This window comes from Glossina fuscipes, unplaced genomic scaffold (assembly GCF_014805625.2).
Source record: "Glossina fuscipes isolate IAEA_lab_2018 unplaced genomic scaffold, Yale_Gfus_2 2, whole genome shotgun sequence".
In the NCBI taxonomy this organism is placed as follows: Eukaryota; Metazoa; Arthropoda; class Insecta; order Diptera; family Glossinidae; genus Glossina; species Glossina fuscipes.
The window spans coordinates 16,167,525-16,224,086 of NW_023998416.1; the positions used below are offsets into that span (position 1 = coordinate 16,167,525).

At 32.9% G+C, this 56,562-nt stretch overlaps 10 protein-coding genes across 19 annotated transcripts; 3 read left to right on the forward strand and 7 right to left on the reverse strand.

The window, feature by feature from the left end:
* Positions 1-2,920: 2,920 nt before the first annotated feature.
* Positions 2,921-24,638, reverse strand: LOC119632996 (nicotinate phosphoribosyltransferase). Of its 8 annotated transcripts, XM_038026176.1 has the most exons (13): positions 23,991-24,638; positions 23,575-23,933; positions 20,279-20,413; positions 17,107-17,277; positions 16,831-17,041; positions 15,483-15,610; positions 9,745-9,885; positions 9,493-9,667; positions 8,866-9,231; positions 5,371-5,636; positions 5,178-5,304; positions 3,647-3,929; positions 2,921-3,597 (listed from the first exon to the last, which is right to left on the reverse strand). In XM_038026176.1, exons 3-13 carry the CDS (start codon positions 20,370-20,372, stop codon positions 3,505-3,507), a joined length of 2,055 nt encoding a protein of 684 aa, XP_037882104.1. In that variant the 5' UTR covers positions 20,373-20,413; positions 23,575-23,933; positions 23,991-24,638; the 3' UTR covers positions 2,921-3,504. The 8 variants fall into 8 exon arrangements, with proteins under 8 accessions (XP_037882104.1, XP_037882102.1, XP_037882105.1 ...); XM_038026174.1 differs by lacking the exon at positions 23,575-23,933 and having other exon boundaries at positions 23,991-24,637; XM_038026177.1 differs by lacking the exon at positions 23,575-23,933 and having other exon boundaries at positions 9,493-9,664; positions 23,991-24,635.
* Positions 24,639-26,264: 1,626 nt separating this feature from the next.
* On the forward strand, positions 26,265-31,673 carry LOC119633780 (putative tRNA pseudouridine synthase Pus10). Of its 2 annotated transcripts, XM_038027518.1 has the most exons (5): positions 26,265-26,719; positions 29,987-30,110; positions 30,169-30,911; positions 30,972-31,377; positions 31,441-31,673. In XM_038027518.1, the coding sequence occupies exons 1-5, from the start codon at positions 26,703-26,705 to the stop codon at positions 31,654-31,656; spliced, it is 1,506 nt and encodes a 501-aa protein (XP_037883446.1). In that variant the 5' UTR covers positions 26,265-26,702; the 3' UTR covers positions 31,657-31,673. The 2 variants fall into 2 exon arrangements, with proteins under 2 accessions (XP_037883446.1, XP_037883445.1); XM_038027517.1 differs by lacking the exon at positions 26,265-26,719 and having other exon boundaries at positions 29,678-30,110.
* LOC119633782 (NADH dehydrogenase [ubiquinone] iron-sulfur protein 5) lies at positions 28,388-29,234 on the reverse strand. Its single transcript, XM_038027521.1, has 3 exons — positions 29,073-29,234; positions 28,708-28,932; positions 28,388-28,651 (listed from the first exon to the last, which is right to left on the reverse strand). The coding sequence occupies exons 2-3, from the start codon at positions 28,918-28,920 to the stop codon at positions 28,559-28,561; spliced, it is 306 nt and encodes a 101-aa protein (XP_037883449.1). The 5' UTR covers positions 28,921-28,932; positions 29,073-29,234; the 3' UTR covers positions 28,388-28,558.
* LOC119633781 (probable proteasome subunit beta type-2) lies at positions 31,669-32,590 on the reverse strand. Its single transcript, XM_038027519.1, has 3 exons — positions 32,401-32,590; positions 32,086-32,311; positions 31,669-32,030 (listed from the first exon to the last, which is right to left on the reverse strand). Exons 1-3 carry the CDS (start codon positions 32,489-32,491, stop codon positions 31,733-31,735), a joined length of 615 nt encoding a protein of 204 aa, XP_037883447.1. The 5' UTR covers positions 32,492-32,590; the 3' UTR covers positions 31,669-31,732.
* Positions 32,591-33,409: 819 nt separating this feature from the next.
* LOC119633330 (minor histocompatibility antigen H13) lies at positions 33,410-35,155 on the forward strand. Its single transcript, XM_038026830.1, has 3 exons — positions 33,410-33,756; positions 33,816-34,666; positions 34,728-35,155. The coding sequence occupies exons 1-3, from the start codon at positions 33,544-33,546 to the stop codon at positions 34,819-34,821; spliced, it is 1,158 nt and encodes a 385-aa protein (XP_037882758.1). The 5' UTR covers positions 33,410-33,543; the 3' UTR covers positions 34,822-35,155.
* A 2,587-nt stretch (positions 35,156-37,742) lies between these two features.
* Positions 37,743-40,614, reverse strand: LOC119632958 (putative ATP-dependent RNA helicase SoYb). The gene is made up of 3 exons (XM_038026123.1): positions 40,531-40,614; positions 39,318-40,446; positions 37,743-37,899 (listed from the first exon to the last, which is right to left on the reverse strand). Exons 2-3 carry the CDS (start codon positions 40,442-40,444, stop codon positions 37,743-37,745), a joined length of 1,284 nt encoding a protein of 427 aa, XP_037882051.1. The 5' UTR covers positions 40,445-40,446; positions 40,531-40,614.
* On the reverse strand, positions 38,006-39,311 carry LOC119633435. Its single transcript, XM_038026990.1, has 5 exons — positions 39,170-39,311; positions 38,988-39,110; positions 38,811-38,912; positions 38,648-38,737; positions 38,006-38,592 (listed from the first exon to the last, which is right to left on the reverse strand). The coding sequence occupies exons 1-5, from the start codon at positions 39,287-39,289 to the stop codon at positions 38,209-38,211; spliced, it is 819 nt and encodes a 272-aa protein (XP_037882918.1). The 5' UTR covers positions 39,290-39,311; the 3' UTR covers positions 38,006-38,208.
* A 3,895-nt stretch (positions 40,615-44,509) lies between the features above and the next one.
* LOC119633654 (thioredoxin-related transmembrane protein 2 homolog) lies at positions 44,510-45,854 on the reverse strand. The gene has a single exon (XM_038027313.1). It carries the CDS (start codon positions 45,723-45,725, stop codon positions 44,880-44,882), a length of 846 nt encoding a protein of 281 aa, XP_037883241.1. The 5' UTR covers positions 45,726-45,854; the 3' UTR covers positions 44,510-44,879.
* A 3,915-nt stretch (positions 45,855-49,769) lies between these two features.
* LOC119632959 (minor histocompatibility antigen H13-like) lies at positions 49,770-51,109 on the reverse strand. Its single transcript, XM_038026124.1, has 3 exons — positions 50,897-51,109; positions 49,977-50,827; positions 49,770-49,914 (listed from the first exon to the last, which is right to left on the reverse strand). The coding sequence occupies exons 1-3, from the start codon at positions 51,107-51,109 to the stop codon at positions 49,770-49,772; spliced, it is 1,209 nt and encodes a 402-aa protein (XP_037882052.1).
* Positions 51,110-52,166: 1,057 nt separating this feature from the next.
* LOC119633342 (40S ribosomal protein S11) lies at positions 52,167-54,728 on the forward strand. 2 transcript variants are annotated; one of them, XM_038026851.1, is made up of 4 exons: positions 52,167-52,199; positions 52,517-52,639; positions 53,080-53,285; positions 53,836-54,728. In XM_038026851.1, the coding sequence occupies exons 1-4, from the start codon at positions 52,188-52,190 to the stop codon at positions 53,957-53,959; spliced, it is 465 nt and encodes a 154-aa protein (XP_037882779.1). In that variant the 5' UTR covers positions 52,167-52,187; the 3' UTR covers positions 53,960-54,728. The 2 variants fall into 2 exon arrangements, with proteins under 2 accessions (XP_037882779.1, XP_037882778.1); XM_038026850.1 differs by lacking the exon at positions 52,517-52,639 and adding an exon at positions 52,817-52,942 and having other exon boundaries at positions 52,177-52,199; positions 53,836-54,188.
* The last annotated feature ends 1,834 nt before the right edge of the window (positions 54,729-56,562 follow it).

Sequence of the window (56,562 nt, forward strand, 5' to 3'; positions counted from 1 at the left end):
TTTAACCCGCTCAGAGTTGTTTACAGAAACCTAAATATTGTCTACCTCTTTTTCTCATTATCAGACTCTTTAAAGCCTATTAAAAATCCGCCTGAGTAGCCGAAGGCGAAGAATCTCGACTAGAAAGTCAATGGTCGTGGGTTCGAATCTCAAGTGCGGTAGAGTTTTTAATAAAAGCCGACAGCCTTAGATGCTAGTGCTTTTAAGAGTTTAGTCTTAGAATTTAGTCTTAGAATTTACTTCTCTGGCGAAATTAATAATAATAATAATAATAAAGTCTATTAAAGCAACTTTGCTTAATATGCGCGATTTACCTATGTCGTACTTAAACTAACATTTCATTCTTAATATCCCATTTTTTATTTAAAATAACACTGTGTTGTTAACGTGTTGGTTGCCAAGCTTGTGCAAGTTTGCAATGGTTTAGGGGTTCAGTTGCAATCTGGATCTGTTGCGGGTGTGCTTGTGTGGTAGCTGTGTACATGCTTTTTTTTCTTTTTTCTCTCTTTTTATTTATTTATACATGAACTATTATTTTTAACTTTTTAATTTATTTTTAAACTTACATTGTTATTATTATTCTTCTTTTTTCTTACTTTTTATTGTATACTAGTTTTAAAACAATTAGTATAAGATTTTATATTAAGATGCACTGAATTCGACTGTAATTTTCTTTAGTTGAATTTCGTGTATAAATGTGTAAAATAAAATAAAAATAAAATAAATTAAAAAAATATGGACGGACATCAAACAAACACACGAATAGACGGGCTTAAATCAATTCAGTTCAGAGTTAGTGCTAGATGGATCACGTCTTTTGTGGACATGATAAGCACAAAACATGCGTCAAGTTTTCGATTCGTACGCTTTATATATTAAACTTGCTTGCTGTTATTGTTGTTAATATTTCTGCTATTTTATTTATTTTCCCTTTTTTACAATCAATCACCCAAGGGAGGTCGTCCGTTTGTATGTAATGCGGGATAAGTCAGATGTAAGGAGACGAACTTAGAGAGTGACCGAAGCCTAGGGCGGGCAGTGCATTATAACTATAGTCGTAGAGAGATGATTTTCGTTGGTCTGTGGCCGCGTTCATTTTGTTTTTCAATTTTTACAATCACAGCAAATTTACCCAAAAACTGACAAGCGGATGGATGGATGGACGGATATGGGTATCGACCGATGTAAATGAGAAATCGGAATTTTATTCTGGAGTCGGTTTATGGCAAACACTCGATATCTGGTAAACACTATACACGATGTAATAAAGTATGCATTTTTATACCTTACATCATCTGTGATATAAGGGTACTTTATGTAAAAGCATATGTATGCAACACACAGTAGGACTTGAAATAGATCCACCTTTTATTATACCAATTGATTCAGAGTCACTTTCTGAATCGATCTAAGTATGTCTACTCGTCTGTCCATATTGTATTTTTATATCCTACTCGCAAATATTTAAAAAACTTTGGTGGACTATCCGCTACTTCCCTTATAAGGCCTTATTTTACAAAATCGTTACATAAATAACGTACATATTTAAGGGTGGACCGTATCACAATATTTTATCCCAATACTTACTGTTGAATGAAAAACTTTCCATCGTAAAATTACTGCCGCATAACCTATTCAAATTTCGATTGGGTTTACTGGATATCGAGAACCCAACAACATTCATGCATATCTATGCAACATCAACAATGTTTGCGCGTTATGCGATATATTTTTGTATTCCGCGAAAAGAAGGGCAATTGCGTCTTAAACATTTCCGAAACAACAACTTTCCGGAAAGAGAGATTTAAGAGATTTGCTTTTTTCAATTACCAGTGGGTAGAACACGTGTTCCTAAAGTGCAGTGAAAAAAAAATCGTTTCGCCACACATGTTTCGCCATTAAAATCACAAGTTTCTTTCGGAGTATTAGGTAACTTTCTGAGAGAGCGCAAAAGGCTGTTTTCATATTTTTGAAGTGTTTGATCAAAATCTTTGCTAGAAGTCAACGTACACTCATGAGATATCGGCAAAAAAATGTTGCGAAATAAATACAAAATTTCAGTTTATTACATAAGCTTTAGCTTTATTCTTATAATTTAGTTTGAATGTATGCCATTAACGTTCTTGTGCAATCACTTTATATCCGTTTATATATAACTCTTAATATTTAATTATTAAATTATCTTAACAGCTAAGAAGCGCGCTAGAAAGTAATTGCTATTATGTCTGAATTGTAGGCATCGTTAACTAATGCTAACGAGAACGAATCGGCCAAGTTAACGTTACAGTGAAAATTGTAAACGAGAAAAAGCATTAAATATCAAATATCAATTAAATTCAAAATCAATCTCAATTAGCAACAAAAACTTCAAAGTAAAAGCTTTTTCTGTTTTTTTTTTTGATCATTTTTCATCGAGTTATTTAAAAAAAAGGAAAAAAAAACAATTGTAGTATTCATCTTGTTCATTTTGTTTTTTTTTTTTTTTATGTTTTCGCTGTAGTATGTAAAATTTTTGATTTTAAGGCACATTATATATATAAAATGGGGAGGAATGAATTGTTATATTATATAAGCCTTCTTTCTTATGTCGTGGACTTGTATTGCATTCCGTATGCGTGTTTTACATCTTTTCTTCAGATGCAATAATGCTTCGAATTGTGCTTTTAGTTGCTGTAGTTATCTTAAATAATTCCAATTGATTTAAATCTAGAATTTCTTGATTACATTTCTTGTGTTTTTTTTGTGATTTTGTTTTTTATTTTTATTTTTTTTTTTTGCTAAAATTTTACAAATAAAGGAATTGTTAGCAAAACGTTTGCAACAAGTTAACCGATTTTGCATTTCACCTGAATATTTAAATTCGTCACGATATTATTGTGATTGTATTATTGTAGTAATAACTAACCCTGGTACGTACAACTAATTAAGTAAACATTACTCTTTGCCAAAAACAACAAGTAAGAAAATTATATTCGGCCGTGACCGAATCTTTTACACACACCACTTTTTCTCTATAATATTGAGTTGGGGTGGCTGATGTTTTCCGACTTTTATATAGGCACTGTAAAATATATGTGAAAATATCCTCGACTTAATCCGGTATAGTAGTGGGCAATTAGGAGATTTCTCGGTTTTGAAAATCAAAATGTTCTTAGTTTCACACGTTGCACGATAAACATGCATTTTACTCGATTTCGCCCATTTTCAATTTCAAGTTGCCTGTAAGAGCAGTCATTATACGACGCACAGATGGACATATTTAAATCGCTTAGAATTTGACATTGATCAAGGGTATGATCTCTGTAAAGCTTCGATAAAATAAACATACCCTCATCATTCGTTGGTGGTGTATATGCATGGTTAAAAACTAAAAAAAAAAAAAATATTAAAGAACCTCCATAAAAACCTCGCAACGCTCACTCTTTAAGATCTCAAGTAAGAAAAGTACAAAAAAAACAAACCAAGCTTATCTTCAATGTATGATAAATACATCTTTTATATCGATCATGAGAGCTCACCAATCGGGGCGTTTTGCAGCCACAAATCATGTATAAAATTATACAAATTATCACTAACGGATACCTGCGATATTGCGAACTAAATTCAATAATGTTTAATTTATTATAACAACGGCATTCAGACTAACCTTGTAAGGAGTGGGATTCAGAGTGCGTTTATGATCATTCCTAAGGGTTTTCAGGGACTTTTGTACTTTTTCTCGGACCAGCTCCAATGTAGGTAACTTTTGAGTAATTTTACCGTTTTGCCAGTAAATCTTATATAAAGGCTCTACACGACTGGGAATGACGTAGGCACGCTTAGACTCCTGGAAAGGATGACGACACAAAACCTTTTGTCCAACTTCTGGCGGTGTTTCCGATACTTTTTGCAGTAAATCAATCAAGGCATGACCATCAGAACTGTAAAGTCTGCAAAAGAAAGCAGATTTTGAATTGTGATAGAACAAAATTGTACAAAATTTTGGCCCGAAAAGGAGTACATAAAAGCGAGAGTGTTCGCTTTTCTTTTCATTCACACACGCTACTCTTCCAACTATTGAAGAAAGCAGGCACAAAATGCTCTCAAAATGAAATCCAGTGCTGCCGAAGAAAACGAGCCGGTGACTAAAAGATTAGAGATCATTTTTCTTTCAAAGTGACTCCGTCTTATTTTTGAAAGATTACTATAGCACATTACTTCGAAGTAAGTGAATCATATTCGACTGTGAGCATATGTATGGCATATTTATACAAACCACCTTTCTTCAAAAAAAGGACGACTAAGAGTTGAACTTCGGTCTATTATATTGAGTGGGCTTGACGTATTTTTTCTATTTTTCTTAAGGTACTGTAAGGTTATTCATAGAACGGAAGTGGAAATTGACACCACCATATCTATTTATGAGTAACGACCAAAAAACGACATTTTTTTATGCTTTCGAAAATAGAGGTGATCTTAGGCTACGGTGTACTGTGTATGTTTCCTTCGACCTATTTGACCCACTTTTAACACTAACCAACAGATACGAGCTTCCAGTATTTCTGTCAAATTTCAAATCGATAGCTTCTTTTTTGGAGAAGGACCAAGAGAATGTTTACCGCAGTGATTATTGCACAAATGGATTGACTGGTAGAAGGATTTGCTTAAATCGATTCAGAATGAAGAATGGAGGTTTTGCACACCACTAGTTATATCGTTCATATTATTCATTGGCTATTGATAAACCATCTAACTGAAAGAGATTATCAAAGCATCATCAAAATTTCAAATGCAAAACCACGAATCATATAAAGTTATCGGTACGGACTAGAGATATGGGTAAATGATTTCTTTAAGTCGAATTACCTGACCTTTAAGTTTGATAGGGGGAAGGCTCCCCGTATAGAAGAATGTAACTAAAGGCTTGAAAGGCTTTTGATTCTAAACTTAGCTAATTTCTGAATCCTTTAACCGCTAAGACTAAAAGATACTAAATTTGATCTTCTGAGTATAATTTTAAGATCTTTATCATGATTTCAGAAAAACAAAGTGTACAATATCGATTCAGCTATTCGCGATGATCGCGAAAACTTTTTGCTGCTCTCGGTTTTCCATATATTCCCGAATTGTAAACATAAAACAAATGCAATGTATCCTCTCTGTTGCAGAGGATGTGCAAGTATTAGACCAGTATCTACCTGTAAGCATTTTTATGACCGGGCATAGTGACCTTTTCCACGTCTTGACTTAGTTTAATACGTGGCTGGCCGTTAATTTCCACCAATTTATAAACGCATCCTAACGCTGGCTGCCGTTGACAAGTTACTAAAAAGAGAATACACGTAAATATGTAAATACAATTATACAATTTATAGATATTATAATACTTACCTAAGTGAGTGCCAATGCCGAAGCAATCAATTTTATGTCCCTGCTCGTTTAGGCTTAGTATTGTCTCTTCATTGATGTCATTGGAGGCCACTATGGTAAGTTTATTAAACCATTGCACCTTGAAACGTTCGGCTACTCTTTCAAACGTCTCACGAGCGAGACAGGACAGATATGCCAAATCACCCGAATCGATACGTATACCAACCGCCTGATAGCCCAAATCGTTTAGTGCCAAAGCGACAGCACAAAAGTTCAGCAGACCACTTCTATATGTGTACAAATAAGAAATATTTTCAAAAGGAATTCATTCCCTCGTGCGTAAAGAAGATAATTTTTTGTAATTTCAACAACAACAAAATTGCATCGCTAACTGTTGTGTTGGGGTGTAAGTTAAAATCATTACTCTTAAAAAATGGAGAAAAATCTTTAAAAAAAAGAAAAAAAAAAGAAAAAATCGAAATAATTTTAGAAAAACTAAAAATTATACCGATCGTTCCACTAGTTTAAAAAGTTAAGATTAAATTGAAATATGAAATGTGTTGAAGCCTTTGCCTTCGCTTTTGCTTGCTAAACTCAAGTAATGCATATGTTAAGCTTCACATTGAAATTATGTTTAATTATACGCAGGCATATCACTTATTTTCGCTTTTTACTTGTAAAGCCATGCAGTGTTATCTCTCGGATCCTTTGATTGATAGTCGTATGAAGTTATTTATGAAATTTCCAAATAATATGAGAAATATTTAACATTTAGCAGGCGATAATTGAACGTAACAATGGATCTATTAACAATGATTGAAATTGAAATTTTTGTGAGTATAACACACGCACATACACAATTTAGCATTTTACCATTTGAACAAACAAAACTTGCTTTCTAGTACGAATGTGTTTTTTCTTTTTTTTTTTTGTTTTTCTTTTTTATTATTTTTTTTTTTTTGTTTAGATGTACATACCTCTGTCGAAACTGTGCCGGGAAGTCATTTTTTTTTTCGTTTGTTAAAAAAGTGTTCGTAAATTAATTTTTGTATTTTATTTTTTGGATTAAAAAAGAAAATTAATCTTTTAATTCATATTAAAGCAAACAAAGATAAATAACGGGAGAAAAATTATTCACTTGAAAACGCACAATAAAAATATAATGAAAAAAAGAAAGAATGGAAGAAAGACATATTTTTTTTTTTTTTTTTTTTTTTTTTTTTTGTTAGAGATAAGCTAAACAAAATAGCATAATTAGCCATAAGGCGAATCTTGATTGTCGACAATCTTACGAGGGTATTATTATTACAAATCGACATTTTCTTCCTTATTTTAAAAGCCCTTCCTTCCGATTGTTAGTTTCTTTCTGTTCAAATCACGTCCTTTTTCAGTAAGGTTTGTGTAAACTAAAACGCGTAAGTCAAGCATCTTTGTTCCAACTACAGTCAGATTGCAGACAGACGGATGGGCAGACTAGATTATATAGACTTAAAAGTCTTACACGTTGCCTTTAGTATGCCAAATAACAATTAGTATATCAGCGTCTTTTGAATGCAGATGAAAAATAGGAAAAATATGCAAATTAGAATTTAAAGAAATTTCCCCAAGAACACATACAGTAAAGCCGATGAACATGTAGTGAAGACTATGGTTATGATATCATGGAAAATGTTCTGGAACAGTATTCGAAGGTGGGAGGTATTGTTATTCATGAACTTGGGAGTTATAGTACATTAGTATTATCTATGCTATGGTTATGCGTACTATGACAGATGTACCGTTTTTGCTATAATAGGAGAAAGTCTTTTTCGATTTTAGCAGCTTCTCTTTCAACTTCAAATACAATACTTCAAATATTGCCAGGTTTTTGCAGAATTTACACAATAATATATATTGGTACATAACCAACATGGACCGTATTGCGCGTAAGTTTAGAAAGTACAAAATACGAAAGATATTGCAAGAGAAGTGTCGAAATGTGAACAAAAGTGAACCAGTTTCCAAGATTCTTATATTAGCGTTCAGATTTTTATACATTACATCGCATGTGGCGCAAGAATGTATTAAGTGTATGCGGATATGTTTGACAACAAGAAGGACTTGAGATAAAATCACCTTTTAAGTTCGTCTCTCCGCCTGCTTGTCTGGCTATCTTGCCTTCATGTCTTCAACCTATAGGCAGCAATTTTTAATATATGTTAATGAAATTTAGCACACTGTTTTGGCCCAGGTACGAACGTTGTTGAAAATGGTTCGGGTGGGACCACTTGCCATATAGCGCCTTATTTTAAAAAGTCGTTATATGACGAGACCCAGTCCTGACCTAGCAATTGATGAAAAGTAATAATAAGTCGACCAATTTACACTTTGTTCGTTAGTCATCAGATCGTTATCATGCGAGATTAGTTTTCCCTCAGCGTTTCTCCAAACAAACATAGCATACGAAACGATTCGTATCGAATCAGCATATAAGGCCTTATTTTGAAATCTCGATATATGGGCAACTGCAGAGTGATGTAGGATATTTAATGGCGGGCCATGGCCTACTATCGTGTTCTCGCTTGTGTTTGTTTAAAGTCCAGTTGACATAAGAATATCGATTTCAGAAAATCATTTACGCCAATCACTGATTTCTGCGAAATTTAATTATTCGAACGGATTCTAGTGCACCTATTTAGGTCATTTCAGTCCACTTCACTTCACTTCACTTCACTTCATTTCTCTTTCGTTCTTGAATACATTTGGTATTGTATATTTCGACTCACTCTTCTATCATCAAACAGCATACATTTTAATATCATTTCTAAAGTAAACTTCTCTTTTATCGAAATCTACATCCCCTTGCGACACATACGTATGTGTGCATCAATGCGAAAGGTGAACAATTGAAAATCTTCTGAAAATGTTTGGATAGGCGAGTGTACTTCTCGTATGGATAAAGAACGAAACGATTGAAGAAAGTTTAATAATTGCGCTCGAGAATGCTACACATACACGCATGTTGAGCTGAGAGTTTAAGAAAGAAAATCCTTGGATCGACGCATATAAGTTCTGTTGGTGTCGTATTCGCTGTTTATTTTATGCATTGAAATCGTGTGGTCGCTTCAAAGTTATTTATAACAAGTTTCCGACTTACAAACCGATATCGAACCTTAAAAATTTGAAAAGAAAAGACTTATTATCGGAAATGTTTAAGTGTTTAAAAAATAATTTTTTCACTTTGTTAGTAATTTATAGAAATTCATTGGAAATGGCACCTACCTATCATATAATGCGAACAAAAGTAAGAGTAAATGATTTTAAAGCGAGTCATTCATTATATTCAAAGTAAAATAAATAATAAAATAATTCACTTAAATAAGAGAAAATCAATTAATTTCTTTTTCGTTTTTTGCAACAATCACAGAACATTCAACTCGATAAGCCCATGCAAAAAATAATTTAAAATTAAATAATGTATTTGAAAGCTTATGAAAATAATTATTAATTTAAAAAAATTTTGAAGCAATTTTTTACCTGAATGACTTCTCGGTTTTTTTGCACAGATTGGACAGAGATCGTTGTGATAATTGTGACATGCATGCATGGTATTTACTATCATGAGGTTGAGCATTATTGTTGTTCATATTTTGATCATTTTTATTAGTATCATTTTCCGTTGAAGTGGATACAGCATTATTAATATTATCTATATTTCCATTTGGATGAACAGTCCAACCATTAGTCATATTAATACCAGCACTAGTAGTAGTGATTGGCAGTTTTGTTTCATTTATATCAGTCGATCGTTTATCGCTTAAATTTTTAGCATTGCTTTTGCTAATAACTGCTTTAGTGACAGTTTTTGCTGTAATATTATTACTGTTTGTACTTTTAGCAGGGCTGTAGAAATACATAACCGTTTATCATTATATCAATATTTGGTAAACATATACATATACATCTATATTGGCGAGACGATAAACTTTTATTTATTTATTCATTTTTTTTTTTTTATCTAAATAATCAACACTAACTAGGTTAGAGTGCAATTTTATATATTTATGAACATTTCCATTTAATGCAATAATAATTTTGGAAGAGAATATTTGGCTTTTGTTTGTGATTTTTGTTCCGAGAGAATTTGCCTATAAGCTAAAATACCTCTTGACATCATACGTATCGACTAAAGCCATAAATCCATCAGGAAACGCTATAGCATAAGACACCATAGCAGCCAATTCGCCCTCTGACGACTCTTCCATTGATACGTTTAAAACTGTAGATAATTTTTGTCGATACTTAATGGCTAATTCCAGTAAATCGCCGGTAACGCCTGCTAGTGTGAAAATAAAACACAGAAAAAGAAAAAATCTTGTAGATTTTACTTTAGGATTAAAATTCTTTCAAACATACCGGTTAGTTTATGTTTTAAGAGACGTGCCTTTAATTCTTCTATACCAGAGAAAGAGGTAATGTAAGCATGTGCATGTGTGCCTTTTACGGGTATATTGAACAGTTTGCCGGCCAGAACGTTAGAGGTACCATCGAAACCACCTGAAATTTAAAAAGAATAAGAAGAACTAAGTGGGCGAATTTCTAACGCCCAGATCGCCTTGTCTCGAAAAGACGCACAGCAAGATAAAAATTAAAAAGCAAAGAGGAAAGCAACTAAAAACACTATAGTTGCCCATCATTAGATACCCTACACTATCTTACACTCATTCGTATAACGATCTTTCCAAATTACACGTTAAATGGCAAGTGGTCGAACCATTTCCAATAGAGTTAGTTCTTAGGCCAAGATATATTTGTGTACCAAATTTCATGAAAATATCTCAAAAAATAAGTTTAAATAGGTTAAACATGAAAAAATCGGAATGTCTGACGGACAGACTGATAGGCCGGCAGACAAGGGTAGATCGATTCGCAACTCCTGTCAATATAGTAAAAAGTGGATGTATCTCAAGCTCTTCTGCAAGTTACGCGTATTCGCGCAAGCTTAATATACCGTTGTACCACAAATTGTGTAAGACATAAAAAGAATGAAATTTTGATGCTCCTATAATATTAAATGAACGCAGCAAAGCTTTCCCGTTTTTGTACATATGTCGGAAAATATACCCGAATATTTAGCTTATGTGCTATGAGCAAAACGCCCAATTTTTTTTTTTTTTTGGTTTTAAAAACAAAGATATTCTTGGTTTACATTGTGCTCCCCTAACCATCCATATCTGTCATTGTAAATTTTTATGCAGAATTCCACTGCGGGAAAAATGATTACTACAAACTTCCTGCAGACAGACAGACGAACGTGCTTAAATCGATTCAGCTTTTGTTATTGATTAATAATATATACACTTTAGAGGGTCTCATAGGGTCTCTTAAGCTATCTCTCTCTTCAAATTATTGCCGTGACTGGACACTAAAACTCCTAACGCAAAAAATCCAAGAAATTAACTGCCAGCTATACAAATATTTCAAGAAGGAAGTAAAATATGTTTTATTCAACGTTTACATCCCCAGCTATAGAATTTTGCAATACTTCCGAATAGCGGAATCCATTTCGAGAAAACCCATGCTTCGTTCACAGTAAACCATTCGTCACACATTTTTTCGGAAGTGTTGTTCCGAAAGCCGTTGTGAAAACGATGCAAGTTGTTAACCAGAACAGATTAATTTACCATGACAAGTTCTGATTATTTTTCGGTCATTACTACGTTTAAATTGATCGTTTGCTTGTTGTCGTATACCTTGCAGTAATAATAGCTTAGCCAAACTTCTTCGACTTATAAAAAATCACAAAGCAGTAAGATGCTCATTCATTTCTCGTCGTGGCTATAGAATGCAAAAAGAACTTCCTCCTTTTCATATCTTTGAAGTAGCATTTCACACCTAAATTTTCATTTCCCAAATTTATCTTCAACGCGTGCACATTGTTCAACGCAAATTTTCACAAGAAAACGTGGAATATTCGCCGACTTTTTTAGAATAAATAAGAAAAACACTGCGGCCCGAATGCGAATTAGAGAAGTTAGGAAGAGCTCACTTGCACGTGTGCAAGTTCTAGGTTCTAAATTTACGATTTTCAAACAATTTATTACACTATATAATTGGAAGGAGATACCTCTCGACACTCTTGCCCTAGTTTTGAAACTCTATTTCAGAAAATATAACTATTTTTTATTTATATTTTTTATTAAGTATGAGAGAACTAAGGCAAATAGAAAACTTAATATCCTTTTTTCCTTTAGCCAGGATTTTGTGTTCACCACATGAAACCAATACTTAAAAATTGATCGTGAAGCCAATCTTACACTGATTTTTTAGATGCCTCTGACGGATATTTATGTCAATTCGTAGGTCAATGCTATTATAGATTATCAAAGATTTGGTGGTTTACTGATGGGTACATGTGGATCAATGCATATCGTGTCAGAAGAAGTTCCTACCCGCCTTATTTTGCGCTTATGTGCCATACAATGTACACCTTCACTGCTTAATACTATCATCAAAAGTGGCATTTCCTGCCATAATAAAAACGAGGGAAAAATCCTATTCGGCATCAATTGAAGTTCCTTAATACCATCACTAGTTTGTGTTGAAACGAAGAAAAAAACTTAAATGATTTATTAAAGATGGATTTTATATTCGAGATGGCCCGCAAGATATTATTATTAGTCGAACTATTTGTATTAGTTCGATGCAACAACATGTAAGCATCAATTGTTTGCAAAAATTCTTAGTAAAATGCCTAAGTTCGCATTTTTCGTAGACAATGCATCGGTGTACAATCTCTTCTTATAAGTAAAAGAAGCTGTCCTAAGATTTTTTGCAGGATAAGACGGCAGTGACCACGGCCTAGTGGCTGTGTGCCTAAACGATAAATGTTATGCTTTTACCTGAACTGAGCGGTCAGTAAACTATGTCGGAAGTAAATTTTTACCGCACTTAAAGTTAGAATACCCACGAACGCTGACTCGGTAATCTCAATTCCTTACCTACTCGGCTACTCATGCGAAATCCTACCAGTTGTTATTCGAACTGTGTAATGAAACAATTGCAACAATCGCGGAGCAATATTTTGAAGTCCTTTCAAGCAATGACATGTAATTATTTAACTGAAAATCCTTACAGAGAGAAGAATAAATATATTTTGATTCATAAATTTATGCAGTTTTATTATTGATAGAAAAAGTCCTGGGTAAGCTTTTATGACCAACCCCTTGTCACCTTTTATAGCAGATAGAGAAAATCGTAATTATATTTTTCATCTTTACGAACCGATTGCAACCGATATATCCTATTGCATTCATATTTCTTCTTGGCTTAAGCCAATTATTAAACTGCACCTATACAAAATATTGGCAATGAAGGAAGCAAGAAAACGTTCATTTTTGGCGACTGGCAGGCAGAGAATTGGCAAACTAAAAATTAGTTTTGCATTTTTTTTTATTTTTTACTAACGACCCTAAAAATGTTATATTTCTTAATCATTATATATATATTGGAGAAATTTGATTGACTGGCCCGGTTTCAAGCTACTGCTCATCCGCATAAGAAGTCGATTGAGTTAAATAACTTAGTAATTAGAGGCACATTAAAAGTTTTTTTGAATATGTTTCATGTGCGTATGACTGTGTATGTGTATGGTTGGGGAATTCCATATTTTTGTTTTCGTGGAGTTGATAACTACTGTTGCAAGAAGAGGTTAATTTACGACGTGTTAGCTGCTTCACAACCAAAAACACTTTTGCGCAATCATTAAACGAACGAACGAACGAACGAAGCAGAAGTAAAATACAAAACCTGGCACCGACAAGCACAAAAAACTTTATTTAAACTTATTTTGTACACATATGTAAAGCTTACGTATTTTTATGTCGAGAAATATGCTTACACATGTACATACACATATAACAAGTGCCGATAAGAGTTGAAGCAAATGTTTCGTCAGAGAATTTTAAAGCAATGGTACGTTCCAACACCCTCATATCAGTCTGTTATTTTACCCACTGCTGAATATTTCAGATATACTAGTTATGTTATTCATTTTGCGACACTTAAAAAGAACATAACAACAAAATTAATATAATCTTTATTGTCAGCCTGAGATGTTAAACTACGATGAAAATCGAGTAGCGAAAGTTTGATAAAATTTTTCTGCTATTCGTTGACATTCATTTTCTTCAAGAATTTAGATATAGTACGTGAGTTTCGATACTATCCATAATATTCCATAAATTTTAATGACACTTGGAACGCGAGACATAAAATATATAGCTAACAACAAGTAAAAACGCTATAGTGGGATGCTGCCCGCCATTAAATACCCTATACTACTTCGCTTAGTACAGTTATTCATAGGACGACTTTTCTTAGTAACGTCTTAGATTGGAAGTGGTGGGAGAAGTAGTCCGATCCAAATAATTCTCAATTCTTTTGTTTGCTCTTGAGCCAAAAGGTGTCGGTACATGAAGTCTCATCAAAATATCTCGATAAGTGCGACATAATAAAACAGGACGGACAAATAAGCCCAGATCGATCCAGAAAGTGAGCCTGAATACAAAATTACAAAGTATAACACACCTTTGCACCACAAATAATATAGCATATAAGAAGGTCTTGGATAAAAAAACGTTTTTATTATTTCAAAAATTCGCCTAAAAATCGGTTACAAAGACGTCTAAATAATAGTACGCAATGGTGCGGCTCGGAAAATATAGCTTCGAGAAAAATGCAATTAAAACGTTAAGTAATGGCAGCTGTTACCAATTGCAAGTAGGAACTTTATTGGACTTTAAAGCTAGATAAGCAATTAGACTTTATATATATATAATTTATTATTATTATTATTATTATTATTATTATTATTAATTTCGCCAGAGAAATAAATTCTAAGACTAAACTCTTAAAAGCACTAGCATCTAAGGCTATCGGCTTTTATTATTAAAAACTCTACCGCACTTGAGATTCGAACCCACGACCATTGACTTGCTAGTCGAGATTCCTCGGCTTCGGCTACTCAGGCGGATATATATATATATATATAATTTAAGATGATAAAATGCAAAAAAAAACAAGTAAGAAAGTTATATTCGGGTGGGGCCGAATCTCGTATACCCACCACCACTAAGACTGTGCTTTTATATTTTATTATAAAAAGGTAAATGAAATAAAATGAAATGTATGTTTCAAGCTTTTACTTCACTAAAAGGTGTACTTAGCAAAAAAAATTAATCCACTACGTCGTGACGTCTACCATAATTAATACAGAACTAACATACTTAGCTTGTCTCATTCTACTGTGATGAAAAAATGAATCCCCTAAGACACTAAGTGTCCATCACAATTAAGTTGAAACTAACCAACTTAACTTTTCGCATTCTACTCTCCAAGTTCTTTTATTTGATACCCATGTCTCTGGTATTATTAAGAGAAAACTAATCCATCAGGTCGCCCTGTCTACCATATTTTTTTAGAATTAACCCCAGACAATATGTCTTCATTTGAAACAAAACAGTTTTAAACAATCCGCCTTTCTTGTCTTAGGATAAAGAAGCATTTTATGTTCAATTCGGCTTGGCCGATTTTTTCCATTTTTGGACGTAAAGAGCAGGGTGTTTTGTAAAGTAAATGTGGAAATTATTAGGCTTACACACACGGACAAAAACTCACAAATTTTTTTAAAAAAAACATTTTTGCGACCAGGGGAGTGCCAACAACAAACGCCGCCCAGACATACAGACGGACAGACATGGCTTAATCAATTCAGAATTTTACGCTAATCAACAATATATATACTGTATAGGGTGTTTGAAGCTCCCTTTTGGGTGTTGCATATATTAGGAAAAAAAAAAAAAATTATGATCCATCCTTCAGTGATGGGTATAAAAAGGTACAAGGTTGTATAACCACTTAAATGACGCAACAACAAAAATGGAAAGGTATTAAATCAGTCAGTATTCAAGCATATAAATGTCGTGAGTTGCACTTAATGAAGAGTATGATCAAATAAATAAATAATAATGACCTTATTTAATATCCTGTCTATCTGTCAATCATCAGAAACACGTGTTTTATTTCATAATCACGAAAGAGGAACAAAAAAAAAAGAATACTAATAGATAAACGCCAATGACTTTAACACTCACCTGTATAGGAATATTTTGACGCAGAAAGGCCACCGTCTGGTCCTTGAGCCCGTCTTAGGCCAAATTCTAATAGATTTACATGTTTACCAGCAACCATGCGATAACGTGCTGCATTTGTAGCCATTAAACTGAAAATCGATAAGAACCTTTTTAAATACTACACGAATGCTTAAAATTTATATATGTGCCAAGTTTTCCAATACTGATACCATCTAAAAGAATAACAAAGAAAAAGGCTATCATTCCGTTTTCAGAAATAAAGAAATAATGAAAGAGATACTACTCAAAACATACACGACCCTTGATTGACAACAATTTATTTTGTTAACTCGCTGAGATGATTCCCACGAGTAAAAGAGACGAAAGGACAAACTTGTCCTTAAAAGCAAAGTTTTCATAATCGTTATCTAATTAATAAGTAGCAACTTTGCTTCTTTGACTTGAAGGGCAGCGATACATTTTTAAAGGCAGAAGGCTCCGCTTTAAAATAATTTTTTAATCGATCGAATCGAACGAGCAGGATATCAAGAAAAGCAATAATAGGTGATTTTTTACATCATATCCGTCCACCAGTCCATGCGACAAAACATGTCTATGATACGTTCGTTGCGCGCAAGTAGAAAGTTCTAAGCCATGCGACTTAGTCACCAGAATTGCCTCCGGCCGATTACTACTTCTTCGCATTGATAGGATACGCACTTGCTTAGCAGCGCTGAACTTCTTGCGAAAATGCCCGAAAATGTGCGGAAATGCCTGGATGAATGATTTGTCTCAAAAGAGCAACATTTGTGTCTTTCAAGTGGAATCCGCAAATTGTCGAACAGATGGGAAAGTGTATTGCCAGCAACGAGAGATAACTGGAATAAAATATTTGCTATCATTTTCATACAGCGAAGGTGCATTTTCTGTAGAACAATTCTGATTTCATATTGACACAGTCAACGAACGTCTTTGGTCTTTGATCTTGGTATAAAAACTTTCAACTGGATAAAATCGATCCTCACTGCTCGAAAATCAATTGAACCATATTTGTCCATAAAGACGTCTAGTGCAGATAGGACGGAGCGTATATAAACGATTTTTGTGAGATTTCATGAGATATTTCGATTTCCAAACTCTTTTATTTGATAATAATATAAAAAAAAAAAAAAAAAATGCGAAACTTATCATATTTGAAATAGATATGAAAGCAAGTTTTAGATTGTGAAGCACTGCGCTGAGTACGCCTAACTACTTATCGTTTAAATATCGCCTTGATATATTTTTAACAATTTCTGGCATAAGTTCGCAAAAATTTGGTGAAAATTTTCAAGATTTATCGTAAGTAAAAGTAAGCATATCAACTCACCTAGCATAATTAACTAAAGTTAATAGAGTTGTCTCCAACAATTGTGCTATAATCAAAGGACCTTCTACTTTAATGATAGGCACTCTGGGAAAAGCCACTGTACCCTCATCAATGGCGTGTAAGGTAACATCTTTAGCAGTCAAATCACCCAAATAATCAAAAAATTCATTTTCTGTGCCTTCTGGCAATGTTCGTCGCAAATATTCAATATCTGGAATAAGAGAAAAGAAGTTTCTTTTCTTCCATACTATTAGTTCAATTTGATATTAAACTCACCGCTTTCGGAATAATGAAAACTCTCTAAAAATCTTAAGCATTCATCTAAACCAGCGAATATTGTAAATTCTCCATGGAATGGATTTGAACGAAAAAACAAATCAAACACCGAATGATCATCAGTTTTTCCGGATTTCCAATAAGCATAGGCCATTGTTATTTGATATAAATCTAATGGGAAAGAGAGACCAAAGAAAAAATATTTAAAAGTTGATCTTTAAAAGTATTAAGCATAGATAAAGCTATTTTTATACCCATCACCGAAATATAAGGGATATGTATATTCATCTTGTCGAAACGTTTGCAACGCCCAGAAAGAAGCATCAGACACTCCAGAAAGTGTATATATTCTTTTATCAGCACCAAACAATAAATCGATTTAAGCATGTCTATCTGTCCGTCTGTGTAAGGTCCGTTTGTTTGTTAACGTTCTCTTGGCCGCAAAAATGAAGCTATCGACCTCAAATTTGGCAGTAACAGTGGAAGTTCTTGTACGCAGGTTGGTATTGAAAATGGGCCAAATCGGTCGAAGGACACGTTCACAGCACCACGTAAACGCAGAACACCTCTGTTTTTTGCTCATTACTCATAAACTGTAACAAATAAATCTACAACAATTTAAAAGCATATTCTGTAAGGAATGCTGTGTCACAAAAATAGAAATGATTGACCACGCCTTTCCAATATCATAGTGTATAAAAATTCAATTATTTTTTCAATATCTTTATAACGCGAAGAAACAAATTCTTGGTTAGTTTCAAATGTTAAATGCGTCTAAAAACATCCGCCCGCTCGTCTGTTCATCTGTCTGTTTGCGCAACTTTGTAGTATTTGTGGTAAACATTCTCCCGTTAGCGAAAATGAAGATATCGCCAATCAAGTTGCTAAAGAATTTGGAATTAATCTAAACTTTTCAAACGATAGGTCTACAACGCACACATGCGTCTGCGACAAGAAAACTTTTTATTTGAAAACAGAACAAGTCAACTGCGCCCACTCCATATTACAGGGCATGAGAATTTTGTTCATATATTTCTTTTGCCTTTTTTTGGAGCAAACGGTGATGAGTATAAAAGATTCGGTCCCGATCCAATTTAATTTTCATACTTATTTTATTTAATTCTGTTACCTACACTTTAATATCACAATACAAATGATTTAAAGGAACGATCAAATTCAAAAGCATTAAAAAGACAAAGTGGCGTCACAGGAAGTGAGGACAGGGGCCTGTTAAGCGACTATCAATATGTTTGTCTACAGAGAAAATTAAAACGATAGCAGCAGAAAACGCGAGCAGCATTTCTTGAAAAAGCGCAAATCGCTTCTTGGGGATTATCTGTTATTATACCGTTAGTATACCAATTGTGGTACAGGGTATACTAAGTTTGTGCGTACGTATGTAATATCGAAAGGAACTTGAGATACGCCCACCTTTTACTATATCAATCGATTCAGAATCATTTTCGAAATCAGTCTAAACTTGTCTGTCCATCTGTTCTTCTCACGGTAAATCGAAAGAAAAATTAGCCTTACCAAATTTGGATCAGTCAGGTCTATTTTTGAATGAAAAGTAAGCCTTTATATGGCAAAAATGTGCAATTTTTGATATTTTATGATGAAGTTTGGTTCGTAAGAGTAATTTGATACTAATCTTAACTGTATCAAATGTGAATCAAGTAGGTCCATTTTTTAGACATCATCGCATACAAGGCTTGTTATGAAATATTATATCTTATATTGAGAAAGTGAATACATTGTCTAATTTTTAATATGTTATGAAGAAAATGCTCCCAGATTTGTGTCGATGTGTGCAACACCTAGAAGGCTTCAAACAGAGCCTTGTTTACTGCACCAATCCGTTTAGAATCGTCGTCTGATTTGATTTAAGCATGTCTGTCCATGTGTACGTCTTGTATTCTTTTGTTTAACCATTAAGCCTTTTTGATGAAATGTGGTACACTGACGTGCTTTAGTGCAAGGACAAACGTTATTGAAAATGATTCGCGTCGAACTACTTTCTCAACCACTCCCTACGTAAAGCTTTATTTCGAAAATTCTTTATATGAATGATTGTAGGGTAGTGTAAGGTATTTTTTTTTTATTGCAATATGACGAATCGCTTAGGAGATGCCCACTATTTGAGCACACGGTCACAGTCAGAAGAAGAGACGGAAATAGAGAAGTGGTGGTCGCAGCAGAATGGGTGTATGTCCAATCGATAAGTGTTAGGCCTTTATTGACTCGCTGTAGTAGGTACCAAGACCAAAGACTACTCTACCGCACTTGATATTTGAACCCGCGAAAACCGGTTTGCTGGTCGCGTTTCTTAACTACTCGGCTACTCAGGCGGGTGTGATTGCGAACCCAGGCCCACTATAGTTTTTACTTGTTTAAGTTGAATGTGATCCCAATTGAAACTAATTTCAATTCTCTATTTTACATTTATTTTATTGATCACACTTAGTTGATTCTATACGAAAATTTTTTTTTTCTAAGATGCGGTTAACTAGGGGTTGCACAATCACACATTTAATATCGCTGTCTATATAATTGAATCGTGGTCTAAAGATTTACTATTAGATATCGTCATCCCTCGTGTTTGTTTGTTGTCAAAAATATTCCGTTCATAATGCATTTTCTATACGTTCAGTTACGTAAGCTACGTTGTTTTTATTTCTGTCTTGCTTAACACGGCAAGAATTTATTTTCATATAAGTATAAAAAAACTTTCAAAACATATTACAATAATTTCTAATGAATTTTTATAACTCAAATAAAATTGAACGGGTTATCCTGATTTTGGCATCACGTCAGGTATATTTGTAGCCGCAATCGGTCTTGCGGTCAGGCGAGCATATCAGAACGCCTGCCTTTATGTTGCAAGTTTCGATTATCGCATAGTTTCACAAAATGCTGAGTTAAATTTGTTATTATTATCTTGCCTGCTCGCTTTGTTCTTTGGCATGTATAAATTTTGAGAATCGTAAATATAATTTTTATATTTTATAAAAAATTTGATTTGAAAATCAGAAACGCTTTTTGTGTGCGAAAAAAGAAAAATATAGAAAAATAAATATTTTCTATCCTGTGCTTTGAAGAAATCAACGAACCCGAGCAGCAAGTAAAGCTGCTAAGTTATAATAAAAATGAATTCACAAACATTTACACTTACCGGTTAACAAAGGCTGAACAACGCCATTTTGATTCATACGACCGCGATCCATAAATTGCCCGCCTGCGTTACATCTTGTTTCACGATCGCCCATGTTTAACTGTAGTTATTTTAATGGTTGTTTTAATTTTTTAACTATGATTTTATCATTGTGTGAAAAAAGAAACAATAAAAAATATAAAGATTAAAAAACAACAACAACAACAACAATTATATTTAAAGAATTGTTATTTAACGCATGTAAATCAATAATGATGGAGTTCAGCTTTTCGCTGGCTGAGTGTAAGTAAACTGACTGAAAATCAACAGAACTCAAATTCAAGAATACCCTTTGTTCATATTCAACAAAAAAAAAAGAAATAACAAAAGACCAATTAGCTGCACTTATCACTATATAAGAATATTATTATAAGATTTTTAAAAAGATTCCTCAAGAAAAAAAGAACTTTTGTAACCAACAGTGTAACAAAACTGTAATAAAAATATTATCTGATAATGGTTTTTTCAAAACTATCTCTATTTCCATCTATCTCTATTTCATTTAATTTCCAAGTAAACAGGATGAGTCTTGAATTCGGCTGCAGACGGATAACATATGCTCTACTTTCTAATAATACAACACCTAATCACGGGATATTTTTATGTATTCATTTTTTGAAACTATCATTTATGCAAGAAATGTTCAAACGTGTGCGATAAATTGTTAGTAAAAGATGCATCTAGAAGCTCTGTATAGTGTATATACTGTCAATCAGGAAGATAATTTACTAATGCCGATGTCCGTCCATCTCCCTGTGCTCTGTTACTGTCATCAATTCTCCATGCCAAACCATAAAATAGAACGCCAAGCACAGCACGTAAGTTATTCAATCACTTCCATGGTAAAACAAAAATTTAAATATGAAAAGGTTGAATCGAAAAACACCCTCAGAATGGGTTAAACAGTGAAACATTGTCAGAATCCTAGTTTAATATATTTTGTTTCAAAGAAACATTACAAATTGTTCCGAATATCATTTAGGAATACCATAAAGCTATTTGCCAGAACTATGTCGTATTACATATAGAAAGTCCTTACAAGTATATTAGAAAGGAAAAACCAAAATTCTCATGTAACCACGTATACATGCGTGCATATTCTTTATCGGCGTAAAATTCTAAAATGCGTTGACAATTGGAACATCTATAGATTTAACAATCTCCAAGACCTTCCAGAATGAGGAAAGTAAATTAGACACTGAAAAATGTCACCTGTTGTCTTAATTTAGCATCCTGAAACAAATCTGCAAATCCCAACAACAGCGGTTTTGTTAGCTTTTAGCATACCTAGCATATGCATTCGAACTATTTAAGAATAGATATGCAACTGAGGGGAAAAAAGATTTCAATTGTAGGGCAGGATCGCTTCAAAGTGAATAAAATTTTCATATTTTTTCTTTCAAGTGATGTAATAAACAGCAATTATTAGGCTTGTTGGTTCACGAACTTCAGGAACATACGACTATGTCTGCATATTTTTAAATTCCAATTTGTATTGATAATTATTAAAAAAGTTCGTGATGACGCACATAAAGCAATAAAGAAAGAAAATAATGATAAGAAAGAAAGATTATCTATGCGTAGTTTTGAGAATGTTATACAGGGCGTCCCTAAAAATTTATGTAAAATTTGAATTTTGTGCTCTAAAGTGTTGCCAACGAAAAAATAGTCAGCTGATGGATTAAGGTTATCAAAAATGGTACGTTACGCCAAGGAACAACGAGTTCTCAGTTGATCGCTTGAAGAAACACCACATTTGTAGTATTTGGTTATCAGAAATTTCGCTAATGATTGTTGAAAAATGCATGTGAAGCGTACCATGGATTGTTGCGGAATTTAAGCTGGAGGCATCAGCAACTGCGGCTTGTTAAGCAATATCATTTAATAGTGGTAACTATAGAGACATGGTAATTGAAATTTTAATGGCTAAATTTTTAGATATGAATGTGGTTTCGACAAGACGATGCCACATGCCATACAGCCGCAATTACTACATTAATTTTTATTCATCTTGCATGAAAGTTGCACCCTGTACTTGTCCGTAAACGACTTAATATTTCCATTAAAATATTTTTGAAAAATTCGTAACAGTGTGAGAGTTAGCTACATGCACCTTTGGGCGACAGCTTAACCGTTAACGTTAACGTTAGGTTAGGTGTGCTCGCAAATGCGTAGAATGTGTTATCAAACTTGATTTGTGAACTTTAACAAATACTCTGTGTTTCAAGTTTATTTCACTTTCTTATAATCATTCTTAAAGCTGATCTGCAATTACTGACCAAGTATATATATGTGAAGTTTCACCTTTCTATTCAATTTTACGACAGCAAACACAGATGCAACAGGTAAATATTTTTCACCCACTTGGTCGACCGATCATTGCTACTTTGAAACTTGGGGCTGACCATGAGCGTTTCGATTAGACGGAAATAGAAACTATACGTTTAAAATGATCTAAATTTTACGAATTTTTGATCCATTTTAAATATACAATGTATGCAGAGAGCTGCAAATAAAAAAAAATAATCACATTTAGATGAATAAAAATCGGAAATACATTCGGAATGAACGGTATGCCTCATCACCTATGTAGGTATATTATTTACATATATTAGTTTGTTTTGAAATATTCTAAGTTGAAAATATTGTTATTTTGAAAAGCAGTTAGCACGTTATAGTCGGGCAAGGCATAGCACACATCGCTTAAATATAAGAATTTAGTGGAAATACGAATTGTGGTCAGATAAATTAAGTTTTGAATTTCCGCATTTATTCTTCCAGCTAATTTCTGATTTCTAAAACTTGGAAAATTATAAATAATTATTATATATATATATATATCTTCCAAAATAATATTACGCGGAAAGCCTTAAAACTTGTCCAATTTTCTACTTTGGACTCGTTTTCGATTCAAAAAATATCAATAAAACATAATTTGGCGAAACATTTTAAAATTCCCGGTGGGTGTACTAAAAACGTAAATGCGTCAATAGGTCTCAGATGGGTACAGAGTCCCCTAAATCAACTCAAAAAATGATTTTGAATCAATTAATATCATAATGTTGCATACACTCGTACCACACTACACTAGAATAAGGAGTCTAAGATAAAACAAATGTAAGACGAAAATTTTAAAAGAAAAAATAAATTCAAATACTTCTATCATTGAGATGCGGTGGTAATTCAACAAAATACCTAAAGAAATTTTGCATATAATTACACACAATAGCTTTGTACCGAATCAATAACTCACTCACTTTTTGTATTTTTTTTATTATTTAGATAAAAACGAGCGTTGCTTCAAATGATTATGATTCCATTCGTGTTTGCGCGAGAACTGGGTATTTTTCAGACGAATCTTCCAGTTTTACTTATTTGCTTAGTTCAGGTTGAATGAATTGCTGTTTATTTCTGTTACTTAGCAGCCAATATATCTAGACAGTCTACCTTTGATAAATTTAAAAGGCGAAAATTACTTCTCAACATTCAAATTCTTCTACCGCCACACTTCTTAATATTAGGAGAAGAGTTTCTTGAAAAGCTCATCTATTGATACATGCGTTCATTGACCTCGGTGACGTCACAAATTGCGCCAGTCGCGACAATGTAACTATAACTTTAGTTAAGCAGACGTACAATATAATGCTAGTATATTAATTTTTTTGAAGGTTACCTGAAGGTCGGCGTAGTTCCTCTACTTTATTTTTCTATTCTGTTAAAAAGTAATGTTTTGATTTAGTTTTCTATTACTACGCCTTACCGCGCACAGCCTATAATATGCATATGTATTTTCTCATTCTCTTGCATATATTACTATAGATTTATTTATCATACTTTTTTTTATTAAAGTTCTGACGTTTTTTTTTTTTTGGTTTTCTTCACTGTTTTCTGCACTTGTTGAAAATATTCGTTTACTCTTATTATTACCACTACATCTTTTCAGCTTTCTTCATTCACTATTTGTTTGGTATTAAACGATTACTGTGCTTGAACTCTTATTTAGTTCTCAAATCCATTTATTTACACTTTTTGCGAATTATTAAATATATACAAATCCACTTGTGAGATAGGAATGTTAAACTGCACAATTTACGTTCGATGTCAAATTTGTTCGAGTGAAAGCAGTTTGTGCTAAGAAGTAAATTTCGATCATAAATTTTTCCGCTCACATGTTTCAAAAAGATCTATATAATAATTTGCAAATACGGACATATAGAAATTCGCATTTGAAAGAGAACGTTTAACTATTTCCTAAGCCGTATATTTAGTTCGCCTTTTTATTTCTTCTTCTTTTTCTTCTTAAGTATTCAACGAAACAACAACAGATGATTTCCCGAGTTGGAATAAAAAGTACTTTACATGAGCCTTATAAAGTTTGCAAGTAGTTTAGAATATTGGTTAACCTTTAGATAGTTTATTCCATATATCAGCAGTCGAATCCGTTATTATTTTTTCATTTTTTGTAATATGTTTATTATAAACGTTACATATTTCTTTAATGTATTATCATTAATTTTTATTTTTTTTAAATATTTTTCTAAATAAATGAATGTGTTGTAGGTGTTTTGTTTTGTATAATCCTTTCTTTTTGAGAGTAAAATTTACTCTGCTATGTGTTGTTATGAATGCTCATTTTGAATTTTCTGAGAGTAAAATTTACTTTGCTTACTTTGCACACATCTGTCAAATGCGTTTTTCAGCGTTGCCAGCTGCGGAGATTAATAATCAAATTTATTTGCAATTAAAATTAAACTGTACCCGCTTTTCCACTAGTGGGATATCGAAATTATGAACACAGCTTTTATTGCAGTGCATCAGCAATTCAGAAAGCACTACAAAAATAATTATTTTCCTCTTTTATTTCCTAATATAAATCAATTCATTGAAGGATTAGTACACAAATCTAAGGATGATTTTCTCGCACTTGTTTCTGAACAAGAAATTAGCTTATTAAAGCAAATTTTTGCACATATATGCACACTTGTTGATATATTTTAAGAATTTTTTTATTAATTTCTTAAAAGCAAAGTGGTATCGCGGTAGTACCTGTAAAAATCATAAAATCTCCTGTTTTCGTCGCACAATACTCAGCCACAACAAACAACGCGGGCGGCTTCACGTTAACCCTTTACAAGAATGAGCAACAAGCTTTTGGCAATTTGAGAATTAGTTTAGTGCTCCAGCTAATCTTCTCGAATTACACAGACGCTTGGGTGCAATATTAAAAACTGCCTTGCAACGAGATCCTATTGTTCTTATAAAAGCAGGAAACAAAAACCACTCAATCATTGCGACTGACTTTAGCCCGACCGTTGGCTAAGGTTCTTTTCAGATTGGTTCAGAAACAATTAAAGTCCCCCTACTCAGAAAAAAAAAAACAATGATCTGTGGGGGAAGCTTTTCAAAGTGCTATTGCATGCTTCATTCCGCCATCAAAGCACACAAACCACTTTAGCGTTGTGTTTTTACAGACTTTTCAACGATTTCTCATACGAATGTCTTGGAAGTACTTGCGATATATATCAAATAAATTTACACACAAAGATTTGGGTCAATAAATGTATATATTAATTTATAAGAAAATAAGGTCTTTGAGGTGGTTGATTGCATTTTAGAATCTTTGATTAATTTGAAGCACTATGGTTTGTCTTAAGGAGTTAATAGAAACCAATTGATAATGCAAACGTTGTAAATGTTCTAACAGAATAATGAAAAATTCTTATTCAGCAGAATTTGTGTGACTTGTTTCGACCATGTACTAATAGAGAATTTATTGAAATCAACTCTGCTCTCTCTCAATTCACAACACATGGTACTTCTTTTTATAAATCATGTAAAGGCAAAAGTCAGCTAACGGATTTTCGCGAAAATTCAAAGCCAAACCTAACCAAAAGTTAGGATGTATCATCATAAAAAGCAGCTTATTTCCATGGGAACCCTTATACGATATGGATTGAATGGAAAATTTGCCCATATGCACTGGATTTCATCCAGTTAATTTTTATACTAAGTTACAATATTGAAAATAAGCCGTTTTTTTTTGTAAAATCGTACGTTTCAGGCTAACAGTTGTCAGTAAGTAGTCAGTAGTAGTGCAGTTGTAGTGCATAACATTATACGTGTTCTCTTTTCATTGAAACAAAATAAATTTTCGTTTTTGCTTGCTATCCATAATACTATCCATAATAAGGATAATTTATCTCTTAATCTTGAATGTATTACTTTCTAAATGCTTTAAAAGTAAAAAAGAACTTGTAGTTTACAGTTTAAAAAAAAAATTAAACAAATCCATACTTTTTCCTGTGAAAATTAACGAAATCCATACTTTTTTCTATGAAAATAAAGAACAGCTGAGAAAAATTCTCCCCGCGACATTATTTTGTTTATGTTTCTATGGCATGGGTATGAAATTCCTCTGTATGAAATTTTTTGCTCAAAACTTAGTATGTGAATGCATGCATATTTATTTATTTTATTATTGAAATTTTAAAAAAATATAACTTTTCAACTTTTCTTATAAAACATATTGTTGTGTTTTCGTATTCTGTTTGTTGTGGCATCGGTTGTGAGACTGGTATGTATTCCCAACTGCGACGCATTTCCTAGCATCTTTGTCTGATTTTTCTGAACACATAATTGTGTGGCATTCACATGTATTCCATAGATCACAAACAGTCTTAAACACTTCTAAACACTTCAAAATTTTCGTTCGACACTGTTGGTGCGAGGAATTTGCTTTCAATTTTGTTAGTGCGAGAAATCTGCGTTAGATTCTGTTCTTTTTCATTACACTCTCTTGTGTTTGCATTGATTATAATTTTTGTTCAGGATCGGAATTCTCGGTATATGTACATATGCAGATTATGAGAAATACATCGTTAGCAACGGAATTATATCTTATAAATCAACTTTGAGGATATCTCCCTTTATTAAAAAATTTGCTTTCAGTTTTCATGGGTAAATTAAAAAATGAAAAACCAAGGGGATAACTGAAATGAAATAGAATTCTGTCCAAGTACAATACTAAAGAAAATTCCCGCAGAAAATTATTGGTTCAATATAGAACACTTCAAATTTGACAACTCATCAGGTAACAATTCCAAGAAATCAAAACTGATGTAATTAGCCGTCTCAAGATAGCTCATCTTAGGTAAACTGTAATAGTACATTGTCCCATAAGTTTTTTCCCTTTTTTTGATGGGAAATCAATAGACGCCATACTCCATCTCGATTAATTGACTATGTACCGTTGTCCTGGGAATGCACATGGAAAGCAATAAATATTTACATTTTTTAGGTAAATAGAAAAGCTGTCTTTCCTTATAAGCATAATAAGCATAAGAAGACATTACCCCTTAATCTGACGAGAGTTGTTCTTGTTGAATAACGGCGATGTTGAAGGAGATCAATATTTTAAATAAATTTGGCAAACAGATAGCACATCAACCTAGATAACAAATGATGCAGGCTTTTATCAAAGAAACCATTCTTTCTTCCTTTTTTATAAAGCTTAGTAATTTGTCCGATTGAGAGCATTGGAAAATTTTCACAATTTGGTTGCTGAGAGCAATTTAGTCATAGCAAACTATTAAAATGCGCTTACTTTAACTTTAACTATATGAAAAATTTGCCCGCTTGTCGAATCGTCACTTTCGATCCGGGCGCAGTAAATCAACGATTAATGCTGAACATGTTTCTGTTTATAATAAAGTGTTTAACTAAAAACGAAAACGACAATTTATCTCACTATCATAGCAAATTTAGTTGGTCATAGCAATTACTAGCATTGTAAATATATATTCCCACTTACCGAAAATTCTTTACTTGAAATACTTGATCCAAAGTCAAAAATGACAAAAATTTGTTACCTTTTAAGAAAGTCCTCAGTGTTGGTAATAATTTTTCTGAAGCGGAGTCTGCAAATCTAAACAATATATTCAACACTTTTGACCTTCAATACATTATTAAGGGCTTTTTTTGTTGAAAGTCCATCGCCAGGTTGTTGAGGTCCGATTATTTTTAAATTAAAATCTTTTAACATAGCCAGAAATCTAATTTAAAGGTGATGAGTAGTTCCGTCCTCATAGACTGAAATGACTTTTATTTACATTTTATATTACAAGCCTTCGGTTTAACAACAACATATTCGCATGTTTACGTTATATCTTCTATATTAATCCCATCTAAAAAATTTTCCACATCCATGAAATTTATGTAAATTCATTTTCGGAAAATTTATAATTAATAGGCGTCAATTCTGGGCGATTCCGCGTATAATTCTTCCTTTTTCCGTTCGCCGGCTCTGTATTGCCTAAATCGTTCTTTGCGCATAGCCTAAAAACGGCACTATCTATGTTGACCTACTTTTAAACAAAAGGAAGGAAACTTACCTCAACACGTAGCATTTGCTTACGCATGTTAACACATTCTCCAAAATCATCAATTAAATCTTTACACATTTTCTTGCCACGTTCACCACCGTACGCTTCCAGACATTCCATCATATTCATTTCAAGTTCTCCGCATTTATCGTAGGTCTGATGATTAACCAAGCAACCGGTTAAATCAGTAAGCGGCAAACGAAAAAACGGGGTTAGCGCCATCAGGAAACAATGCTTCAAAATATAAAATAATAATTAAGATCTGCACAAAAGCAGTATCACAAATTAACTAAATGACGTAACACGGATTCTCTGCCAAACTCTTGAGTTTACGAACAGTTTTAGCAAATATTTCTATTTATAAAAGCACTTACGATTAACTACTCGTTTTATTTGTGTTATAGATTCAATATATGCAAATAACTAAATAGCATTCAATACAAAAGGAATATCTTAAAAATTTTCATTAAATCTTGCAAATTAATCGATTATACTCAGAGTTATATAAAATAGTACGATTTCAAATAAGTATTAAAAATAGACTAAAAATACTACTAAAGCATAACGCAGAGTTATTTCTGACAATTATCTAAATATTTGAATAAAACCATTTATTCCAAATTACGATAAGAATTCCAACTATCGATCGGACGTTCCACCATATTATACTTAATCCTTTTACCTAAAACGCCACATAAACCTTTTTTTAATATATTTCAGTATTTGCACTAGGCTCACAAACATTTTACTTTTGGTTAGAATATATGGAGGGGGTTAAAGTAATTAGACCCCCTTAACCATTAATTTCTTATGCCGAGGTACGATTTCTCTTTTTTGACACAGAACTTTGGAAATCCTCACTTTTTTTTTATAGCGAGTTTTTCGAGATAAGGCTTTATGTAGGGAGCGGTAGCAAAAGAGGCCCTTACTAATCCATTTTCAATGGGGCTGTTGTGTACCGACCGTTAGTGTACCAAATTTCTCGTCAACATTTTTCAAAAATTTTAATCTGTAGGCTAGATAGAAAAATACATCAATACGCATCAGATAGACAAAATAAAAGTTGGGTCTACTTTCTTCTGAGTGTTACATACAACAGTACGAACTTAATATTCTACAAGTGATGTAAGATATTATAAATGGAAGATGGCATATTATCACGGTTAAACTTCTTAAAGTGTAGGGTGAATAGGGTAAAACGCATACTTTGCGTAGTCAAAACATATTTCCAGACAGCTGGCTTACTTAATATTCGCATGCTCTATTCTTTAATATTGAAAATGGTTAGTAAAAAAATAAATCAAGACTTAGTTGACTTTTTGGAAGACTGCGGAGTTTGCCAAATTTGCCAACTACGATATCTAAAGGCTCGTGGTAACGAATATCAGTCTATTAAAGAAACTTTTCAAAAGGTGAGCCGTGCTCTTATTATTTTATTTACTAATGTGATCAAAGTAATTTTGTCTTTAGCTAAATATTAAATACGAAAAGTTAGATGATAATTGTTCTGAAGAGAGTGCAATGAAAAAACCGCGAAAAGATGTGTGCTCCACCTGTTTAGGATTGTTCTCTAAGGAATTCCAACAATGTATTATTGAAGCAATTTTAAAAACTGACATTGAAAAATATGATTACCGCGACGTCGTAGTCGCCATTAGTTTGCCTATGATGTTGCAAATTAGGCAATTATCCATGTGGTATGGATTATTGGAACGTTTTAGCTCGTTTATTGATATGGAAAAAGCTCCTGATGTGCCATTAAAAGAAGCAGCTAAGTTAATTTTAAATCCGATCATATGCAGAGAATTGCATAGAAATTATGAAGCGAATGGTGTTCAAATTAATGTCACGTTAGCGCATAACAAAGAACTGGATGAGTTGGTAAAATTGCAAAAATTGCATGAAAGGGCATTTCCCCGTCCACCGAGTAGCAAACGTCAGGATATCTCTAGGGGCCTTATAGAAAAGCAGTACATACCTAAGCGTTTAAAAGGAGAGTTATTTAAGCAATTTTTTCCAGTACCCCCCACAGTTGTGGCCGAACCACTAAATCTTAAGTCCATTGAATTGTTGGGACCTACGATTTTTGTGGCAGGTCGATATTGTAAATTAACAAGAGAACTTTCCCATACGCCTTGGATTTTGAATGGCCACCGTGTGATGAAAGACAGTATCGAAGAGATTATCATTAGAAATGTTACACCATTGCTTTGGTAAATATTCTGTTTCTGCAAAAGTTTAAATGTAAAATTTTAGAAGCTGTTTCTTTTCAGTAATGATCAAAGTAAAGTTATTTTCATGTCAAGTGGTCGAGAAGATGTAGACGTACGTTGCTTAGGCAAAGGCCGTCCTTTCGTTTTGGAAATCAGCAATGCTTTTACAACTAAACTATCGAGTGCGGCGGCCTATCGCATAGAATGCGATATAGACAAATCGAAAAAGATTTCTGTACGTCATTTACAAATTGTCAAGAGAGAAGAGTTAGTGCACATTAAATCCGGTGAGGAAAAAAAACGCAAGTTCTACAGAGCTTTGTGCATGTTGCAGGAACCCGCAAGTTCGGATATTCTAGAAAAGCTTAACTTGCCGCAAGGATTTGAAATAAAACAGAAAACACCTATTAGGGTATTACACCGGAGGCCGCTGCACACCAGACCCCGCATGGTATACAGCCTTAAGGTACTTTTATAGATTTACGTACAATGAAGAAATACGATTTAATTGTGTCTTTATTTTTTCAAGGCTTGGGTACATAAGGAGAATTGTAAAATTTTGGTTTTAGATATTGTCAGCCAAGCTGGGACATACATCAAAGAATTGGTGCATGGTGAATTTGGGCGCACAGTTCCATCAATAGCTGTTCTTATTGACCGACCGATCGATATAGTAGCACTTGATGTTATGGCTATCGATTTGGATTGGCCCAAACCAATCAAAAATAGTCATTTCGATGAATAAAAGCTACATAAATATTTTTTAAAACACCCGCCGCGATTTATTTAAAAATAAATTTGGCAGTCGTATTAATACCGCCTCATTGAAGTTGTTCTAAATTTTTGCCAGTAATCGGCTCTAGGTTATGGACTCCTTGATCATCAACAACGGCGACATTAAATTTTGGTAAATTAATAATCAAACGTTTATGTATTTCGGCAACACATTTCTTTAGTACTTCATAAGCTTCCGCTTGTGTAATCTTGTCATCATAGTAACGATCAAATACGCTGGCACAAAACATCCCACCATAACCTTGACCCCCATATTTCACGGATTTAGCGTTAGCCAAGTAATCTATATAATGTAATTCTGGCAGAGACTCCTTTGGGTCGAAACTTAAATTAAAACAATTTAAAAGGGAATGGAATTTAATTTGAATAAACAACTTACCCGGCTACCAACATATTAACTTGATAGGGAGCACTACTTCTCAAGTAGTCAGCCAGGTTTTTGCGTGTAAAATGCGCAGCACACTTTGGACTCAAGTCGTAGCCATTGCGCATTTTATAAAGCGCTATATTCTTGGAAATGAACTCCGTAAATTGAACAGCGTCACCCGAGTCGCCAACAGTAGCTATCATTAAATTATTGGATATTTTGTGTATTTTATTTTCATCTGAATAAAATAAAATTCTTTTAATTGAAAATTTCTCAATTTTCGTTGTGTCATGATACTGATCGTGGATAAATTTTACTTTTGTTTACCTTGCTTCATTACCACAATAGATCTAGCTTGTGTTGTGTCGGCTGCCAGCATCACAAACGTAGGACCTCTTATACCCAAAATTGTATCCATCTTTTCCTACTTTTATTTTATCTATATCAGTACAAAACTTATTCAGAAAAACTAAATGCAAATATTTTTGATTTATCGGCAATGACAATTCTTTTTATATGTTGAACGAAGTTGGCTGCGGTTAAAAAGTAAACACATTATCTTAAAACAATAAGAAGCCGCAAATGTAACGCATCTTAAGGATCCGACACAATGACGATGATTCGGAAGTTATTATTATTATTATTTTAAATTTAGACTAATGAAATGAATTTTAGACTAAAAAAAAAAACATTGATTCGGAAGTTATTTACCTTATTTACGTATATTTTATATTAATCTAAATCTGAATGAAAAGTGTTAGCCCTACTCTGTACTATCTTATAAGGACATGTAATAAGAGCGATTTATTTTGAATTTAAAATATGTTTGTCAAACAAAAGCGAATAATCAATTGACTTGCTTTGTTTAACTGCGTCAGCGAAGTCCACATGGTTCTCTAAAACTCATTTTTTTAATTTTGTTTATTTGATTAATTAATTAGTAGATATTTTATTGTGGCATTCTATTTATTTATTGCTTATATTTAAGTTGGTTTCTTTATGGTTATTTCTGAAGCCATATGTATTTGTTCATATTTACATTGATTTATTTAATTTTCTTTTCAAATAATAAGGTAATGAGGCTCGTCATTGCGTTACGAAAAATAAATAACACATTATTTTGTCGGTACCCTAAGTAAGCCTATAATATAAAAACAATATTGACATTTTTACAGTTTATACAAAAACTTATTGCCATCTGCATTTCCGGATTTCCCAATTTACAAGAAAGTGTATTTTAGTTGAATTGTGCTTAATTTACATGTTATGAAGAGAAATACAACACTAAAAATTATCGAAATTGAAATGTCAAGTCGACAATGGTTCTCCAGTTCTCTCTTCTCTCTTCTGATAGTTTTGAGTGCGTGTCAATTTTCGTCGCGATTCCCACTTTATATTGGAGAAAATTGTCGAAAAGTAGTTCTAATTAATATATTTAAAAATTGCTGGTTTGGTTAATACCAGATTACGATGGCCGAGCAAATAATGGAAACAGTATCGGAGACCGTAAAAGGAATTGTGGATGCAGTCAAAAATGCAACCAACACCGAAACGATAACAAATGAAAAAAAAGTCTCAACACCTGAAGGTACGGCGATAGCCTATGGGAGTTTAGTAATTATGGCTATGTTGCCAATAGTCTTTGGTTCCATACGTTCAGTAAAATTACACAAAGCGAGAAAGGTTCGTGATTGTTATTGTCTGACTTAAAATTATAAAATCAGAATTAATCTAAATTGTAGGTAAGCGGTGAAAAGGCTGATACTATGAGCAAGCAAGATGCCATGTATTTTCCTATTATTGCTTCCGTGGCGCTTTTTGGTCTCTATTTGTTTTTCAAGATATTTTCAAAAGATCATATTAACCTCCTGCTTACTGGCTACTTCTTCTTTTTGGGCATTATTGCGTTGGCCCACTTACTTAGCCCCGTTGTGAACTCTTTGATGCCCGCTGCTGTTCCAAAAATACCATTCCACATACATTTTACTAAAGGTGAAGGAAAAACCAAGGAAGATCTCATAAATTATAAATTCTCCACACACGACATTGTGTGTCTCATCATATCAACCGCAATCGGTGTGTGGTACTTGATAAAGAAGCATTGGATTGCAAATAACATGTTTGGGCTTGCATTCGCCGTCAACGGTGTGGAAATGTTGCATTTGAACAATATTGTTACCGGATGCATTTTGCTGAGTGGGTTATTTTTCTATGATATCTTTTGGGTTTTCGGCACTAACGTCATGGTGACGGTAGCTAAAAGCTTTGAAGCGCCAATTAAATTAGTCTTTCCTCAGGACTGGATAACTAATGGCATTAACGGTTCCAATTTCGCCATGTTAGGCTTGGGGGACATAGTCATACCAGGCATATTTATAGCTCTCTTACTGCGTTTCGATCATAGTACGAAGCGCAAAAGTCGTATCTATTTCTATTCTACTTTAATAGCATACTTCATGGGTCTTATGGCTACAATTTTCGTCATGCACATCTTTAAACATGCTCAGCCTGCGCTGTTGTATTTGGTGCCAGCTTGCATGGGTACGCCATTGCTAGTCGCCTTAGTTCGTGGAGAATTGAAAACCTTATTCGCGTAAGTTACATAATATTATTTTAAATGTCATAATAAATTTATAATTTTTCTATGGATGCAGTTATGAAGATCATCCTGAGGAGAAGACCGAAAAGAAGGAAAACAAGGACAGTGAAAAGTCGAATAAAAAGAAAGAATCTAAAAAGGCGAAATGATTAGCAGGCCAGCTAAGTACTGTCGTCTCGCCCGCTAGTAATTTAAGTTCTATAAAGCCCCACAAACGCCTTCAACAGCGCCCTAATTCATACGCCTAAATTGTTCTAAATTATCCTTAAAAGTATCCAATGCATACAGAAGCCGATGTAAATGTTTTTTAATATATAATGCTTTCAACACCAGACATATTTAGAGAAGAATCATGCTTTATATTCATTAATTTAATATGTAAATATGGCAAAGTTACATTTATCAGACATATACGAGCAGTAGAATTTTTTTTTAAAGAGTTAATCTATTTTTTTACGCTTACCGAAGAGAAATTTTAATTTTTCGCTTATCCGCCTGAGTGGCCGAGCAGGCAAGAGTCTCGACTAGCAACTCAATGGTCGTGGGTTCAAATCTCAAGTGCGGTAGAGTTTTTAATAAAAGCCGAAAGCCTTAGATGCTAGTGCTTTAAGACTTAGTCTTAGAATTTCTTCTCTGGCTAAATTTATAATAATAATAATAATTTTTCGCTTATACACCAGAATACTGTTCTAATATTTTTAAGTTAAAAATTAAAAATTTAGTAAAAGAATAAAAAATTAATAAATAAAATAGGATCTACTGACAATTTTTAAACTTGTTGAAAATCGAGTTGCTCTCCAGTTCTACAAATAGTATCTTAGCTAAATTTGGAATTTATCACAATTGCGCAGCACTTTGTCATTATTTTCAGGAAGTGAGGTTAAATTCATTTTTACTAATTCCAAGACTCCACCACTCGGCCTAAAGTTGTTTTGTCAATTTATCAAATTGGGACCATCGAAAGTAGAAATGCGTCTCCGCTTTATATTCAGATTGTAAAGGGAATCCATTCATTTAGAAACAAAGTTCTAATTTACTACCTGCAGTATATTTTAAAGCACATGGAAGTTATGTTAATTACGCTTACTTAGAGGCCGAATCTTTGGTATATTGATTCGTCACCGAATTTAATAATGTTCGCCAATTTATTTATAAGTGTGAAGGCAGTCGCAGGCTAAGTTGATGCTGTTGTTGTCCAATGTCTAGACATAACGCTCTCAAAGAAGTAATGCTCTTAAAAATAGTGACGTCCAACTACTAATAAAATGCTGTGAAATTTTCGTGTATTTACTGGAGGTGATGAATATTCACGACTGGATATCGATTGACTGGAGTGAAATAAGGCTCTCTTCCTTATTTGCTATTTTTCGATAAGAGTTTATGGATCGTAAGTGTGGTCAATCTTTTTTAAAAGAGACAGGCCCCTATTTTTAATTTCAGGTATTATTTAGAACAATTGATAATAATAAACCTTCGCTTAGAGACTAAAGAAGCAAATAACTAAAAAAAAAAGATCTAATTGGTGAGAGTATTTTCCTTGCTTTCGGTAGAATATGAAGACTTTTTAGAGAGACTCATCTGTCATGTTTAGACTTTGTATAAATCCTGCATGGCCGATTGGTTGGTTGACAATTCCCTACTCAATATCTTGCCTTCTCTAGCCATTACTTTTCTCCATTTTGTCGTTTCGCTTTAAAATTACAATAATATTTATAATAATATAGACACGTAATAATAATTATACGATAGTACAACAATACTCGCACATGTTATTATTAACATAGAATTCAAGACATGTTTATGTGGTGAACATATACGTAATGTATAAATGCATATATAAATATAATACACAATATAAATGTAAGTATATATAATACAATTTAATATAAATATATATGTAATATAATACAGTATAATACAAAAATATTGTATATAATATAATAATAATAATTAAGAGTCCGAAAATATAAGATTTATAATTATATGCGCATGTAATAATAACAATACGATGAGATTTATTTATTTAAAAGGCCGGTATTTAAAAGGACGTTAGAAGAAATCTCGTTACTAAAATTCCGCACAAGTTACGTTTACTAAGACAATAATATTATAATAACAACATTGAACTGAAGACATGTTCATGCATTACATTTACGAAACATGTGTTATGTAATATTTTTATCTTCCTGTTCCCTAAAATTTGTACAATTTAATAAAGTAAATGATACAAAACCTAACAAGTTGATTCGATGATTGCGGCCTCTAAACATTGTCGCAATACCATCAGCCTAAAATCCTATACCAAAAAACTAAAGTGGAACAAGAAACTTACACCAAAAAACTAAAACAAGAACAAGAAACTTACGGCAAAAAACTAAAAGAAGAATAATAAACTTGCACCAAAAAACTTAAATCGAAGAAGAAACTTACATCAAAAAAATAAAATCGGAGAAGTCGATTTCTTTGCAGCAAAAAAATCTACAATTAAACTAATTAATAAATAATTTATTAATAAAATTTGAATAAAGCTTTTAGTATAATTGTAAACTTTATTAACTGATAAAACGTTTTCCAAGAAAGTTGAGAAATTTGAAGTTAACTTATTTTCTAAATTTATTAAATAGCTTTTAAAAAAATTCGGAAATAAATTATAAATTTTTTAAGCCAAACTTCGTTCAAAAGTTAAATAATGGTGAACCATAAACGTTTATATTAAAGAGCAAAGAAATGAAAGTGCATACATCTGCAATTGCTATTTCTGTTGGATATTTGTGGAATATTAGCAAATATTTGTGCCAAACCTTATATCGCAAATTTCAATTTTATCCTTACAGATGAACGCACGCCCTTATATAATATTATTAGAGCTAGACAATTACTAAAAATATATGGACGCAAGTTCGGCTTATTTTCTTAATTTTTATAATGTTGGTAGACAATGGTAGGTCTGACGGACATACAATCTCCATTGAATTTATTTCTAGGATACATAACTTATAACGCGTTACGCCATTCTTCGGATTAAGGAGAAGTTCATACCATATTATTTTATAAGAATAAATAATGAATTCTATGCAAGTATAAATAAAAACATACGGTTTTCACGCAATTCCATCAATTGTTGACTGCGTCTGGAGAGTATGGAAGCATAAGATGCAACAATGGAAATGCTTGTTGACATATCATTCGAACAATTTTCTTCAAGGTGCGCATATTTACTGCGCAATCTAAGCAAATTTTCAGTTCGCATGGAAGCATTTGTTAAGTCTGGCGACGAATTTTCCACAGGATTAATTTCGATTCTTGCTTTGAAATATTCATCACCAGGCTTTGTATCAAAGAAAGCAAAATGAATTTTTTATTAAAATGAAAATGTTTAGTAATTTTAAGTCGATTTCCTCGTTAAGAAGATTTAAGAGGTTAAAATACAAACATTTCAATAAATTATATTAAAATAATTTTTTTTTTTTCAATATCAAGGAATAAGCGAAGAGAGTGTACGAAAAGGTTACAATTGCACCAAGTTATTAAAGAACCTACGATATATTGTCATCCTTATTGAATTTAAAACTATCGTTGGATGGATTATTTCGGGATGACTTCATGATTATTAGGGGCGGCGATCGTTTCATTGGAGTATTTCTTCGTTTTATAACAAAGTCATCTAGCAATACTGTCGTATCTACAGTACCCTCTGCATGTTTTTCGTTTATTGTCGGTGAATCATCTCGCAACAAATCCATTCTTTTCTTTGGACCCTCTGAATACTTATTACTGGGAATGGCTTCTAACAAATAGCATTTACATTGTTCGTTTGTAAGATCTTTTTTCTGCCTTTCCATAAGTTTGCGAAATTTATCGACTTGCGCCGGTGTCATGCAATGCCCATTAATTAAACCATCATATGGAGACGCCAAATTCTGCGATGAGAATTTCATAGTCAAAAGCGTACAAAAAAACCTTCATACGATATACCTTTTTAATATCGCTTGGATTAACTTCTTTCGGGCATTTTAATTTGTCGGATTTAATTAAATCTTCCTCACTTCCAATTTTTATGGACTCCTATAGTGCAAGGAAGGCAACGAAATTACGAGTGAATAAAAAAATTCAATTTCTTAGAAGCTGAACTGATTACCTGTTCTACATTTTCTTTGTCATCGTTCGTTACGGAGCGCCTAGTGCAAGACATTCCGAGGAAATTTTTCTCTTTCTCGTCTTCTGAACCTCCAATAGAACACTTACAGTAGATATTGAATGCATTAATTCAATATAACAAATGGATTCAAAATAACTTAAATAAATTCACATTTACTTTTCGTGTAGATTGTGTTGATTCGTAACGGTTAATAGTCTTTGCTTGGTCCGAAGGTTTACATTTTTTATACTTCAAGGAGGAAGGCGAGTGGACCGCTGTAAGTAGTTCCGGCGAATTCGGCTAAGGATAATCACGTAAAAGAATTAATAGAGACAAAATTGATCAAAATAACTATTTACTTTATCCATTTTTGCCTCCAAGGTTTTCCTATGATCTGTAAAATTTGAGGCGTAAGTTTGCGCCAAAGACAACGTTGTCAAACTTGGTTCGTTCTCCTTATATTTTTCACGCAATTCCATCAATTGTTGACTTCTAATTTTCTTCAATCTAAGCAAATTTTCAGTTCGCATGGAAGCATTTGTTAAGTCTGGCGACGAATTTTCCACAGGATTAATTTCGATTCTTACTTTGAAATATTCATCACCAGGCCATCGCAACTCATCTCCCGCAACTTTAATTTTGGCTAGAGCTCCAGCTTTGCCGATATAGTTGATAATACCAACATTTACTTTTTTAACGTCATTTTCTGATAAATAGAAGTTCTTTGCAGATACCGAATCATCAAAAGTCACACCGTCTGCAGTCATTTCTCGCGAAATGCTTGATTCTGTTACCGTAGCTACATCTATTAAATCATTCTGCCGTTTATTGCGAGCACGCCAATCTTCAACCTTGCGCTTCGCATTCTCATCAATCGCAGACGTCGAATTTTGCACCACGCAAAGGTCAGTTATTTTACCTCTGATGGTGTTAGTTTTCTTTGTTAATCTCCCATTATTAGATAGATATTGCAAAATTGAAATTGTTTTCAATTTAGGAATGATCTCTTGAAATTTTGTCGGCTCCTCCAAGGCCAATTTAGCCGACAATAAGCGTTCGCGAGCATCAAAAAATCTGCCTTTGTGATTCCCGACAATCAAATTGCCCCAACAGCGATTGCCTGGCGACTTAAATTCCTCGACGAAAGTAATCGATGCGGCATCCATCAAAAATTGGTCCAAAATGTCACAGGCATTTTGCCGCCAATTATCTTTTTTCACAAGGACTAACTTACCTTCCATATCGTCATATTCAGTTTCAGCAGGCAAAATATTAGCTAAACCTCCACATCGAATGTGGTCAATCTGTCTTGTCATTTTCGTGGGAAGACGGAATACATATTCCTCTTTGGTCCGAAAAGGAAAACCATAATCTAATGCCCAAACAATAAATTCTTTTTGCCATCCGGCCTCGCCCAATATTTCAGCGCGTATGATTTTATTCCAAGCGACAAACTTTACTGCTATTTTTTCGTGTAATTTCGGATGATAATTGAAATCTCTTGCTTGGTTATTATGTATCAGTTGTAATTGCTCCTCGATTTCGTGCAATTCATGAAAGTCGTCCGCTTTATGATACCAAAACAAATGCGGATTTATGAAATGGGTGACAACAATAGAGTTTTCTTTCTGCATTTCTAAGAAATTTGGAAAACACATTTTTACATATAATACATAAATCTGTATAAATCTATATAATAATTTATATATCATAAGAATACCTGAAAACCTTAAAATTAAATACCGGTTAAACTTTCCGAACTCTCCTTACTCAGCGCGTGATGTATCAAACTAAGTTATAGTCATAAAGTGACTTTGCTGAAGCGTTGCCAACATTCATATTTTAAAATATTAATGGAATGCAATTTCCTTTTTATGAAAATGGGGAATATTTTTCATTATTTTGTTATAGGTAGTACATAAGTTTTAATGTGTTATAAGTAAATGATGGACAAAATAACGGCGTTACAGGATGGAATCGAAATTATGGGCAATTTGTGAATGCATCTGCAAATTTTTTTAATTCCCAAGTCAATGGTTAAGCCCCTATAAATGCGAAAGGATTATTAACGCTACATACTGATGCGTAACGCCATTCTTCGGATTAAGGAGAAGTTCATACCATATTATTTTATAAGAATAAATAATGAATTCTATGCAATTATAAATAAAAACATACGGTTTGAGAAGTAAAACTACAGAAATCCAAGTATATGTAAACAACAAGTATATCAAAAGCAACAATAAGAAAACGAAAGTAAAACCGAATTAAATCCTGTAAATCATTAATGAAATAGAGTGAAGAAATATATCTTGAAAAGAAGAAGCATGGAGGTGAAGTTCAGTGATACAACAAAACGAAACAAAGGAATTGCTAAATATTTTGAATTGACATATATATTTAAAATAGGAAACAAATCGCCATTATTGCTTATGTTTTCATTTTTTATAAAATAACGTAGAAAATAGAATAAAATTTTTACTCATTTAACCTAAAAAAATGTGGTGTAGTACAAAATAAACATAAATTAGTTAAAAAATTTCCAAATTTAAAATAAATTGCACAATATACAAGTTGAGACAATGAGGAGTCATTTTTGTTTTTGGGTTAGAACTATACAGTCTCCACAAATAGCCGCACAACAATATTATTTCACAGGAAAATGTAAACAAAAACGTAGGGTTTTAGAATCAAAATTAAGAAATCAACGAGTCGAGACTCTTGCCTGCTATAGTTTTAAGTTAGTTTAAGTTATTTTTATGTTGTATCTTTCCGTTGTAGTAATTGCTTTAACATACATGCATATGTACCATTATTCATTAGTTGTTTAACCATCAAATATTTCGGTCGTTTTAACAAACAAAATAACACCGTATATGACATCTGCAAATAAAATCAATCAAACATTCCCGCAATCTTCAAATTCGCCGTTTATTCTGGTTTTCGGTTCTGCAAGTGTAATTCTCAGTTCGTTTCGTTATTAATAACGAAAAATATTGGTACGGAAAAGATTGCGTCATACAACAAGTAAGAAAATTGTATTCAGTCGTGAGCGAATCTTTCATGCCCATAAACGCTATCCTAAAAAAAAACCAGAAACACGGAGAGCAAAGGTGTCCACACAGCTGTTGTTACATAGACGTGTGAACGTTGTAGGCGTGTTCTTCGAAAAGTTTGGTTCATTTTAAAATCCTTTTGCAAGTTTGTAGGCGGTATCTTCATTTTTACGAACGGAACGATGTCTACTACATAGTTGCGCAGACACACAGATGGACAGACGGACACATTCAGGCGCAAATTTGAAACTAGCCGAGAGTTATATACTTTCAAGCTTGCTTCTGTGCTTTATAAAGGTATTGAAAAAAAATTAAATTTTGATTTATTACTATATTGAGTAGACATCGTTAATTTTTTTTTCATTTTTAAATTTATCCTCTATAGTTGATGAGTAATAAACAAAGAAAACAATTTTTTATTCCGTTTGAAAAGCAGGGGTATTCTGAGTTTACCTGGTGCTTGGCCTGCTATTTAATTACATTCAAACGATTTGGTCCATTTTCAATTCAAATCTGCGTGCAAAAACTTCTGATGTTTCCGCCAAATATGATGTCTATAGCGTCATTTTTGAGACCAGGAGAATGTTTACAACAGACAATACACAGACGGACGGACGAACATGGTTAAATCGATTCAGATTTTGATGCTGATCGAGAACATATATACTTTTTAGGATCTCTAATACTTCCTCCTGGGATTTGCAAACTTTTTGACAAAATAAGCATACCCCTCACCCTTCGGTGATGGACATGAAAACATGAATATTATTGCCGTTCAGAAATAGTGAACGACAAGAACTCTTATTTAGCATAGACTTTTTAGTATTTATTTTAATATTCGCTTTGTCCAGTCAAGGTGAAATTGTATTGAGGTGAATTTTTAATTGGTAGGAAACATGTACGGGAACGCTAGATGAGAATAGTAACATCCTAGATATTATCATACATACATATATATTTTTCGGCTGTGTGGTACAAAAATATTTGAAAATAAACTGAAATGTTACTTACGAAGATGCGCTTGTTTAGGGAAAAGTTACAAATATAGAAAATTTTTATGTCGCCAATTGTATGTTTTATATGCAGATTTACTGTGGTAATAAAATTGTGATCTTGTGTTTTGACGAAGCACAACGTACATTACGAATAAACACTTACGTTTTTTATGTTAAAAACATCGGAAAGGTGATGAAAATGTATCAGCACGAATTCAGCCCAATGAATGCCGCCTTTTATCATTATGTTGCAAAATTTAAGAATTTTGCAAACTCCACTTTTTACTCTTGTTTTTTTAATTTTACTGTACACAATTATATTTTTTTCAAATTTTCATGTACAATTTAAGAATGCTCTGCTTCAAACTTCACGCACTTGCTTTGCATAACTCGTAAGAAAGTTCTTTGTTATGCAAAAACCGAAGTAAAGAAGAAGAAGAATAACAACATTTTTCATTTGAAATGCTGTCGCGAATTTTCTGTTAAACTAACAGACAATTCAACAAGAAGAAACTTCCAAAATCTATCAAAGTAAAGAAATTCACAAAAGAAGGAAGAAGAAAAAAAGTAATCAAAGAGAAAACCTTCAAGAAAAACTTGTACCACGTGTTAAATCTATTTATATATCTTCTATATAATGCATACAAGATCTTTGACATACATTTCCAGCTGTTGACTTATAAGAGTCAATGAAATTTAGATAACTCTACTAAATATTGTCTATGTTCGTACATCGTTCTCCATGTGTATAGTTTTCTCTGGTGTCTTGAACTTTAAAACTAATATTTAAACCGGTAAAAGAAATTGCGAAAAAAATCACGACGTAGAATTAGCACTGACATATAAGGACATATTTGCGGATCCATTCCCTCAATACTATTGCAACAACCTAGCTATTTTAACTTTATAATGTATTATAAAGAATTAAGGAAAAACATTTTTGAGAATGTGTAAGAATGTAACTGACCGATACCGCAAGATTTTTAAGGCATTTTTAAGTGCAGCAGCATTGAGTTAGATTAGCCCATTCTCTTTAAGAGCATTGCGGACCTGATATTATCCCATAAAAGGAAATTGCTCTCTTACTCTTTTGAATTATTTTTTATTTAATTTCGAGTTTCTGCTTGAAGTATTTAGATAATTATTATTATTTCTATAAAAATGAACAGAAACTACACATCTTTCTATGAAAACAAACAAAACTCAGAAAAATTCTTTTTGGAAAGAATCCCATCAAAATCAGATTTTTATTAGCCTATTGAATTTATCAAGAGAGGTCTTTGGTGTTTATTTGAAAATCTTACTTTTAAACTGGAGTTAAAATTTCAGTGCATATATTGCACTTGATAGTACATCAAGATCGAGAAAAATCTCTTTAAATTTTTAATATATATAATTTTGAAGAAATATTTGCTTTACTTTAATTACTGCAATGGCTCTGACGTCTTTATTAGAATGGAATCATTATATTTGGTACTTACTTAGAAATAAAGGTAGTAAAAATTGGAAAGCGTGTGGACCGAAATTAGTTTACAAATTCAAGCTTTTAATGTTTAAGTAGCCAATTTGCACTTATTTAAAAAAAAAAAAAGAAAAGAAGAATCAATTATTACGATCCGTTCATAACTTTTATTTATCTTTTACAATCTATGGCAGATAATTTATTAAAATAGACAAGAAAATGCAACTTTACAACTATTAAAAATTAATAATCTACTGACTTAAAAACCCGATTAAGGGTTTCATTTTTAGCACAACAGAGAAAACAAAGGAAACGTAGAATAACAAGCAACATAAGAAGAATAATAACATTCTTAACAATGTATATACACAAAAACTGATAGCATGTAAAATAGACAAAAATTCCCGCTACCACTTTTGTCAAAATTCGCGCTTAAAAAGCCACTCAAATGTTTAATAACATACGCGTAATGAGTAATGAAATAATTTTTTCCACGCCGAATATTATATAAACGATGATAATATTTCCGATTGAATGCTATACAACGTTGAAACATTTATTGCGTCTTCTTTATGGCAGCTATAGTATTAGTGGTACTATTCATAATTTGTTGTGGTTTGGATTGTTTCAGTTTATCTTCGACACACTGTTTATACAGATTATTCAGATCAAAGCTAGCTCGAACATTATCAGCCGAGAAAAAGAATTTTAATAACTTTCCTTTGGCGTCTACTTTTGGATGACGTTCTACTTCTTTGCCATTCTTGAAAAGTATTACGGTGGGAAGTTGCCGTGACAAACTACTATCCGAAATGCGATACTTTTGTGCTATCTCCGGAAAACGGCCGATATCAAATTTGCCAAATTTCAAAGTATCAAAATTATATTCTGCTGAGAGTTCAGCAAAAATAGGCGCAAAATTTACGCAATTCGGATTCCATACAGTGTAGAAACACACCAACCAATTGATGCGTTTATTTTGCGCCAATTCATCTTCAAAGGCTTGAATTGTCCGAAAGTAAGTAATATGCTCGGGACCTTTGTAGGTTGGCTCTGGTAATAGCATTCCAACTAATATGCACAACAACAGAAAAGCAAGACCGTAACGAAAATCGCTGTAAGCCCATAGTATAGCATTAGCAACCTTGGTATATATAAATGACGACGACAAATAATTTATCATGTTCACACTGCCTGTTTTTCTTGACCGTATCATTATTACTATTAATAGGAAAAACAAAATTTCGTTTTCCCTGCTATCCAGTTCACACATATCATCGCCTGCAAACACCATGGAACAGATAGGCTTGGTTTTTTTGGCAAGCAAATACGACAATGCCATTAAAATATTCATCCAATAGTATGGTTGAGCTAAAGTACGAAACTGTTTTCCCATCGACATATTGCTCGGAAGAACACTTGCAGTTGTTATTTTTCTTATTTCAACAATAACAAATAGATGCGCCAAGTTTAATTAATAATTTCCGTGTTTGAGCGAAGGTAAACGTTAGCAGTTTTTCAAAATTTCTTCGCAGGAAAATATATATAGGTAAATGATAAAATTAAATCGTCAAGTCGATCAGCTGTAAAAGAAATAATTAACCCCTTATTGCCACACCTGAGAAATTGTAGCAAAATATTATAACATGAATAGAATAACTAAAATACAATATTGTCAGCATATACCGGGTAATAAGAAAATAACAATAATAAAATAAGAAAATAATAAAAATAGCAATGTTGTCATTATTAGAAAGAATTTTGTAAAGAATTAAGTTCATAGACTAAAGGTTTAATAAAGATGTGGACATGTAATCATTACGGATGCAAGATGATTCAGAATCAATTTAGTAAATAATTTCAAATCGATTTGTTTAATAAAAAGTTTGACCGAAAGAAAGTAAAAACGATGCGTATAACGAAAAAGACTAAAGAGCGTGGTAGTACAGTTCAAAAGGAGAACCACTTGTAGAATATGCAGAAAGTAAAGCGTGGTAGTCCAGTTCGAAATAAAAATTTATATACAGGAATGTTTAATTTTTCCTTCTTTTATTTCCCATTGAATAATGCGTTCAACTACAAAAACACAGGAACGAAAAGTGTTTTATTTAATCACGGCTTAAATACACATTTGTAGAGCAATTTTTTAAATTATATTTCATTGTAGTTCCGAATGGTTTATTGGAATCAATATTTTGCAAGCGTATATTGTAATAAATTAGGGATAAGATGCGTTTAAATATTTGTTTGTGGGAAGATTCCCTATGAATCTTTCCCAAAGTGTAAGTAAATGTTGTTGGAATTTAGCTCTAAGCTGCTCGGCTTCAATGCGCCAAGTCTGTCTGCTTCTTTATAACGGCCAGACGAGCTAGGCATGAAGCAGTCCCTAGTAAAATTTATAAGGCGAATGGAACGCCTGTGAGTCTTTAGCGAATTGATTGCTTTTGAATTGCTTTGATACAATTGCTTTATTCATATATTGATGGGTTATTTATACTTAAATTCTATGCTAAAGTTATGCTTATATTGCTAAAGTTAATTGTTTTAATTGGGGACGTGTGTCATAATTTTCGCACTTTTTGAATATCATTAACGCTGGTTGGAGGCTCTTTCTAGGTTAAAATCCATTTTTGGTTGTATTATACTATTGTTGTATACTATCTGTTTTGCAGGGGTTTATGTCTTCTAGCGATTCTTTGGTAGCTTCAATTTCTAATAGTTCTTTTGCTGTTTTATATATTTTTTTTAAATATTTCTATTTTATTTAGTAAATCTGATTGTTCTGGTTTTGTATTGGTTCCAATTATGGTACGGACTCTTGTTGTATAATTTTCTAATTGTTCTAGTTTGCTTTCGACAGTTTCTTTCTTCGAAATTTTATTGCTTAGTTTTTTGAGGTTAGAAATTATCCTGTCTATGGAGATGTTGATTTCATCTATCCTTTGCATTAAGATTTATATGTTTAAACTTTCAATATTTCTCATTTATTTTTCAATATTCTTTCTTCATATATTTTTCTCTATCTAATCTTCTTAGCTTTGATATTTTCTATATATATTTTTAAGTTTTCGATACTCTTTTTGGATTCATATATATTTATTTCATTTTAATATTCTTTATGTATTTCTTAATTTTAACATTTTTTTTGTTTTTAATTTTGGGTGGTTTGAATATATTTTTTTCTTGAATCTGTATATTTAAATTTATTTTTTATTAGACGTTCAGTGTCTCGCTGGCCTGCTTTGTGAATTTCTTTTTTAGCTGCTGCGTGCGTGTATTGTTAGCTGTAGGGCTCAACATTCGACCAGCAGACTTTTGCTCTTATCGCATGTTGTGATCAACAGTTACTGCAGCTAATTGTTGGGTGACATCGTTACGGAGTAGATGTTTAATTTCATATTCCCCTCGACTTTCGTTGAGTCTTAGAATTTTACCGGATTTCAACTTTACAAGCTTTTTATCGCCCTTGGTTCCGTCTGCAATAAATTTAGGGTTATTAGCGTAAAATGCTCCTTCCAATTCATTATATATGGATATTACCTTCTCCTGAGTTCCATTTAATCGCCAAATTATCAATCTTTTATCCCGTCCTGTACTAGCCATAAACTCATAATCGGAATTCCGACTTGCAAAACAAAAGGCAATCGCAGTCACTTGCGATATATGGCCAGACATTTTACAGATCAACTGCTTTGCGCGAAAATTCCAGCAATAAATGGTTTTATCAGAGCCGGCAGAAAAATCTCCGCCTTAAGCGCGTTCGAATTGAAATGAACCAAATATGAAGCTGGAATCAACGCTGTTGCACACCAAAAGCCAGTCGGCATTAAATGCAAACTTAACAATTGGTCCGTTGTGTTGACTTTTCCATAATTTTTCCACTTTCCCTTCTTCCAAATACCACAGGCTTAGCAAACTGCTGCGATGTGCAGTTAATAAATAATCGCTTCTGGGAGCCAAAGCATAGCTGCAGATAACATCTTCATCTTCTTCACTAAAAGCTTTATCGCCTTCAGTTTTTACACATACAATTATTTGAGCAAGAGGAAGTGTTGTAAAATATATGAGCAAGAGGAATAATTATGAATTATATGAGCAAGGGGAAGAATTTGTCATGTTGACTAAATAGGCAAAGAGAACGATTCCCCGTCATTATTAGCTGGCTTAATTGTTTTTCCATGGTCGGGGAAATTCACTTGTATGCGTGCAAAGCTTTGCAATAATGCACGCTGAGCATGGTGAAAAGTAGTAGCGGTGATTTGAACCACACTACGTTTACATTATCAGAAAGCTTTTTGAAAGACTAATTTATTTTCGTTTACAATGGCATCCAGAATCTACAAATATTCTTAGCAATTTTAAATTTTGCTTCAAATGCTCTAAATTTGCCAAGACTACTGATCTGCTATTAATCTAGCTTTTGCCAAAAGCCAACCTCTTGTCGCTTGCTCAGTTAAAATCAGCATTTTGAGATCCAGTCTTCTCTTACTGGGGTTGACTACAAGGTTCCGTGATTTGATATAGGAGTTATTAGTTATTAGAAAAGCAGACATCTACGAATAAAATGCAAAAAAATATTGCCAGGGGGTTGCCGTTACTGTAAATTCGAACTCGTAACACTGTCTTTTGTTATTCTGTCAAAGCGCATATATAGAGAAGTTTCTTTATTATTGTTGTTGTTAAGAAATTTCTACATTTCACGTTACTGGTGCACAGACCTCTCCATTTACAGGCCTTATTCATTCTTCCTTTACAAACCAAAAAATAAAGTGTCTTCCTAAAAATTAAACCAAGCCACTGAAAATACAGGTGTAGAAGTCAAAACCTTCCCCTTCATTCCTCTTCAAAAAAACAAAAAAAGTTTAAAGAATTAAAAGAATATGACTTCCTTTACGGAATTGCCAACTACTGATGACTGCGTTTTTACTTGCACTAATAGATAAAGATTCTACTAAGGTGTAACGTGTGTCATAAACACACTGATGAAAATGTTGTGTTATTGACTTTGCAACAAACTGTATGTTAAACCGATGCCAAGAATATATCCTATCATATAAAATTACTTCAACAATTGGATCAGACTTGGATGGTCATTTACTATTTGCAAATTGCGGAAGCCATTAACACCTTACTACGCTTAGTGAAATTGCGAGCATGGAATTTATTTACTAGAATTTATTTTGTTTTTTAAAAGCACTTCTAAGTTTAAATTCATTGGGGAATTTAAATGTTAGAATGTAATTTTGAAAATGTAAAAAATTTTGTTCTGCATGCATTTTGTCAATAATTTTTTCAATACCTATTTGTTATGGCTTTTCCAATTTTCTTAGACAACCAACATTGAACAATCGTCCTACTAAAAAAGGACCGCGCGCAGAGTGTTAAACATATTATTTTAAAAAGAAATGCAATGGACGTGGAAGAAGCGAAAAACGTCCTTCTAAGATTATTCAGGAAGCCTTTGATATCGCCTGTAGGTTTTTGTCGAGCTTATATCCTTAGCGGGCAACGTAACATTTCTAGAATTCTTCGCGTTCACAATATCTTTGCTCTGTTTATTTTTAGTTTTCCTCTCAGGGTGATCGTGATAGCTGCAGGATATGAAGTTAATTTTGTATTACCCTTTGTATTCAAACAGAACCGTGAAACTTACGCAAATAATGTTCCCATTTCACCACGTAATAGAGCGACTAGCAATGGCGTACTCAAACAGGTTGGTACCAAAAACAATCTTGCTGGCTGAACCTCTTCAAACACAATACGATGGATAATTGTAGCCGTTAAACCTATAAAGTAGGCTATCAAAGTGGAATGGAAATAGATGTCACTTTTGCGGTCAGTGCTATGATCGAAACGCAGTAACAGGGCTATAAACATGCCTGGTATGATGACGTCGCCCAAGCTTAACGTGACGAAATTGGAACCATTAATGCCGTTACTTATCCAGTCCTGAGGAAAAACTAACATAATAGGCGTTTCAAAGCTCTTAGCTATTGAAACTATAACATTGCTGCCAAGAATCCAAAAAATGTCGTAAAAAAATAAGCCGCTTAGAAGAATGCAACCTGTAACGATATTGTTCAAATACAATATCTCCACGGCATTCATAGTGAAGGCCAACCCAAATACATTCTTTGCTATCCAATGTTTCTTTATCAAGTACCACACGCCAATTGTTGTGGAAATTATTAGGCACAACACGTCGTAGGTAGAGAATTTGAAACTTATGAGCTTTTCTTTGGTTTTACCTTCGCCTCTGTTAAAAAGTATATGGTATGTTATTTCTGAGATCGCAGCCGACATCAGAAACTTAACTAATGGTCTGGAGGTATGTATTAAAGCAGTGACACCAAGGAGGCAGGAGTAACCAGTAAGCACGAGATTGATATGATTTTTGGAAAAGACCTTAAGAGACATGTAGAGACCAAAAAGGGCCAACGAAGCAATAATAGGAAAATAAATGGCCTCCTTTCTGCTCATAGCATCGGTTGTTTCACCGCTTACCTGTAATTGAAATCGTTGATGACGTTTCTGTTTCTTTTCAGATGTTGAATGATATGATGAAACTCAAACCTCTTTTTCTCTATGCAATTTAACTGATCGCTTAGAACCCAAAACTATTGACAGAATAGCCATTATTATTATACTAACGCATGCGAGAGCAGTAGCTTTAAGGTTGCAATCGTTTTTCTCATTTGTCGTGACATTGCAATTAGTGACGTTTTCGACTGCGCGCATTACTTCCATTACAGTTCCAGATAATGTTTGCACTATTTTGTTGGCCATTGCTTTATTATATTTTTTCTCCCAAGTAAAGAATTCAAAAATAAACGAACAATTTTTCAATATATTAGTCAGACTGATTTCCCAAAAATTCGAATTCTTATACTCTTCTTCTTCTTCTGTTATTAGCAAGTCAATAACTGGGGATACGGGGATTCCTATACAAAACGTCATCCAATCGTATATGTATATTACATATTAAAACGAGGAACAAGGAAAGACATTAATTATTTAATGAAGGGATGTAACTATATAGATGAAGAATAGCAAAAACAAAGGCATACATAAAGTAATAAAACAGAAAAACAACATTGTGTCGAACAACAAAAACTAAATCTACCCAAATGCAACTCCCTGCAACCAGAAGTACCCTATCTAGAGCTCATGAACAAACTAAGTAACAATACAAATGAAAGACAAGCCAAAAACATTATTACAAAACTTAACTTAACTTAACCTAAGCTAAACCCACCCAAATGCAACTCCCTACGACTCAAGAACAAAATAATTAATAATACAAATAACAGACATATCAAACACTATAAAAATTTAGAAATGAAAAATTATAAACCAAATCTAATTAAGACTATGAATACAAAATTGCAAAAATTTAAAAATGAAAAACTACAAACCAAATGTAATTAAAAACTATGAATACAAAACTACAAATACAAAGTAAATACATAAAAATTTACTTAAATTAATTAATTAAAAACTACCGTTTACTTCGTTAAAATTCTCTTTCATGACAGAAAATTTTTAATTTCAGTTTTCTCTACATTAACAATGCCTTCTCTAATTTTTCAGGTCGCAAGCTTTTCCTACGCTGGAAAAAGAATTTTTTATTGCTCCAGGGGGAACGAAGGCGATTGACCAATTATTTATTATCATTATTATTTGGTACTTGCTATTTTTAGTTTTTTGTTACGTTTTAAAGTAAGCTGGACAGCCCACCGTTCTTTACACATTAATCAAATGCAGCCAACTTTACAACTCTATAAAAATAAGTTCCACATTTGTTTACTATCCACACAATCATGAAATCAACTTCCTTTATTCGAGTTCTCTCTTTTTCTTCAACATGGCCGATCAGGTAAGACGGGGCTATTTGTGTGATATTTTTTTATTTTATCGCGATTTTCAACATGAGAAAATTGAAGAATGGTGTAAATGGAGTAATTTTCAAGGCGGAGGGAATAATGAAGGAGTGCTAATTTCATTTCAGTTATAGTTCAGTTAAGTGTGACAAAAAAAATCGTGTACAAAATAACAAAAGAATACTTTCAGCAGCAGTTAATAGAGGATTTTATTTTACTTAAGTTGCTTACAAATTAAGAGAAGCATTATTTAATATTTATAAAAAAAAATGATTGTGTCTGCTGTTTCATAATATATGTATAAAAACTGTAGCAAACTGAACGTGCTTTTCGGAAACAATTCAGTGTTCCGGTAATACGTAAGAAGCCCTTGAATATTAAGAAAAAACCACGTTTCCATCGTAGCATTGGTCTGGGTTATAGAACTCCGGCCGAGGTGAGAACTTACCCAAAATTAATGCTTGTCTGTTTTGTTTTCTTTGCATGTGTGCGGTTTGTTTATATTTTACCTAAAATGTGAAAACCTTAAAATGCATAACCAAACCAAATCCTTATCCTACATAACACATTTATGTTATCTATCACGACGAACATTTAATTTGGCATTGGCCAGAATGAGCGAGCTTTTCAAAAGCAATTTGGCATCAATTTAAACAAGAAAATAAAGCCCGGCACTACTAAAAAGAAGAGTCTTCGTCGCTACCGTGATATTGGCCTGGGCTTTAAAACACCTCGTGAAGTAAGTAAGATTCACAAATGTATTCTATTTGCATAAAAAAGTTCATAGTAAGATTAACAGATTGTTTTCCCCCTTTTCTTTAGTAAATTTCATTTTTTTCTTTATTTTTTATTAAAGCTCAATTAATTTTTATTTAGGCCATCGATGGAACCTACATTGATAAGAAGTGCCCCTTTACAGGTAACGTAAGAATACGCGGTCGCATTTTAACGGGCGCCGTGCGTAAATGCAAGATGCAAAGGACCATCGTCATACGACGCGATTATTTACATTTTGTGCGGAAGTACAGCCGGTTTGAGAAACGGCACAGGAACATGAGCGTCCATTTATCTCCCTGCTTTAGGTAAAAGTGTTTCTTTCAAACCTTTTTTTCTTTTTTCTCCACAAACTTTCTTGATGAAAAAATCATGACGGTCTTCATAAACATAATTGCTGAAAAGACTTGATCATTAAACTAACATCTGAATTCTTGTAACCTGCACCACAATTAGCCTGTTTTCAAAGCTTTATACATTTTTTGCTTGCGCTTTAAATCATACTTTATCCGATGAATTCTGTGTGAACTTTAAAAAATTTCTCTAATTAAGTAAATATTTCATGGCATTGTGTTAAACATGCGTCTAAAACAATATCACAAAGAAAGATTCAATTCAATTTTTTGTCCAGCAATTGAAAATTCGGTTTTTGAATTACATGCTGCATCTACACGTTCATCAAAATAACAGTAGGTGGGTAGTTTCGTATTGGCAGAAATTTGTTGCAACAGAAAGTGTAGAAGTGGTGTAGGCTATTATGCCAGTCGAAAAGACTAGGCCCTATGTCTGTTCTGATATTTATAATTCTTTTGTTATCGAATAGAAGCTTTAATATTGTTATTTTCTTCTGTTTTGCAGGGATGTTGAAATTGGCGACATTGTTACAGTGGGCGAGTGCCGTCCTCTATCTAAAACTGTACGCTTCAATGTTTTAAAAGTTACCAAGGGTCAAGGTTCTAAGAAAAGCTTCAAAAAGTTTTAAAGCATTAGATGTACAAACTTAGATAATAATAAAAAATTATTCAAAAAAATCGTTTTTTAAACACTTTCAAGATTGACGCCTATAACAAGACTTAAGAAAATCAGCTGATTAAGCCTTTCTGCGTCTCATATTTTCCTCCAAGGTGATTATAAAATCATAAAGGCCTAGTTAAAGAAAAAATTGCTGAGAAAAACTTGATAAACTTTCCCATTGACACATTTATAGTTTTCTTGCTTCTATTGCTGGATTATAATTGTAACAAATTAGCAATTTTCTACAATGTAAGATATTTTAAATACTTACACGGATTACAACCATTTTACCTAAACTCAAGACCTTACAACGCAAAAGTGGGATGAATTGGTCATCAATGATGAGTTCTATATATTTAATGTACAGACATCTTAGTTCGATTAGTAAATAAGGTCAGTTTGCTTTTTAAGCTAAGCTCTAATATTTTCTTCAATTTCTTGCGAGATTTGAACTTTTTAATAATTAGCAAGCGATTCACTTATAGAATAAATTTTGTTATACTTTGGCAGCGTTTGGAAGTTATCCAAATTTCTCAAAAACATTTTTGGATGTCGGTTAAAACATTTCAAATGTGTGATGCTTAGACGTATAAGTGAATGCAAAAGAGAATGTGGTCATGTTCTCAAAACTCCTTCCAAATAGATTAATCTACCTTTGTGCTTTGTTGCCACAAGTTCAAAGTCTATTAAAAAGTATCTTTGTTTAGCCTCGTAGTTAAGACAGTTCTAAAGAAACCTTAAACAAATTGCTGATGAATTGATTATATATGTATATGCAATATATTGTACTCCTTAAGCTTTTATTTATTCTTTTTACTCCTCCGTCTCTGCTATATTGTATAAAGAACCCGTGGCGCACCTATGCTCTTAATTAGCGTCAGATTCTTTTGGGTAGTTTCCTGTTGAAGAAATTGGAAAGAAAATGGGATCAACGAGTGGCCACATATACGCTTTATGAAAGTGCGAAGACATGACCTGTGTATAGTGGGGGAAAACACTAGCTTATAATTAGATATTTATCTCAAACTTGTTAATATTAGTCTTTACAACGACCATTGTAGGTTTTTGCCCAAAGATGATTGCTGTCGTTAAGTGACATTAATTTAATTAATTTCGTATATGCAGTCTCTTTAGGCCTGTTTGAGACTTCTACGGTAAATGGACGTCCAGAATAATTACAGACGTATAAATCGGTTTAGTGTATCATGGTGGCCGAAAAATGAAGCAACACAATTTTAAAAGAGAAAACAAACAAGCAAAACTTTTACGACAGTTTGAATTATTCCTTTGAAGAGCCGCTTTAATTTAGCCAGACTACTTCTTGGTAATGTAAGGGACTTCTTGCGAGGGCCCAAACTACGCGATATTAAATCCAAAGGTTCGAATAAAAATTTTGTATATCATGAATCTGCGAAAAAATCGTCTGCCTTAGCCTCAAAGAGCTTAAACCTGGACGAGATGTGCATATTATATTAAGTCTCTCTGGCTTTATTGTTTACAATTCAAAAAAAACGAACCAATACTAATGCATAACATTTAGCTTCAAACAAAAACATCTGTTTTTATTTCTGCAAAGACGTGGGCCCCTATATTTGTTGTTGCCAATGCTTCTGCAAAGATGAGCCCCTATGCATTTTGTTATTGCCAATATCATGTGTTGCACACAAAAACAAAAAACATCTGGGCAAAATAAATATTCGTCCCAATTGAAAAGAAAAGTTTGGCAGCAATATTTAATATCAACAGAGCCTCTCATTGCGAACACTCTGCCACATCAGTCTACCTATGCTTAAATTTTTTCATCAATCGCTCTCAACTTCGTTTCTGGATTATGGATCTAACATTAACTTAACTGGTCCAATCCATCTCTAAACAAACAAAAAAAAAAAAAAAAAAAAAAAAAATATTTAATATATTCAACATACCAAAAAAAATATTTAATATGAAACGTATATTTTTCATGGATTGTTTTAATCTGTTTGGAAAAGTTTTCAAATAGTGCAGCGTTGGTTTTAGAAAAGCAAATACAGTCAATAATTGACGTACGTTGCCTCAATAGAAATTTCTGCAACACTTCCAAGAAAACGGTACAATTTCTGGAGATATTTTTAAAAGCCTTCATAAAATGATTGGGATTTATTTAGCTCACTGACATTGTGGAGGACAAACTGGTCTATGTTGAATCTAAAGAATTTTGGGATTGCTAATATTGTATTTTCTTTACAATGTCCTAATCTGATAGCGATAATTTTTGATTTCTCATCTTGATGTCGATTCGTTTTGTTCTTACTGAATTTGTCCTTGCCGTCATAAAAATGGCATATCATAAAGATTATATGCAAAATAACTATTAGAAAATGTACTTTTGGAATGTCCGTTTGTATGTTGTAAGTTCTTTTCAAAACTCCGAATTTTAGATAGCAGAGTGCAAAGGATTTTGTTAAAGGTCAAATCAGCTTGAAGTTTGACGACGCTGAAGGTTTCAGCGACATCGACTTGACGAATTTTGGCTATTATTATTTTTGTTATATTTTGTTATATTATATTATATTAATAAACGAGGCTTTATAT

What these genes read in the sequence shown, in the direction of transcription:
- LOC119633782 (XM_038027521.1), bottom strand. Translation starts at nt 28,920, where the DNA reads ATGGCGCTAACCCCGTTTTTTCGTTTGCCGCTTACTGATTTAACCGGT. An exon ending in AGCAAATGCTACGTGTTGAG is followed by an intron (nt 28,652 to 28,707) that starts GTAAGTTTCCTT and finishes TGCCGTTTTTAG; the next exon opens with GCTATGCGCAAAGAACGATT.
- LOC119633780 (XM_038027517.1), top strand. Translation starts at nt 29,838, where the DNA reads ATGGAAGATGGCATATTATCACGGTTAAACTTCTTAAAGTGTAGGGTG. An exon ending in TTAAAGAAACTTTTCAAAAG is followed by an intron (nt 30,111 to 30,168) that starts GTGAGCCGTGCT and finishes TTTTGTCTTTAG; the next exon opens with CTAAATATTAAATACGAAAA. An exon ending in GCATGGTATACAGCCTTAAG is followed by an intron (nt 31,378 to 31,440) that starts GTACTTTTATAG and finishes TATTTTTTCAAG; the next exon opens with GCTTGGGTACATAAGGAGAA.
- LOC119632958 (XM_038026123.1), bottom strand. Translation starts at nt 40,444, where the DNA reads ATGCAGAAAGAAAACTCTATTGTTGTCACCCATTTCATAAATCCGCAT. An exon ending in CGAACTGAAAATTTGCTTAG is followed by an intron (nt 37,900 to 39,317) that starts ATTGAAGAAAAT and finishes AAATTTGCTTAG; the next exon opens with ATTGCGCAGTAAATATGCGC.
- LOC119633654 (XM_038027313.1), bottom strand. Translation starts at nt 45,725, where the DNA reads ATGTCGATGGGAAAACAGTTTCGTACTTTAGCTCAACCATACTATTGG.
- LOC119633781 (XM_038027519.1), bottom strand. Translation starts at nt 32,491, where the DNA reads ATGGATACAATTTTGGGTATAAGAGGTCCTACGTTTGTGATGCTGGCA. An exon ending in TATTGTGGTAATGAAGCAAG is followed by an intron (nt 32,312 to 32,400) that starts GTAAACAAAAGT and finishes TATTTTATTCAG; the next exon opens with ATGAAAATAAAATACACAAA. An exon ending in GTTAATATGTTGGTAGCCGG is followed by an intron (nt 32,031 to 32,085) that starts GTAAGTTGTTTA and finishes TTTTAATTTAAG; the next exon opens with TTTCGACCCAAAGGAGTCTC.
- LOC119632959 (XM_038026124.1), bottom strand. Translation starts at nt 51,109, where the DNA reads ATGGCCAACAAAATAGTGCAAACATTATCTGGAACTGTAATGGAAGTA. An exon ending in AATTGCATAGAGAAAAAGAG is followed by an intron (nt 50,828 to 50,896) that starts GTTTGAGTTTCA and finishes TTTCAATTACAG; the next exon opens with GTAAGCGGTGAAACAACCGA. An exon ending in GAAATGGGAACATTATTTGC is followed by an intron (nt 49,915 to 49,976) that starts GTAAGTTTCACG and finishes CATATCCTGCAG; the next exon opens with CTATCACGATCACCCTGAGA.
- LOC119633330 (XM_038026830.1), top strand. Translation starts at nt 33,544, where the DNA reads ATGGCCGAGCAAATAATGGAAACAGTATCGGAGACCGTAAAAGGAATT. An exon ending in AATTACACAAAGCGAGAAAG is followed by an intron (nt 33,757 to 33,815) that starts GTTCGTGATTGT and finishes TCTAAATTGTAG; the next exon opens with GTAAGCGGTGAAAAGGCTGA. An exon ending in GAATTGAAAACCTTATTCGC is followed by an intron (nt 34,667 to 34,727) that starts GTAAGTTACATA and finishes CTATGGATGCAG; the next exon opens with TTATGAAGATCATCCTGAGG.
- LOC119632996 (XM_038026176.1), bottom strand. Translation starts at nt 20,372, where the DNA reads ATGGGCGATCGTGAAACAAGATGTAACGCAGGCGGGCAATTTATGGAT. An exon ending in TGTTCAGCCTTTGTTAACCG is followed by an intron (nt 17,278 to 20,278) that starts GTAAGTGTAAAT and finishes CTTTCCCATTAG; the next exon opens with ATTTATATCAAATAACAATG. An exon ending in TGAATCCCACTCCTTACAAG is followed by an intron (nt 3,598 to 3,646) that starts GTTAGTCTGAAT and finishes TATTGAATTTAG; the next exon opens with TTCGCAATATCGCAGGTATC.
- LOC119633342 (XM_038026850.1), top strand. An exon ending in GCTTTAAAACACCTCGTGAA is followed by an intron (nt 52,943 to 53,079) that starts GTAAGTAAGATT and finishes ATTTTTATTTAG; the next exon opens with GCCATCGATGGAACCTACAT. An exon ending in CATTTATCTCCCTGCTTTAG is followed by an intron (nt 53,286 to 53,835) that starts GTAAAAGTGTTT and finishes TCTGTTTTGCAG; the next exon opens with GGATGTTGAAATTGGCGACA.
- LOC119633435 (XM_038026990.1), bottom strand. Translation starts at nt 39,289, where the DNA reads ATGGAATTGCGTGAAAAATATAAGGAGAACGAACCAAGTTTGACAACG. An exon ending in TGGAGGCAAAAATGGATAAA is followed by an intron (nt 39,111 to 39,169) that starts GTAAATAGTTAT and finishes GATTATCCTTAG; the next exon opens with CCGAATTCGCCGGAACTACT. An exon ending in ATCCAAGCGATATTAAAAAG is followed by an intron (nt 38,593 to 38,647) that starts GTATATCGTATG and finishes TTCTCATCGCAG; the next exon opens with AATTTGGCGTCTCCATATGA.